Source organism: Neopelma chrysocephalum, unplaced genomic scaffold (genome assembly GCF_003984885.1).
Source record: "Neopelma chrysocephalum unplaced genomic scaffold, ASM398488v2 Primary Assembly neopelma1_60, whole genome shotgun sequence".
Classification (NCBI taxonomy): Eukaryota; Metazoa; Chordata; class Aves; order Passeriformes; family Pipridae; genus Neopelma; species Neopelma chrysocephalum.
The window spans coordinates 4,675,138-4,742,929 of NW_020897715.1; the positions used below are offsets into that span (position 1 = coordinate 4,675,138).

At 43.2% G+C, this 67,792-nt stretch overlaps 1 protein-coding gene across 1 annotated transcript; it reads right to left on the reverse strand.

The window, feature by feature from the left end:
- Nucleotides 1-34,507: 34,507 nt before the first annotated feature.
- ADAMTS1 (ADAM metallopeptidase with thrombospondin type 1 motif 1) lies at nucleotides 34,508-42,415 on the reverse strand. Its single transcript, XM_027680896.1, has 9 exons — nucleotides 41,772-42,415; nucleotides 41,065-41,411; nucleotides 40,492-40,624; nucleotides 39,952-40,119; nucleotides 39,377-39,663; nucleotides 38,951-39,137; nucleotides 38,674-38,849; nucleotides 37,642-37,817; nucleotides 34,508-37,282 (listed from the first exon to the last, which is right to left on the reverse strand). Exons 1-9 carry the CDS (start codon nucleotides 42,274-42,276, stop codon nucleotides 36,541-36,543), a joined length of 2,721 nt encoding a protein of 906 aa, XP_027536697.1. The 5' UTR covers nucleotides 42,277-42,415; the 3' UTR covers nucleotides 34,508-36,540.
- Between the last annotated feature and the right edge of the window lie 25,377 nt (nucleotides 42,416-67,792).

Genomic DNA, 67,792 nt, shown 5'->3' on the forward strand with positions numbered 1-67,792 from the left:
AGTTATCACGCAGTTTATTTCTGTAGTCACATCTCCTATGTAATGAGCTTGGAGATGGATGATATAATTGTCAAATATTAAGAAAGTTATGAATACATTTTATGCATTGCACAATTTTCTTGTAACTGGCAATCAATACTTGTATTGCTCTTGGCAGAGAAGGGAGGTGGACAGGGGAAAGAAGGGTCCCAACAGGCCACTAACACTTTCAGGTGTTTCATTGACATCCTCCCTATTGCCCACTTCTCAATGCAGATTTCTGTAGCACTGCAGAAAGGACACCTAAGCCCTTTGGACATTAATGCTGCTGGGTGTATACCAGGGACACTCAGCCTTATTGACAAAGTTCATATTTCAGCAAGGAGTTCTCGCTTTCCCTTGAGTCAACACTGACAGCATCTTTGCGGTAATGGTTCTGACAGCCCTTATGTAGATTGATGAAGTTTGATGGATTAGTTGTTTTGTCCAATGTTAATTTATCCCTGAATGCCTTTCTATGGAATAAGTCACCACTCCAGCAAGAGAGTGGGTTTCATCTATCACTCAATCACTTTTCCTAAAACTTCAAAGGGCACAGAGTGACAGGCAAGGGGGAATGGCTTCAAACTGGAGAGGGCAGGTTTAGATTAGATATTAGGAAGAAATTGTTCCCTGTGAGGGCGATAAGGCACTGGAACAGGTTGCCCAGAGAAGCTGTGGATACCCCATTCCTGAAAGTGTTCAAAGCCAAGTTGGATGGGGCTCTGAGCAACCTGATCTTGTGGATGGTGTCCTTGCCTGTGGCAGGGGATTGGAATGAGATGATTTTTAAGGTCCCTTCCAACCCAAACTATTCTGTGATTCTATGACCATCTGCAGAGAAGAACAGATGCTAGGGAAGAAAGGTGGGGATTGACTGGTGGGCAACCTTAGCAGCTGATTAGACAGGGTGGGAAGGTGAAAATAAAGCATTCTGAGGTTATTTTACAAAATATCATTTCAAAATGGAAGCCAAAGCATTTAATTTTCAATTTGTCAAAGCAAATGATAAATTTCTCTTTTCCACCTTTGCATGCAGAAACATTGGATTAAATACTTTTTCAGAGATGGGGATAAGAGAAATTTACTACACAACGACATGTGTTGTTTTTTTTTACTCAGTTCTGCTTGCTCCTGACAATAACGGATGGCTCAAAATCTAGCTCCAACATTAGCTCGAGACAGACAGAGCATGAGATGACCCAAGAAGAAAAAAGCACTACTGCTCTTCTGCAAGCTTTTTAGAATTAAGAAGTGGCGTCAATACACACAATTACTTGTTTACTTCAGTTAAAAAAATGCAGTGTCACCCAAGGTGGTCGTAAACTATGTGTGGAAACTAATTACAGTGTCACAGGATGTCTGTCACCTGTTGGAATGGATTAGAAGGGTAATGAACTGCTAAGGAGTGCAGGGAATGGCTATCAAACATCTGGTTACTTCTTTAGGCTAGATGCAATGAAGCAGGCTCACACAAGAAAAGGGCTTAGCAAAAAAGGTGTCTGAGTCTAAAAGAGCAGGAAAAGTATACTTGTAAAAATGGTAGTTAAGGAAAAAAGAAAATTATCATAGAATCATAGAATGGTTCGAGTTGGAAGGGAGCTTTGAAGATCATCTAGTCCAAACCCCCTACATCTTTCACCAGACCAGGAAATATAGATAAAATAATGTAGGGTGTACTTTCCCCATGGGAAAATCTTGATGGAAGTGTCTCTTGCTGTATGCTATTCCTGCAATGCAAGCCTGGGAAGGTGCATCTAAACTGACAGAAAGGCACAACCTCTCACATAAATATAATTAACATGAAACATGCTACCATGCATTATTTAGAAGTACAGATGCAACAAAAAAACAAAAAAGAATTGAAACCATCATTGACTCTAAAACTGAAAGGGGGGAAAGCTGTCTCTCAGCTTTGAAGGTCTTTTGCCCTTAACACATTCCCAAGCATCCACATTACAGAAAGCAGTCCCAGCACCTGAGACAGGAGCCCATTCGAAGTTCACAAGCACCTTTTGGATCTCTCAGAATGCTTCTGATAAATGCTTTACTCTGTTATTTTTTTAAAAAACTTCTCTTTTCTCCAGCAGTAGAACTTTTAGAAAAGTATTGAAAAGAGCATGGAAGAGCTGAGTTTTTACTATGCTTGACCATACAGAGTGAGGAAACTAAACCCCCCCCAAGTCCATGCCTGCTGATCAGCTATTATACTTAATTAGCCAATTCACTCAGCCTGGCTAAGGAGGCTGATATGACCAGCTTATCCAAGATGAAATGGGCCATCTCATTGTGCACTTTTCTAGCTCATTATACCTCATTTTGAACTTGAAGCACAAATTAATTCAGGGGAATTCAGTGACTGTGTTAAACTGCAGGCCATATTATTTAACCATGGAAGTCCCAGCTGGTATTAAACGTGCGCATTTCTGAATCTATCTTAAATCGATACACCTTGACATTTAGTGTTATTATTCTATTTTTAATGTTTTTCTTGGACCAGTTCTTTGAAGCTGCAACCTGTTGGTGCAAATGTTGCATGAATGTGCCTGGCTGCTGCAGAGATGGGCCGTCCCATCCCAAAGGGCAGCTGCTTGTCACTGAGTGGCACTGGAGAAGGAAGGACGGAGGGATGGAAGGTGCTGGGAAATGAACCAGGCATCTCCCCAGGACTGTGCCACTCCAGGACGATTCCATGTTAACTTAGTGCTTGTGATTTGGGCCAGGAAAGTGTCCCTGAGAAGCCAACAGGGTGGCCAGCTGCTGCCTAGCCCTGCCACATGCCAGGTCACCGAGACCCATGGATCACATTCCCAGCTGGGGGAAAAGTGAGCTTCCCACTCCTTTGGCCTTACTCCCTGCTCAGGTGTTCTGTTGAGGGACTCGGTCAGCCATCTGAGGAGGAGGTCACAAGCAGCAGTCATCAACCCTGGGGCCAGGAGTTAGCAGAAGGCTTGAAGGGTCTGGTGGGCATGGAGAAGGTTGTCCTTCATCTTCCACTGCAGGATGCTCCCTCGCTGTGCTCCTCTGCACCACCGCGAGCTGACACTGGGACCCTTCAGGGACCCTGGTCCAGGCCTCTGGGCCCAGATAACTGGGGGTGGCCATGGGCTTCCTCCTCAGCCCACCCAGGGGGGCTGTGCACACCCCGTAGGGTGGGCGCTGGGCTGCCCCTGCCGAGCTGCCTGGCATTCCCTCGAGCTGCCCAGCAATCCCTTCTCTGCCAGCCAAGGGCACACGTCCCCTGCAGTGGATGCAGAGACGAGCCTGGAGCTCCAGCCTGAGCCCCAAATCTGCTCCAGCAAAGGTGGTTTTTTTGGCAACCACCACCAAACTGGTTTAACTCACTCCTATTTAGGTACTCAGGAATACAGGGCCGTCTTATCACTTGGTACTTGGGAGCAGAAACCAGTCCTCACCTCACTACAGCCTCCTGTCAGGCAGTTGTAGAGAGTGATGAGGATCCCCCTGAGTCTCCTTTTGTCCAGGCTGAGCCCCTCAAGCTCCCTCAGCTGCTCCTCATCAGATTTGTGCTCCAGACCCTTCCCCAGCTCCGTTCCCTTCTCTGGACACGCTCCAGCCCCTCAGTGCCCTTCCCGCAGTGAGGGGCCCAGAACTGGACACAGGATTAGAGGTGTAGCAATACCAGTTACTAAATCACGGATTTTTTACATTTACTGACAGATATGTGAATGGATTATCTTCCCAACAAGTAAATTAAAGGTTCAGACGTGACTTAAAGCCCAAATTCGTTTGTTTACCCTTTGCGAATGCACACGTAAATCCACTCTAACGCACGTAGTGCCTGTCACCACTTTTACATCAGCAGAGCGAAAAAAAAAAAAAGAAAAACCCTTGCGGCCTTTATTCCGCACGCTTCTGGAAGGCAGACGGCTTCCGGCACGTTAATGGCACTTTCTGTACGGAGTTAAGGCCGAAAGAAGGGGCCGGGGCAGGGGCCGGGCCGGTCCCGGGCTGTGAGGGCGCGGCGGCGGCGGGCGGACGGCGCGCGCTGCCTGCCACCCAGCGGCCGCGCCCGCGTCCTCCTCGTCCTCTACCTCATCCTTCTCCTTCTCCTTCTTCTCCTTCTCCTTCTCCTCCTCCTCCTCCTCCGCCTTCCCCTTCGGGATTTCGGAACTAATTTCAATTTAATTAACCACTGGACACAGGCTGTAGGGAAGGGCGTGCGGGGGCCGGGTACCCCCTTGCCGCGACCCTGAACTGACAGCCCTCTCCTACAGGAACGCTCTTTCATCACTTTCATCAAAAACCAGTCGGGTTCTTAGGCTCAGACTTACTTAAATGTGTCTTCTGTGCATGCAAATGCTGTATTTATGTATTTATTTCTTATGTTTAATTAATTTTACTGTGCCCGATTCTCCTCAGTGTGACAGAGACAGGGAGCTCCTGGAGCAGGTCCAGCAGAGGGAAATGAAGATGATAAAGGGACTGGAGCATCTCTCTTATGGGGAAAGGCTGGGGGAACTGGGTCTGTTCAGCCTGGAGAAGAGATGACTGAGAGGAGGCTCCATCAGTGTCTGTCAGTGTCTGCAGGGAGGTGTTAGGGGATGGACCAGGCTCTGCTCAGTGGTGCTGAGCAAGGGCACAAGATGCAGAAATTTATGCACAGGAAGTTCCACCTGAACATGAGACAGAACTTCCTTTTTGTTTGTGTGACCACACACTAGAATAGATCACCCAGAGAGGTTGTGGAGTCTCCCTCACTGGAGATATTGTAGAACTGTCTGGACACAATCCTGTGCAATGTGCTCTGGAACGACCCTGCCTGAGCAGAGAGGTTGGACCAGATGACTCACTGTGGTCCCTAATTTGTGATTCTGTGATTAAATTTGCACCAGACATAATGAGAGAGCTGGGTGTTTTGGATTTCCTGTAGCACCTGGCAGATTCTACAGGTGACAGAAGGCCAGGTGTGTCACGACCACAGAAGGACTGTGTCTTTCTACAATTTTTGTCCCCTCTATCTAAATGCATTGCAGCTGTTTGCAGCCAGCCTGCCTAGGCACCAGCTGGGCCCGTTTCAGTGAGCTCTGTGCAGTGCATGTAGATGCCTTGGGCTAGAATTTATTACCTGTGTGCTGTGTGTCTGTCCTAAGCACTCCCCCAGCCTTGCCTTTTCTCCTCCTTCCATCCAGACGTTGCAGTAACGTATTTTATTGGTTACACATCGCAATAACAGAATGCAATTGTGACTGGATATTTCAAAATACACAACTAGCCAGCAGCTTGGGGGGCCTGGATAAAAATTAATGAGGAAAATCTAGATCTCCACCTTGCAAGTAAAGGATTTTTTTTCATATTTCGTTTAAAAGCCGTGCTACCATTAACTACCATACAAGTACCTCAAATAGAGGTTGAAGAGCAACCAGCTCAGCAATTAGATGCCAGAGAGCAGAAATGAATAGAACATCTGCCTTTCTTGTCATATGCTTTGTATTCATTCATGGCCAGGGTTTTGATCTGTTTGTGCAGCCATTCAAGCAAATAATGATTCAAATTTCAATGCAGAGGAACCCCTTGCTTTATTTATAGTTTTACAAATCATGCAGGAGGTTTTATTTTGATAAACACCGGATGCTGATGTTTACCAAATATCCTGTATTCAGATTGTTTTGCTAAAAATAGCTTCAGAGAAAGCACATCCATCACTGGTAGTGATTAGTCTGACAAACCCCCGGCTTGGCGGATGATGCTGCCTTATAATGCCCAGATGACCCTTTCAGAACCTGCAGGCCTCTCCCCAGAAGCACTGTTACTATTAACTGCATCTGAGACCAGAGTGCTGCTGAATCAGGTGCTATACATTAACAGCTAATGGTGGCCATGCTGCACTTGCATTGATTAGCTGAGGAGGATTTTGTTGTCCCAGAACTGCTGAGGGGAAACCAAACAACATTTTCAAATTTTTCAATCTGCTTTTGGGTAATGAGCTCACCCCACTTAAGTTCTACCAAAGTTGATTGTTAAATGATAAATCTATACTTTGTGTGAACATTAATTAAAAAAAAAACAGCTGCACCCCTGTGCCTCAATCTAATTTTTGAGCAGTTTGTTTACACTTTTTCTGAGAAGTATTTTGAAGCCAGAAATAAAAGCAAAGGCATTTATTCCCTATCTCAGACCTAAATGAAGACCCAGCACTGAGATGACTGGGACTGCCACAGCACCGTGGTGTGGCCACTGTCCCTTTTCCTAACTTTCTCTATCAAAAAGAGAACAGGGTTGACTTTGGTTTTCTTTGATGTATAAGTATCTACAGCTACAAAATTAAGAACCCAGAGCATCTGCTCAAACACTTGTTTTCTGTATCTTCCCATAAAAAAACCCCAAGCAACCAAAACCTTACAAAACATTCAGTGCTGTCTCAATGTTCTATTCTATCTCTTGGTATTCACATCCAAAATAATATACACGATGTTGTTATTAGCTGCAGGTAAATAGCTGTAAAGAGAAGTCTAATAAAACACTGGTTAGATCTGTTAATGATGCAAAAAGCAACTTTCACATTAACTTTCCAAAGTGTGCAGAAAACCAGAAAATGTATATACATCCTAGAGGAATGATTTTTCAAGAGCCATTTGCTTACTGAGGCTGACATTATGGTAATGAACTATCATCAATTTATTCCTTAAATCTTTAAAAAAATTCCACTTTTCTGAAATGCTTAAACAAAGCACGTGATAAATATTTTCAAGTCACATTGCAGAAATAAAGGCATGCATACTTATATACAGATACAAGAACCATAATGATCTGTGATGGTAGGAAAGGCTTATTGAGAGAGACCATATCTTTTATTAGAGCAATAGAGAAGTGGGAAAAACCCACACAGGCTCTTCTTAAGGTTTGAAATTTGCAAAAAAAAAGTTTAAACCTTTGCCGTCCAGACTAGAGTTGGCAAACTTTTACCAGTAAATGTCGAGAAATGTAGTTTTAGGGCAGACAAAACTCTTTGCCAAAGCTGAGGTATTCACCATGAGTTACAGCCAAGAAGAGAAAGAGCTAGAATGTCAAAAGGATTTATCTTATTTCTTCTGAAATGGAAACAGTGACCGAACTCATAAACAAAAGCCCTGACACAGGCACACAGACACATGCAAACGGTTCACGTTCCACTCACAGAATAGCAGACAGTACTCCATAACTTAAAGCAGGGCAGCTGGGAAGTTTGAGCTCAGATGTCCTTCTTGCATTTGGTACAGCTGATTTTTTCACAGAGAGCATCCTGAGTGTCTTTTGACCATCCTGAGGTGCAGCTTTCCTGCTTGCACCTGTAACCTGTGTTATATTTTAACCTCGCTAGATCAGTGAAGGGGACTGATTCAAAGTCAGATTTTGTATGACCATATCCAAGAATGAGGGGAAATAAAAGAATGAGGTAAAAACCCCCGACTCATTGCATTTCCATGCCACAGCTTTTGCAAAATATCACTTGGTTTAAAGAAAAAAACAACAAAAAAACCACCACCACAACAGCAATAATAATAATAATAATATGCAAAATATTTTTTAGACTCCATCTCTTAACTCCCTTATGTTCAAAATTGTTTTGACATGATGTTCTAATATATGTGCAACCAAATACCCATATGCAGCAGCATTTCTTGTAGAATTGGCAGTAAAGATTTACTTTTGAAAATTGTCCATTTTCAAGCTTGCCTATGAGTTTGAGCATTTTCATATGATTGGAATCAAAAGAGAGCCAAGATGAACCAAGAAACAGCATAAACAAAATAGATGCTTAGATGACACGATTTATTAAATGAGACTAAGTGATTTACTGTTTGCAATTTTTAAAAAGGAAAACGATCACAACAGCATTACAAATCCTGATTTCTGGTGCATTTTTAATCTCAGGAGATAAATGCTGTACACGTTTTTACGTGATGTAAAAACATGCAGCTCATTCAGTGAAATACAGCTGCCTCTGGGATGGAAAGCAGCAAATGATGATTGGGACTACAATAACAAACCTCAGAGGATGACAGGGATGGGGAAACTGTGAATGTGTAACATCTGCTTCCATGGTACAGAATCAAGAGTGACTCCATAGAGCCTACCACTAACCCAAAACGCCAGCAGTGTCAAGTCTGAGGCCAACTTCACTCCTTTTGAACTGCTAACTCTTCTTCCTCAGCTAAGATCTATCTCACCTCCAACACTGATGAGGTCTAGAAGGTATTAAATGCTCAAGAACACAGATGCAAAACTGCCTCATGGTTTCCATGGGAAAAACAGCAGGAGGAATTGTCGGGAATATTCTGCACAGCTCAGAGGGTGAAACTGTGACCCTCTTGCTTGGCAACGGGAGTGCCAGAACCCCTAAGGACAGGGCTTATGACCTGAAAGGTGTTTCTAAGACACACACTGGCTGCAGCTGAGCCCATATCTCCTTCCCACCATCCCAATCCCCAGATGGGCCTATTTAACACGACAGTTTGCAGGATTTGCAAGGGATTAGGTCAAATCTGTCTCTCCTTGGTGTAAAAATCCAGGGAGAGGATCTTACCATGCTGCTATATGGCAGTATGAGAGGAAAAAAGGGGACCAGTGAAATGGGACACCAGGAAACCCTAAACACAACTGATGGATCAGTCACATGCCCAGTGTCTTGCATGTCCCTCTCCTCTCCTGTGTGCTGGCTGGTTCCCCTTTGGATACATGAGTTTGTGATGCATCTTCTTTTCAGTTTGGTTAAACCTGTCCATGACAACAGGAGCACAGGACAGTATCATTTAACAGAAAGGGGGCAGTTTTATCCCAGTTTTCTTCTTGGTCTCCAAACAGCTCCATTTTAAGAAGGGAGAGCAATGACACAGCAGCTGTGCAAGGACGTCTTGTTCTCAACACCTCCAGCGTACATCAGATGGGGAAATCAGCTTGCAATAAGCAGAAATATTTCCTGACCCAGATTCAGGCATTTTATAAACTTTGAGCCTCTTTCCAGCTGTAGAGATAAAATCCTGTGCTAAAGCAAGAAACAGCAATAGCTGTCAGAAGCAGACTGTCTTCGTCCTCCCTCGCTGTGTGTGGCACAACTGCTAAGGAAATTTATACGGCATTTCACAACAAAAATGAACGCGTTTTTCGGTCCTGAAAGCCTCTCTACTTGATTTGTTCCATTGTTTCTGCTGAGCAGCGCAGCGCTGACTGCAAAGCTGTGCTGCAATGCAAAATGTTACACAACAAGTCGTTTGCTGAGTGCTCCCACAAAAAGACACCTAAGTGGAGAAATGGCATCCTCCCAACTTACATGTCCTCCTGCAGGAGGTGTGACTGGTGCCTCCAGGCTTACCAGAAGGTTCCCATGGTATCTCAGCCTGGGTAGCACCCGTGGGCACCCTGTGGAGCTGGGTGATAGGCAGGGACTGGTGGCATGAAGAGCTGCAGTAAGATCCAATGTGGCTGCCCAGAGCACTAAATTAGAAACGACCAAGAAGTGTTTGAAACACAAATGTAAGGGTTAAAATAAAATAGATCTGTCTTAAACAATCCCCATTTAAATCCAGATAACATTATTCTGCAGATAGCAAAAATATAAGTTACACAAGATTGTTGTACTTTATTTTGGAGCTAGAGAATATATTTAATTCTACTGTATTAGAAAATTTCCTAATGTTTTCTAAGAACAGATGTCCACTTTTCTGAAGAAGGCAATGGGGTCCATTATTGTTCCCATTCACCACCCATAACAAGAGGGTCTTTATACATGGCTACAAATGAATGCTAATTGACACTTGAGAGTAGCATTGCTAGAGGGGGAAATTGTATGGAAGTGCTTCAGAGATGGTGTTTTGGTGTTTTTTTGTTTTGGTTTTGTTTTGTTTATTTTGGTTTTTTTTTTGTTTTTGGTTGGTTTTTTTTTTTTAGTTAATAAAGTGCTGTATTCATTTTAAAATGATTTGTTATGAAATTCTGATGACAATTCTGATGTTATTTTCTCTGGGGTCATTCACCTTGAGCAACCATTTTACAGTCACGCTGTAAAGCCACTGCTTGTGGGACACGTTTTGTGGCATCTGTGACCCTGGGGTTTCTGCACTGACACCGTGCCCTCCACTTAAAATGGTGCAAAGGTGAACAAAGGACAATACCAGCTGTCAACCTCAACTCCAAACTGCTTCTGTTAATATAGATATATAGATGTTGGGGTAGTAGCAAGGTTACAAGGGCCCCTGGCATGCAGGATTTTTCCTCTTCTTGCTAAACTAAAATCAACATGAATGATAGAAGTTTGGTTTCCCACTTCCACATCCTCAATCCTTTCCCTTTTTCTTTTTCTGTTGCAATTCCCCCGACGTCCACCCTGCCGCGCCCTTCCAGCTGTTATCCCTGCGCAGAACACATCTGGGGCTCAGGTGCTGGCAGCGAACGTGGACAGCGAATCCCGCAGTTCGGGGTGTCCCTGCCTGTCTGCGGCCCTGGAAGCGGTCCGGTGGGGAATGCAGCCACCGAGCCCGGCTCTGCTTGACGGAGGGGGGTGGATTTCCCGGGCGCTACCTCTCCCCACCATCCCTGGGCAGCGAGGGCTGCCCAAGCTCGCTCTTCATCCTGAACCGCACAGTCCTTGTCTGGCCGGGGGGCTGCCTCTGCCTCCCCTGCCCGTGGTTTCCAAAGGAGCCTGCCAGGCTCCTGAGCCGTGAGGGCTGCTGGCACAGAGCTGGGAGTCAGCAGGGTGAAAACTCCCTTTGCTTTCCCCATGGCAGGGCCATGCTTTTTAATAAATTCAGTTAAAAAAAAAAATGTGGCAGGGGCTGAAAATGACCCAGCTGAAATAGTATAATTGGATTTGGAGAGGGGAAGCCTGTTTCAACAGAAAATTCCTGGGATGCTTGTTTTTAAAGGGGTAGCAGCAACCTCAAGGAAACAACAAAGCAGCTGCTAGAAAATGGAGGGTAATGCGAGGTCTGACCTCAGGACTTACCCTATTGCAGCTCTGATACCCCGCAAATATCTCACATCCTTGAGAGAAAAGTAATCTCCAGCGTACCAGAACCAAGGTGAACTGCTCCAGACATTTCTGAGAGCAATTTGTCAGAGCTCAAGGTTCCCACTGAAGTAAAAAGGGCATATGTGGAATGGGACAGGAAGGCAGCTTTCAGCCATCTAAGGTGGGCAATATTTTTGGGGCAACTTTTTAGCATGATTTTTTAGATGCCTGTGACTTAACCAAGTTTCAGTGCTGCTCAAAGCAGGTTGGTTGTGGTTGCAATGCACAGCTGAAAGGGCAGGACTTTATTTATATGAGAATGCTACATGCTAGCTTCAGCTGAGCCTGTGGAAATACCATGTTAAACACGCTATGGAGGAAATGCTAGAATAGATTATAAATCTGAACAAACAAGACAGGCTAAAAAAACTATTACTATTAATGCTTCATCTTCAGAGAAAGAGACTGCGACAGAGCCTGTCTTGAATCTAAATTAAAAAGCTTCCAGGAGACTGCATAGTTTTGTTCATACAGAAATTGGGTGAGCCAAAATTAGAGACAAATTAAGAGATGGCAAAGTGCTGACTGTCTCTATTACCCAAGTGATTTCTTCAGAGGGTCAAATTATTTCTAGCCTCTGGGGGGATTTGGTCTGGTCTACAGTGTCCATATTCTGTATGGGAAAGCCACAGTTAAAAGCTGCCTCACTGAGGGGTTTAGTGAATGCTTCTGCAGAGCAGTGACTTTTTTTTGAAGTTGCCTTTTTTTATCAATTGATTTGCTTTCAAATCATACATGGTAACTACAGAGGGTTTTTTCACTGTAAGAATGTACATGAAACACACTTAGAGGAAAAATTTCATTGTTTTTTTGCTGGATAAATGTAGAGAAAGACCATATTTTCCTCATGATATTTGTTCTCCTGAAGCCAACACTTTTAAGTCAACCATATCTGACACAAACTGTGCAAATTCATAAAGGATGTGCAAATGAAAGAATTGCTGCTTAGCAATTTTCAGTCTGGACATGAAGATATTGTGTGTTATATATGATTTACTGGTGCCAAGGGACAGCAATGAAAATAAGAACAGTAGATGGATATATTGCAAATACAGACATTACAAAAAAGAAAAGGCTGATAAAAATCTTTGGATGCCAGCAGTTCCAGTATATGGTTTATGTTCACTTTTTACTACACCCTCTTCCTGTTTGCCTGAGAGCTTATCTTTGACGAAAAACAATCATTGTTTAAGGTCTGACTAATACCCACAAAAATAAGGACAGGCAGAGAAGGACACAAGAACTTCGATTTCTTACAGAAATTGCTCAATCAGACTTTTTTTTTGCCTAGAATAGGATCACTTTTTACATATATATCGGTAGAATTTATCACCAGTTATACATAAGCAAACAGTTCCTAGTAGGTTACTTGCAAGGACTAATGATAGTGTATCCTTTACTCTCTTTGGGATGGATTTAGGCTCACATATAAAGCAAGCTTTTTCTTTTCTTTTAAGACCTTTTAAGAGTGACATTTAAAATCAGGCATCTCAGCAAGCTTTTGTACTAAGGATTTCAATGTATACATTCCATAAATAACCTCTTTAAAATTTTCTGTTTCTTTGCACTTCTCTGCAGGAAAAAAATTTGCTAATGTCAAGCATTAAGAAAAATTTGCACATGAACAAGCAAATCAAATCTCTGATTTGTTCAAACAAGACACTCCCTTCCTCAATTTTCGACTTCCTTTCATTGAAAACCCACAAGATATTAAATTCAATTTATATCTTTCAAGTTGAATGAAACAGAATGTCTCGCTTAACTCTTCTAACTTCATGAGTAACCACGTAGAGATATACCCCCAATCATCTCAAAATTTATAAAAGAGCTTAGCTTCAGCTATTTGTCTTCAATGGATTTACTTGTGTCTAAATGTAAATGGGTCCCAAAGCGCTTAAAGAATCAGAGGTCTGAGTTGCCACTAAGTTCACAAGTACTTCTTTCCTTCTGTAAAATTCTTTCCGTCCTCCCTGGTGCACTGAATGTGTCTGAGCATGCATTGTTCTCCATGGTCAAACACTGCACTGCAAAATCATACTGCAATGTGACTTTTCTATTTGCAGTCCCTTTGAGAGGTTTGTGAGGACACATTGTGAAAGCACCACCATACTTCACCAAGAGTGAAAAAAGGGTTTTAAAAGAGTTCTGCAGTCTGGTTAATTGGATCATTCATCACTGAAATCTGTCTTTAGAGCATAGTTAGTACTTGCTTCACAGCTGATCATTGGTTATTTTATGGGGAAGAATAAATTTATTAAAAAATACTATTGGTCTATAATTCTACAGAGTTCTACATGCAACCAATTATGTAACTGGTAAGTTACTATTATTAAAACTCCCTTTCATAAATCAACCAGCTTGAAAAAAATATTTCACTCTAGCCTCTGCATTTTAACATTTCTAATTTTTTTTTCTTTTTTTTTACTCTGCATTTTCACAATGTCTGTTTTTGATGGGGGAGGAAAAGCAGGACTCTGGTCACCTATAACTCATTTGCAAAGTTGTGATAGCTAATCCCTTTAAAGAATAACCTGACTGGTCAAGGCACTTCTACAGCAGAGCAAAGAGTTAGTATTGCCAACTTCATGGTGCCTCTGGTCCCATCAGTTCATGGGGCAAGGGACCAGAGGTCACTGCTGAGCCTTAACCTCTCTCACAATGGCATGCAGAACCGCCTGGCCAATTTCCTCTGGGTTTTATTTAGCAGGCATGTGGCCAGCATGGGAAGCAGTCTTTCCCACAGATGTTTAGCGTAAAAGAAGCTATTTATCAGTGTGAGTTATACAGTCAGGCTGTGATCAGAATAGATCAGGTCTCTATGTAACACAGCCGTTCTCATGTTCTCTGAAACACTGGGTTACAACGGCTAAATTAAAACTAACTTGTGCCTGAAGCCGCTTTTCTTGCATTATTCACTTTTAGAATATGCTGATTTACAACCATTTCTCACCAGGATTGATGTTGCTTGGAAGAATTGGAAGGATCACAGGGCAAATGGTGGCACTGTCCAAGGTGACCAGCTGAACAGACCTTGGGCAAACACCAGGGTTTTCTGATGGCCCAAGCCCCATCTCTGCTAACCATTCCAGCAGTCCCCTTTAACACCAAGCATTTTTCTTCCCCAAAAGCCTTTTAAGATGGGGGCCTTCTTGCTTTCCTTGTTAATCCCCCCCCACAACCAAACCAGATATTAAGTCAGGCTAAGTTCCTTTCCCAAAACAATTGGCTCTAATCCTCTCACATATTTGTCCTTTGTTAGGGGAAGTGCCACTGCACTTGTTTTGCATGCAAAAAATACCTCAGACAAAAATTATTAGATTCTTCTGGGACTACAAGGACCACAGGTATTAATCCATGGTAAATTGTTAGACTGGAAAAATTCTCCATTAGGCCTGTGAGTATGTCTGAATGTAAGACTTGCTTCTCTCTAATGTAATGAGACAGGTTGATTAGATATGTTTTTGATCTATATCTTTGTAGCATATTGGAAAGCATTTGGATTCAGCCTGCTCTCTGTTCAGTGATTTATATTTACCTCAGACAAATAATTTTCTTTCCTTGCCATACCTGTGTGAGAATAGTGGTCTTCTACAACCCCACATGCGTTTATTAGAATCTTTGTAAACTTGAACCATTGCCTTGTGTATTCTTACTTCTGTCCTTCACTCTTAAAGCCCCATGAGTCCTTTATAATCTCACACAGCAAGAAAGCTTCTCTTCTAAAGTTTGCCTTGCAATCAGATTTACTGATTTCCTGAATTGATTAGACTGAAAAATCTGTAAAACTATCCCTCAAGCACTTGCAATTAGAAAAAAACACCAACATTTCTGGAGCAGGCAGGGGGGAACTGACATGAGTTTAAGCAGAACATTTTATTTATGGGACTGTAACTGAGCCATCCTAAACCTGGGCACTTCCAGAGCCCAGGCTTTAAATCTAAGCCTTGCAGAGAGGTTTGAGAAATTGATGTTTTTATCTTCATTTTCCTAAATTGTAGAGCTTTTCGAAGCCTCCAGCCTTTGGTTTGGATCAGAAAAAGTAGAACTCCCAGGGTGAGAGCTCCAGAAATCTGTCTCCTCCACTAGTCTAACCAGCTCCATCCTCTTTCTTTTCCAGGACTTGCTGTCCCAGCCCATGCCTGCATGCCCCATGCTAAGGCCAGATGGTCCCTGGGCTGACAGAGGGATTGTGAGACCCAGGAGAGCCACAGGCTGCTCCAGCCCTGGCTCTGCTGCTGCATCAGCCCTGAAAACTGCTGGATGCAATGTTGCATTTAACTCTGAACCTCTGAGCCCATGGAGTTGGAGCGTCAGAGCTTTTGCCAAAAAACCCTGGTGAGTTTCAAATTACCATAGTGGAAGAGAGATGCTTCAAAGGCTTATGCATTTAACCACATTTGGGCAAAATTTCATAACCAAAGCTCTTTTTCTGCAGAGACACATATGGCTCTCCCTGTCCAGAAGTCAAACTGCTGCTACAAAGTGTGACGATCTTGTCCTGTCCCAGGAGAACACTTGTAAGGAGTCAGGGACATCATGTCACAATTATCTTGAGAACAGATGACTTCCCCCCCCCCAAAATGTTAAAAAACCACATCAATAATGGTAAAATAAAACTGCAAGTATTCACCCTGAGACAGAGGCCCAACGCAAGAAATTTCAGAGCACTGAAAAATAATTTATCCCAGCAGAAGCAGGATTTTACAAGGGAAATTGTTGGCCAACGGTAACTATTGGCAGCACTGCCACCTCTGCTTATAGGAAATAACGCGCCTATGCAAATCAGCCAGTTCTTGAAAACTTACAAACCCTGAACACTGCACCTCAATCATGTAGCCAAAAGGAAAGTTTATTACTTCAAGAGATGCTTGCTGTGTTTTGAGCAATGTCTTTACAGGAAAGGCTTATAATAGATTAAGAAAAAAGAGATCTCATCTGGCACACTGTTACTAAAAGACACCAGGTAGTGTCTCCAGCTGCTGCTCTACCCCTCTGCTCTCTTGAGACCCCACCTGCAGTGCTGCATCCAGATTTGGGGTCCCCAGCAGAAGAAGAACATTGACCTCTTGGAGCAAGTTCAGAGGAGGCCACCAAATTGACCAGAGGGATGCAGCACCTCTGCTATGAGGAAAGGCTGAGACAATTGGGATTGTTCAGCTTGGAAAAGAGAAGGCCTTGGGGTGATCTAATTGTTGCCTTCCAGTACCTGAAAGGGAGCCTACAAGAAAGATGGAGAGAGACTATTTACAAGGGCCTGGAGTGACAGGACACGGGGGAATGGCTTCAAACTGAGAGTAGGTTTAGATTAGATAATAGGAGGAAATTCTTCCCTGTAAGGGTGGTGAAGCACTGGCATGGGTTACCCAGAGAAGTTGTGCCTGCCCCATCCCTGTAAGTGTTCAAGGCCAGGTTGGGTGGGGCTTGGAGCAACTTGATCTCATAGAATGTGTCCCTGCCCTCGGCAGGGGAGTTGAAAGTGGGTGATCCTTAAGGTCCCTTCCAACCCAAACCATTCTGTGATTCTATGAATTTCTACTGCCCCCAGTTTCAACTGGAGTTACGCCTTTCCCATGCAGGGTGAGGGCCCTTCAGGTCAGAACTGTTGCCACATCTGGTCTGTCTCCTCTGTTGCAGCATAGCTCTTTCAATACACATCTAAAGTAGCCATACAGGCTTGCTTTGTGCTTGAGCCCCTCCTCAGCACGTGTGTGCCGACATCACAAGGGACTGTGCTTTGAGCCTCTTTGCATGCAGACCCCTGCCATGCCTACATCCTTCTCAGAGACAACATGGTGAATATCTGATGCAATCCCTTTGGCACAGTGAGAAGGGAGATAATATTATCTTTGTCTTTGTTCTCCGTTTTCCTTTAGTATTTGTATTGCCAAAGACGAACACTGAATTTCTAGTTGTCTTTATCAAATGTCAGATGATACCCAGGAGCTCGCCTTCAACACACAAATCTGTATGAAAATGGACTTGGTGGGTTTTGCTGTGCACTGCTATAACTTGCTTATTATTTGGGAAGTGTGATCAGTGGTGCTGTAGGCTAAATGTGCACAGGACTGCAGCCTTGACTTCTGCCAGGCCTGGGTACCAAATATTTTGCCTTCAGTTATCACAGAGCAAGAAGCCAGTGCCACAAGTAATAATTTACACTTCAGGACAAAATGTTCCCACTTCTCTGGCAGCTTTCATACTCACCCCTGTTTCTTTCCTCTTCTACTAATGAGGGTGTCTCTAAAAACCAAATTTATTGGATTGACCTATTTTACATATACTTCTGCTGACTTGCTTCTAGCAGATTCAGTGTATCAGGCACCCTGTCTGTAAGCTCCACAGTCTGGACTTTTCTCAGTTTGTGCTTGCTGGAATAGTAGATCTCTGTCTTTTGACATTCATCCAAGTATTTGTTGCATATGTCTACATCTCTAGCCTGCTTAAAAGTACCATCGTAGGAAAAAAGACCAGTAAAATAACAGGGGGAAAAGTTAATAAGGAATAAGAGTAAAAATAAGTTAATAAGGAAGAGAGTAAAAAGAAAAAGAGGAATAAGCTCACTTTTGACAGACAGAAAAATGTAACAAACAAAAATCTCCTCAGAAAGCCAAGTGACTAATTTGAGAAAGATATAGTTATATATTACAAGGGTAAAATAGGATGCATTTTAAGATTTTTTAAGATAGCTCATGTTTCACATTTCGTATTCTTACAATAGACAAGTATTTTAACATTAAATACATTTTCCTCCAATGTGCTCTTTTATATTTTACACACAATTTGAAACATCTGGTAAATGACTTGTTTTCCTGAAGCACAGCAGAGAGCATGCTTGGATGATCCACTGCTGTTTGTGAAATGTTTCTCTCTGTGGAACACTTCCCTTCTTCCATTTCCTCTCCATTTTTGCTTATTCTGAAAATAATAACACTAATCTGAAAGTGCCATAATAGATTAGAGTATTGATTGTGCTGTAAGAATGAAACAATAATATACAACAGATGCCATGTTTTACTACTGAAATATCACAAAATTAATAAGATGAGGTATTTAGAAATAACTACAGTTCTCTTGGGAGTGATGAATCGAGGTGCCAAACTACTGTAGTACAGACCATTATGCCATAGCTTACGTGAAATTTGTCATTTATTTTAGAAAGGGTTATTTTACCACTCTTATTATAGGCAGTTTGGCATAGAGCTGTTCTCTGACTCTTTAGTATTTGGGAAATATTGTTGGATGCCATTTATCTTTTAATATACACCCTAGTTATCTTTCCCACTCACTTCCTAGGCCATACATGGGATTTTTCAGTTTTCAGCTACAGTTATAAGTAGCCCCTAATGCTGGGTTGGATGCAGTAAAACATACAGCCTCTTGTAGTACTGAATAGCCTTCTAGTGGCTGCTGTTTTGAGGATGCTGCCATAAGCCTCGCAATAATTGAGAAAGTACATAATAATAAACAAGATAGAACTTCTAGGTAGCTCAGATGAAATATGGTAGACAGACATTTCAGGAACTTTTACCTTGTCTCTTTGACTAGAAATACCGTAAGAGATACCAGAATAAGCAAACCTCAGCAATGCATTTACATATCTAGGAAAGTGTTATGTGGAATGCTCGTTTCAATTCCTAAGCCTTACAAGCCCCCCTACCTGTTTTTTTAAAACAATTTTGGACCTGAAGTTGGTCACATTCTTAGCCATAGAATTATAGCAGTCAACATGTTCAAAGAAGTTGCATTCTAGTACAGCAAAATAATACTGACCTTATACAAGCCTGTATCCCTGAGTCAGAGTCATTCTTTCCATGACTTTAGGGCCATCTGAATGTGAGCAAACACATTTTTTTTTATCTAGAAGAAATTAAGAATGAGGTGAGGAGAAAGTATCAGCCACCACAAGCCCAGTCTTGCAATCCATCCAAGAATGGTGCTCTCTTAACATAAATAATTCATGGCAGTGGTTTTCTCATGTATGAGTCCAGTGAGGGCATAACTTGAGCATGGAGAATTCTGGATTGAAGATTATTTCTTTTCCTTTTTATTGTATGAGATTATTTCCATGGTTAACTAACAGTGAAAGCATTCACTTCCTCAGTCCTTTAAAAAGATATTTAAATTATTTATTTTGACACCCTTAGCTGCCTTGGGAACTAGACACGAAATACACAAATACAAACCCTTTCCTGGCCTCTTCTCCCAGGCAACCAGCGATAGGACAAGAGGACACAGCCTCAAGATGCAGCAGGGGAGGTTCAGGTTGGACATCAGGAAGAATTTCCTCACTGAAAGGGTTGTCAAGCTTTGGAATGGACTGCCCAAGGAGGTGGTGGAGTCACCATCCCTGGAGGTGTTGGAGGAATGGCTGGATGTGGCACTCAGTGCTGTGGTCTAGCTGACCAGGTGGTGATCAGTCAAAGGTTGGACTCAGTGATCTTGGAGGTCTTTTCTAACCTAAATATTCTGTGATTCTGTAATTCAGGTGGCTACTACATCAAAAGCAAAACACTTTTTCACATGATAATAATTTTAGGAAGTCTGGGGTGGAGGAGAGCTTATTAAATAGATATGGTCCCTCGGGCAACTTATCTTTTAAAAACAAACCCCAAAAATTTATTTACTGTGAAATTCACCCAAGCTGAGAAATGACCACAGCTATTCTCACATTATATCACAAAATATAAACTTATGTTCAGAAGTAGAGCTGGACATGAGAAGCAATGAGGTCATGGAAAGGTAATGGGGAAAAGAATCTCCCTCTACAGACCTCAAAAATTAAAGAAAAATGCAAGTACAGAATTGGAGTGTGTTTCCTCTGATGAAAAAAAGAAACAAAATCTGTGGAAGATCGTCAGATTTTCTGTCTGGCAACTATTATCTTCAAAAACATAATGAAAACAGCATTTCAGACAATAGGCAATTTCTATGAATTTTATTTTGCAAATGATAAGTTATTCTCTCAATGAAGTCCACAATAGGCCTACATTCTAAGTGGAAATTTGAAAGCCTAAAGAATTTTCATGTACTCCAAGTCTTCAGATGTTTTGCAAAAGCAAAGAAGCAATCTAATAACTCTGGGTCGTTGATGGAAAAATGGGTAAAGGGAGGAAAAGGAGTGAGGACATCCACAAGGAAGTCTGACCCTGTGGGAGTCTGGCTTCCCCCCACCCCTTCTTTACACCAGTTGGTATCAGCGATGAACAGAACCCAACAGAAGGAAGCATAAAATTACAATTTCAAGCTGTATAAGAGATCTGAAGGGAGAACGCCATATTTTGCATATTTCTCAAGAGACAGTAAAGGACACTGTCTCTTGACTCTTGTGCCTCACAGACTTCCCATACACTTTAGGGAATGAATGAAACACCCTTATGTTATGTTACCTTGAACCATAATTGAGTTTCTTTGCTGTTATGGCAGTTTTCTTCTTCCAAGAGGTCCTTGTTAGTATTTTTATTCCAACAAGTCAAGATGACAATTTTATGACTGTTTCTGCTAAAAATACTATCTAGCAATGTATAGTCATCTAATGCTTACACAAACCATAGAGATACAAATTAATATTGTCTGGACCACACAAAAGGTAAAAAACTAAATTACTGGAATTTTCTGCACACAAAAAAAAAATAGCCCAAACATACAAACATAGAAGGACTTTGGTGAGGGGAGTAGATAAATATAAAAATTAATCCATAGGTACTTCAACTGTTATGGTAATCCCCCAAACTGTGAGCTTTAAATACACTAAAGCAAAGTCAGAATTTATCCCCTCACTGAATGCTAAATCCAACAGCAATAAAATCTTCAGCAGCTCCTTGGAACTGCTTCCATAAGTAACACATCTACCAGCCCAATATCTCATGTGTTTTATTTTGCTGTGGAGGATAGGAGTGAAAGGACTTGCTTTCCAAAGTAAGTAAGCTGGGTAAGAACAACTCCATCTCTGTCTTCATGTCTGAAAGCATGCAAGCACAAGAGATGAGTGAATTTTCTGCACTGGCAGTAATATGAAAGCCTAGCTATATATTTGGGAAGGAGTGAATTCCCTAGGTGACAGCTGCATTCACCAGCTAAACCAAGATTTGGTTGTTGGCGACCTACTGTGATGACTTGTAATCAGAAAATCTCAGCTCATATGTTCTTCCCATCTCAACACAGAGATGTGGAAATCCTGAAAGAAATTTTCCTTAAAATATCCAGTAACACATTGAATGGATTCATAGCACCTAATGAGTCCTGTTAGAGGAGTCACTGTGAATCTGGGAAGGAAAATAGAAATTGCTGTCTGAAACATAGGGTAACCCCAAAACTTCTGACATAATTGGATGGTCACTGCTGAAGCTGGAGGAGCGCATGGAAGAGGATGTTCAGAAACTGTCAATGAAACAGCAAGAGGGAAAACGTCGGGGGTTTCACAGTGTGCAGGACTTGTAGAGGGGAGCCACCCCGGGCAGGGATGGAAGAACCTTGTCTGCCTCCTCAGAGATATCTGAGTGGGAGAAGAGATTTAAGCAAGGAATAAGAAGTTGCAAGAACTCCCTGCTACATGTGTGCACAAGCCAGACACTGCCCCAGGACGAAGAGTACTGTGAAATAAGTACTCAATTACCTAAAATTAGAACCAGTGACATGGTTCACTTATTATTCTGCAAGATGCTGCCTTAGGACATGCTTGATATTGAGAAGATTCATTTCTATTCATGTATTTTAGCCTACTAAGCAAAATTTTAATAAATATATGTTCTGGCCCTGAACTTTGCTAGCTTATATGTAGATTTGAAAAATCAGTTTGCCATACTGCATGGGTAGAAGTTTATTTGAAACTGAACGTACTAGAAAATTGTGCAAGACCAAGACCAATATGTGGAAAATAACAAGAATTTCATATAAGCACTGTTAAGGATTTAATAACATAATTAGGGCTTCCTGCATGCCCTTCAGAAACCTTTGTAACTGGAAATACTGATGCCTTTTAGGGAAAAGAAACACTATGGAGACTGTAAGTCAAAAGATTTTATGAGAACCATTGAAAGACTTCTCTTCACATCCGGCTTGGCTTGTGTTGTAGATTTCATGCTGTTTAGCTAAATCTAAAAATATGGAGAGAGAATTGCTTAAAATCAAGCAAATGTACTATCAGTGAAGTCTAGGACAATAACTGATATATCTGTAGTATTACCTCAGAGGTTGTTTATTCACGCCTGTATATCCTTTGCTTTTTAGTTATTTTACTTAGCAAAAAAAAAAAAAAAGTAAAATTTAAAAGTTTTTACAGTTAAAGTCACTAGGTATTTAGGACTACTTAGTGAGCTGATGTGACACAATCTCACAAGTTAAATTCATTTCCCTTTCCCAGGTCTCATTTATTTTGTAGACTCCCATGTCATTCGAAGGTTTCTTTTCACAAATATTAATATATTATCGCTTTATAGTATTTACTGAAAAAATAAATCAATGCTGGAAAATCAAAACCATACATTTGGTGCAAAACCAAAATCAAAAACACACCATTTGCCCACAGTCCTTCCATGAGCTTGTCTGTTTTCAGACAATTCATAACCAAAAAGAGAACTGGGGTTAATCATTGAAGGAGCCATAGTATTTTGCATTGGGAAGTTTAGGGACATGAATTTTGAAGCTTGGCTTTCACTTTTTGATGGAAAATCATTCTTTCTGCAGTTGTTACCAAAAGGATCCCTTTTGCCAAACTTTCACTTTTTGAATGAATTAGAATTAGAGAAGGGGAACTGAAGCCATTAGCCTAATTCTGCTCTCAGACCTTCTACAATGCTATATTTCTTTCTCCCTTGCTTCTGAGACCACACCTCTAATGTCAGCAGGATGAGGGAAGGGGGTCCAATGTCATGGAGACAGTGAGTTTTGACATTGCTCTGTGAACAAGGACTTGCATGTCTGAACTTGACTGGAGGTACCTACCTGTCACATGAAGCCTGAGCAGTGTGACCCCAGGAAGAGGAGACCTAAGTCAGGGGAGGCAGAAGTCTTGATGGTTTGAATTTCTACACCTCCTTAGCCACCTACACCTTCTTCCAACATGCCCATCTTTCTCCATTGAGGATACTGGGAACTTCACTTCTTCAAGGTACACCTAAATACACTGCTGAGAAGGTGTTCACAGCATCATCTTAGCAGGCAGGACATTTGGCAAGCTCGTATTTTCTAGGAAACATTAGATTTTCCTTCTTTTGTACAGGCTTTAAAGTGCTCTGGAGTCCGTGTCACCAGTCTGTCCTATAATCCTGAATGCATAGATAGGATTCCCCAAAAGCATCTTCTATTTCACCCTTCCCAAGAAGCCATTTAATTAGATCCTCCCTTCAGTGCTCAGCAAGGAAAGGGAGCCTTCCCCCATGTTGTTTTAACTCTTTCTTCACAGGTCTCATGTCCTGCTCTGGAGCATTTGGCAAATTTTTGTCCAACAGATTTTTGGTTTGTTTTTCTTTAAACAGCCTTAACAGTTTTCTCCAGAAAAAAAAAAAAAAAGAAAGAGAGAACTCTGGTCTCCACTTCCAAGTGGAGCTGTTTGCCAAGTTCATCTGGAGTCAGGTAACTCATAGCTACATACACCTGTGAATTAAAATTTCAGTCAGAAAAGCAAACTGACTGCTGGGTTTCATCAATTTGTGTTAGTATCTAAATATAGCTTCTGTTTAGGAAGAGAATCATTTGATATCTCCTGTGCATCTTTCCCCCCCTCATCAAATGCAGTGTACCCCTTGGCTTGCTTTCCACCCCGAAACAGCAGAAGGATGTTTGTTTCGGTGCTTCCTCTGGCTTGTCTCTGTAAGTATGGACTTGGATGCTGGGATACCCACTTGACTCACATGAACACTTCACAGAAGAGAAATTCAAGACACTCTCTGCTTTCTCTGGGGTTGCTTAAGAGTGAGACAAAGCACTTCTGCCTGTGGCTGCCAAGGGGATTGGCCCTGGCCTGGCTGATATGGAGAGCAGAGCTCCGGACCAGCAAGGAGGGGAGAAGGGTGGGGCAGCAGAGTTGCCTCTGAGACACCAACCCCACACTCCGGTGTGGGCTTTGGGCTGGGGTCCAAGGACCTGTGCCCAGCTGAGCACAGGAAAACCAGCAGTGCCTTCCCCAGGCACCCTGCCCACCCTGTCTCCAAGTCCCTGTGTGACCTGCTGGGCACAGAAGAGGGTCAGGAGCCAAAGCCTGTCCAACCATTTATTGCAGGTGGTGGAGGAAGTGGGTTACAGAGTGTAGAGCTACTTAATGAATAGATATCTTCTCCTCTCAGGAATGGAAGACAGGCTGAGGGAGTGGAACTGTTCCGCCAGGAGAAAAGAAGACTGAGAGGGGACCTCATCAAGGTCTGTCACTATCTGCAGGGAGGGAGGATGGACCAGGCTCTGCTCGGTGGTGCCTTCCAACCTCAACCAGTCTGTGATATGAAGTTGTATCAGTGAAGATGCAAAGAAAAAAAATGAAAGCTTAATTCTTCTAGGGGGCTGCAGGAACTAGCAGTATCTCAATGATTTTAAAGTGAAACTCATCCTTAATCTCACCAGGGAGTTTGAATTTTTGCTTCAAAACAGTTATCAAATTATCTCACCCCGCAAATTAACTTTCTCTCTCTTGCCTTTTATTTAGCACTCTTTGCCCAAGAAAAGTGCACATTTTATGGATGGGAGTCAAAATAAAGATAAAAAGAAAGCAAGCTTTTCAATGCAGAAAGAGAATGGAGGAGAAAGAGAAGACCATATGGCCCAAACACTGTAACTGCTTATTGTAAAACACGCAGGCTTATCGTACAACAGACTTTAATGCTCTGCTGTTGTACTTGAATAGCACAAGGACATTTGTTAACGTAGAGCCCATCGCATCTAAAAGACCTACTCAGCCCTTGCCAAATAAAAAAATAATCTTCTCCAATTTTAAACTAAAAAACAAAATAAAAATAAAATGTTTGCTTATTTGTGCCACTACTGAGATTAGTTATATATTAATATAAACCATAAGGGATAAATTTGCTTTACCAGCCGTTACAAGTAGGCTACTTGGTATTTGTTTTAGCCCCTGCTAACTGCTTTTCAGAATGCCTGTTTGCAACATATATACCATTGCACAATATTTACATTTCACACAAAAAAGGAAGCTTCCTGCCCTCAAAAATAGTTGTTTCTGATAAAGCCACTTCAGATAATACTCTACCTCTCTATCTCAAACTTGCCAACAGCATCATTTCACCACTTATTATACACATAAAATAACACACAGAAGACACTGAGGACTGCATTTATTGTTGCTCTGTAGTACTACCAAATGCATTTCAATCCCCAGTCTCTCTTCATCTGCCAATATGCTGTAAGAGCAAAGTGTTGTGGAAAATCACTTCAGCAGGAAGGAATCAAACACCATTGCGAAATTTTCCTTAGAGTAATCCCGTAATCTGGCAGTTTTTTGAAGAAGTCGTGCATCCGTAATGTGCAGACATCTTAGTGCTAGAGAACAAAGCTTGCCTGTAGTGACTATTTGATATTAAATTTAAGCTTAAACAAAACTGCTGTAACTGTTGCTTCTGCATGACACTGCCTTAACATTTGGGTGATACTAAATTGTTTAAACCCATAATTTACTGTTTCCCAAGACAATGCTGCCATTCTCAGATTTTAAAGCATTGCTAACTGTGCCTTTTCTTCTTAGACTTTCTCAGCTTCTCCATCACAGATCCTACAGAGAAGCCTGTGGGGTGGGTTTTATTATCTTCAGCCAGCTCAAATGGCAAGTGAGGTGAATTGGATGCTTATTTGTGTGAACTGTCCATGGAGATGGTTTTGGTGGAGGCATCAGCAAACCTCATATGCCACTCAGTTCCTAAAATGTTCTGAAATTTCTCCCGGGTTTCTGATGAGCCAAATATCTAAAGGTAGTGGATAACTATCAGGGGTACAGGGGCATGTAAGAGAAGGTGTGTAACACCCAACCTCCTTCACAGCCCCACCATCTTGTAGTTTGACATGGGGGAGAAAAGCAGGAGTGCTGGCCTTGTGATCTTCTGCACTTCTGAGCAGCAACGAGAGGCAGGAGGGAGAACTCAGTTTCTGCCTCCCTCTTCCTCCCAACCAACACAAAAAAACAACAAGGAGAGGGACACTGATTTCTTAAAGCACACATGAAAGAGAAGGCTCTTTAAATCTTGTCTGTATGTAACTGGATTTGCCAACATGGCTTTAACCAGTGAAGCTATTTCTGTCCATGTAAAAATGCAAATCTAATTTAGTTCAGCAAATGAAACTTCCTTGTAGGTATAACTTAGATCAGTTCTCAGAATAGAATAAAGGACTTAGGCCAGTATAAATGCATTTCACTGGGATTTTTTGCTGTTACAGCTATAACAAATTGGGTTGTGTTTTTCTTTTCCATGTTCTTCAGTGACATTACTATGCCAGCAATGCTTTTAAGAGCAAGCTTTACTTAGGCAGGTCTTGTGTGAGTCTGTCAAACAGCCCCTAGCAAAAGCAAACAAGCTCTCACTAGTCAGACGCGTAGGCAGACCCGAAGCAAGAAGAGAACTGGCTGGCTACAATATACATCAGGCTCCACTGAAGGGTAACATGAAGTGGATTTAGACCACTTGACATTCAGGATGTGAGATACTCAGGTAGATGGCAAAACCCACAGTCATGTGAATTGTGGTGAAAAGCAGCTAAGCAGTGTGTCTGAAAGGTACAAATTCTCCTCTGGAGTCCCGAACACAGATGTGCCAAACACTTATCTTTTAGTAGTTCAGGTCTTGAGCAACAAACTATTTCCATTCTTTGAAGCACTTTCCTGGCATTCAACTGAAATTGAATGTGAATTGTAGGATCCATTTTCCTGGCACTGAAAAAATCCACCATCTCTTTGTTTTCCACTATGTGGCTCCCAGCACGCCTCCACAATAGGCCAGGTCTTCAGGAGAGCAGAACTGGGACTGTCTGGATAACATCAGGTCAAACCTCACCCTTCAACTCAGTTCTGTCAAATGATCCTCCATTGTCACTGACATTAAAAAGAAGAGAGATTCTTCCCCACAACTGACAGCTGAAAACACCTGGACAATAGCTACAGTAGCTTTATGAAATTGTATTTTCTGTTCTTTGACCCAGTGTTCCTCTTCAGGTCAGGCCACTAAACCAAGTCCCCTCCTGATTTAACAAAGTCCTTTACAAAGCTGTTTGAGCTGAATGACTGGGAGTTGCTCTCTATTCTTGGAAATTATGTCCTTATCACCCGTACAAGCAGCATTATTGCTCCACATTAGGTAGTCTGCAAACAGTCATCAGAACAATCATTTCCAGTGGGAAGCTCTCTCCTAGGATCCTTAGGGAATGTAGTATGCAAACCTTGGCTTCATGTTTTGTTCTTTGAACAAACAATTTGCATGCTACCAGTGAGAACACGTGTCTCAGGAGAAACCAGTGATGCCAAACACACAACTTATTTCGGTAGCTGTGAGCTCAGACCAGGTTCACCCTGGCTGCAGGCCATGTATGACACTGCTTGGCCCCACAGTGGAGTGGGTTTCCATCGGTCTGTGGCTCAGCAGCAGCCCTGCATCCCGAGGGAAATTCCTGGACCTGCAGCTGGGAAGGGGAAACTGGCTAGAGAGGTTCTTTGCAAGGCCCCAGAGCACCACTGGCACCAAGATGAAGTCACTAGTTTGCTTTAAACTAACTGATGTTGCCAATATCTTCATCTTCTCCTTCAAGTCTTTACATGTCCCTCTCACTAGAAAGTGAAATTTCCATACTGCTCTAAGCAACTCAGACACTGTTTAAAGTGCTCACATACCTGTCAAATTCCCAGTAAATATTCTGTCAGTGTCGTCCATGAACTTTCATCCAGAAACTTGGAAGAGCCCACCTCCCAGGAGGAGAGTCCAGCTGCAAACCCATCCTCCTGTCCTTCCAGCACTGGGAGGTATCTTCAGCAGGATGGTGTCAGTCCCTGTCTCTTCTTCCTCTGCACTGCACCCCAAAGGCAGGAGCTCTCTCATTCATTCCTTGCAGTTAAAGTTGTCATGCAGTGATGAGAACATCTGTGGCACAGACTTAAATAATATCAATCTACTGATTTTTAAAGTCAGACCAAGAGGAATCTAATTTAAAATCTGGAATAAAGATGTAAGTATATGACTTAGCCTCACTAAAGCCAGTGTTCTTATGTGGGTAATATCCATTACTTCAATCTGAGCTTCAGAAACAGGCTTATACAAATTTTTGTCCCTATGCAAATGGAAGCATTAGCTCTGAGTTGCTTGGCTTTTGCCAGCTTAGATGAGATTCAAAATTATTTTATGCAGGATTTTAACATTTATATTCTTTAATGCCTCTGACCTTCTTGTCTGCCAGGCAGCTGTTTAGTGCCCACTTGAATCCACTTCAGCTGGAGCTGAATTCACATGTAGCTCTGGGGGCTCTCCTTCCTGACATCAACTATTATGCTTTTAAAACTGCAAATAAATAAAATTATAAATTGTAAGAATGAAGTGGAAACATGTGCAGAGGGGTTTTTTTAAATTTATTTTTTTTTTTAATTCATCAAAGGCAGCTGAGTCCCTCTAGTGCTTCCATGTTGTGCTCTGCCTTTGTTCCAGCAGGATGATAATGAGAAATGGAAAACACCAGTCTTCATTGTTTTAGCATATCTCCAAATGTGTTTATTGGTTCACTGGGAGAGGAAAAGGAGATGGACATTAGACTGCATTTAATTCACTTTTAAATCTGCCCAGGCCTGATTGTGAAATCTAATCTCCAACATATGTTCCAAAAGTTTCCACAATTAACAATTCCACAAAAGCCCTCTCCCTCTCTCCCTTTCCCTCTCCCTTTCCCTTCCCTTTACCTCACACAGTTTTATCGCTGTGAAGAGTTTCTAATCAAGGCTTCGAGTTAATTCAACCAGTAATTAAGACTCAGATTAAACACAAGAAGGCGAACTTTCCTTTGGTCTCCTGTTTAACCAGGGCTGTCTTGAATCAGGATGGGTGTAAGTATATGCCTAAACGCCCTGTTGAATCAGAGCTGTACCCACACAACATCTTTCTTTCATTCAGGTAGCTACAGATGAGGCCAATTTTGTGACTGTTTAAAGAGTACTTCATGGTTTTGCTGCTGAAGTTAATTATTCAAAGCTCTTGGTAGGCTGAAGTGGGATCATACATGTGAGAAGCATAAGACGTACAGAATGTGGTAGGATGTGGTGCAGCTTTGAAGCCATTTCTAACAAAAATGATGCTCTAGTGATGTCAGATTTTGCCACTGCCCATCTGCCAGATGGTGCAGAACGACCCACTACTTTGTGCTTAGCTGTGCCTTCAGTGTATGTCTTGGAGCATCCCTCTTTCTTGACATCACAGCATCCAAGTTTTTTGCCAGTCTGGCTGTCAGAAAACTGAAGAAAACAGAATAAGAAAACCAGAAGTAAATTGTTTGAAAGCTTCTTATCTTTGATGGTATAGGTTTTCAATTAGAATAACTACTTAGAAAAGATTTCTGTTTATGTGTGTTGCTTGAAAGTGAAATTTTTTAGTAAAAATATTTGAATTTAAGTTGTTTTCTTATCCCTAACTTCATCTCCAGCTTTATACATGAGGAATCATACAAAGTGGCAGCATACATTTAAATTGTTTGGGAGGAGACAGGCATATTGTCTTAGTTATACTGGAAAAAATATACTGGTGCACAATTAAAATGGCCACTGCTTTCAGCTTGCCTGATTATAATCTCTACCATATGACTTCCCTCTTGGAACATGCAGCTCCTTTTTGTGTTCATAGGAAAATATCTTATAGCTGAGTGCAACTAATATTGGAGAAAATATTAATTTCCAGCTGGAATATCTGTGAAAATTCACAAGCTGGTAGAAACTTAAATTAGATTTGCAGCATTCTGACACAAAAGTATAGTATATTAAAGATGACAGATTTAACACTGGTTCAACTTAGATTCTGGATGCTTAAATTTAGATATTGTCCAGGCGTCTGGAATCTCATTAGCTGATGGTCTTGGGCTGCAATATGACACATCCTTTATCACACTGAAGCTATCAAGCACAGCTTACAGGCAGAGGGACTGTAGGAAACTGTATTTCTCTTGCCCAACATTAAATCTCTTTCGCACAAGACCCTCTTACACTGTTGTGGACTGCAAAACAGATCTGTGAGTCCAAACTAGGCTACTTTTATCTCCAGCAATAATCCGTCTGCCCTAGGCTTCAGGAGCACAAGTATCTGTTGGAACACCGTGTTCATAGCACCACTTTGTGAACCTGATAACAATGTTTTGACTTCCCCCTCTGTGTTTTGAGGGGGAATATCAAGCACGAATGCACGTTTGTAGCTGCTGTTTCACTAGGAAAGCACCACGGTTTGATGCTGCCATGGAAGAGCTCTCAAGGGGGTGCTGCTAGGAGAGGTGACAATCTCTTATTCTTTTTCTGCTTCCATATGTTGTAACAGTGTGCTCTGTTTATGCAAAACAGGAAAATGCAAGGGTTTATGCTAAATGAGGGCTATTGCTGAATGCTTACTTATGCTCCTGTTGTAGCCTAGACATGTCCTAGAGATTTGGCTCTGTTCTGGGGAGGTGTGGGGGCAGGTGATCCGTTTGCTATATTTGGGTGTCGGGTGACCTTTGCTAGGGAAAACTTCTCACCTAATTATACCCTCTTTGCCTAGAGGACTAAGCAGTCCTGACCATATCACACAGGATTGATCTTTGCTCCAAATGGTGTGTGGTAGGCATGTCTGCAACTGCAGGGGATGAAAAGCTTTCCCAGGTGTATGAGGCCAGAGTAACACTGGGCTGTGAAAGCAAAGCTGTGCGAGCAATTTCAGAGCCAGCAGATGAGAAGAAGCCAGACAGCACAGTGGGGTTGTTTGCTGAGGACTCTGGGTTATTCTTCTGAAGCTGCCTTACTGAATTTCTTTATGAGTATTTTCTCCTCCATTTCCTAACCTTATTAGTGTATTCATATATTTTGTCTAAAACTTCCCCTCGCTAGTCCATATAACCTATTTGTCCTACAAAATTCAACAAATCATGTTACTTCGCATCTGCTGACCCACTTGTGACGTGGCAATGATAAAAGCAAAGTGCTTACTTATTACTGAAACATAAACAGTGTTTGGAGATGTTGATTTGAATGAAAGCTACTGTGAAACTACAAACGAAGGAATCCAGTTGCCACATTACAAGCTATGTGGAGCTGCATTTCAGAAAATGAAATCCTGGCTTTGCTACTGCCTGGCAAATGAGAGTGTCATTCATATACAGAACTCTGGGACCTTTATGCTCTAAGTCCATGTCGTGACATTAAAATTACAGGTCCGAATATACTCAGGCAACTGGTGGCTCTGAAATGCAGGTATCAGCTTCTGAAGTATATAGAGGCTCTATACAATTTCAGGATTTTTCCATACCAGATATATACCATTATTTCTTTACTCTGAAAGCTCAAACAGAACCAACTTCTAGATAGCCACCAACCTTTCACTGCTCTGAAACCACATGTATTACAATCAATGGCAAAACAGTTATTTTATGACACCAACATCTCTTGGTTTTACAACAACAGTTGAACTAAAGAGAGGGGAATGCAGCAGCTTAAGAACCCTATCACATACTGGTTTTTTTCCTCTTTAATGTTAATACAATTTCAAGCAGTAAATCACATTATTTATTAACAGCACCAGAGGAAAACAGCTACTCCAAATTTTTTAGTTACACCATTTACAATACTTACCCAGCATAGATACCACAATTCCACAACTAATCAGCTTGGCAGATAATTCTCCAGCATAAATAGTCTCCTCCTCAAACTTCCAGTTATTTTCTAACTTAGATGGTGAAGTTTGAAGATTGGATTCTGGAGATCTAGCCCTCAGACTGGCCTTCTGTCCCAAAGCCAAGCTCCTGAGGCCTCTGAAAGACAGGAAAGAGTTTTCCTTTGGTCTCATGATGTCTGAAATGTCTAAGAACTACTCACTACATTGCTTTCAGTTGCCCCGCTCTGCCAACAGGGAGACTTTAGCCTGACCAAGAAATGGAAGATCCTTCAGCCTCGCAAGCAATGAAACCAACAGTGATCAAGGAAGGCACATCTCATTCATTGAGACACCTGCCTCTGCCCCCACCTCTGAAAATACTTGAAGACACGGGTTTCATCTGCCACACCCACACTACTCAGCTAAACTCATTTATCTTATGACATTAAAAATGTTAAAAACCCCGAAGCTAGAGCATCTGTTTCCTCTGAACCTGGGAGGAAGCCAGACAAATTTGGCTCCAAAAGGCTGTGAGGCTCTCCTCAGATGAAATGCTGAGCGCTGGGAACCTGTCCCACCCACCCTGTCAAGCTGGACAACTGAGACAACCTTGTTGAAAGCAACAATTTTCATCTAGGGTCTGAAGCCCACAGGGGCATTACTGGAACCAGTGGCTGTGGCCCAAGAAGAGTGCCTGGGCTGGCAGAAAGTGCCAGCTCTTACACTCACAAGTTCTTACACTCACAAGTTCGTTGCTGCTCCGGCTCCCCAGAGCACTCCTTGACAGTCAGTAACAAAGTGTTGAGATTCCTGCTTACAGTGATGGGCGTGCACATAAAAGCATTTAAATACCCAGTCCTTTGTAAGAGCGGCTATAAATTGCCAGACTCTTGGTGCAGGGAATGTGTTTAATTGTGATCTTGATTGCTACACAGCTACACTATGCTCCAGTGGTTTTGCTCGTTTCCCTTTGCTGGGTCACCCAGAGCAGCAGATTCTCATGTAACTAAAGGGCGCTTTGGAAGGGAGCAGTTCTTTGATTGCATCGCTTAGTTAATACATGATTTGGAGCACGTTCTCTGTTATCCAGCTGTATTAAAAAAATGATATAATTTCATAATTTTCATAATTTTGACAGGCTGAGAAAGTTGGGGCTGTTCCACTTGGAGAAGAAAAGGTTGCGTGGAGACCTCATAGCACCTTCCAGCCTGTAAAGGGGCCTACAGGGAAGCCAGAGGGGGACCCTTCATCAGGAACTGTAGTGACAGGACAAGGGGGAATGGCGTCAAACTGAAAGAGGGGAAAACTAGATTAGATATACTGAAGATATTCTTTACTGTGAGGGTGGTGAGGCACTGGAACAGGTTTGCCAGAGAAGTTTTGGATGCCCCATCCCTGTAAGTGTTCAAGGCCAGGTTGGATGGGGCTCTGAGCAACCTGGTCTAGTGGAAGGTGTCCCAGCTGATGGCAGGGGGGTTGGAACAAGATGATCTTTAAGGTCCCTTCCAACTCAAACTATTCTATGATTCTGTGATTCATGAACCTTATTACTGTATAAGAGATGCAGCTGCCAAGAATTCATGATCTAATCAAAGAAAAATAGCCAGTGAACTATGACTTGGAAATGCAGTCTTGGTCAGCCGCACTACAATTGACCTGCTGCTGCTTTGTTTGTGCTCTAAAGAAATGAATGCTACCATAGCAAATAGGCTGCCAGTATCTCATAAAACTTTACTAGTTCATCACTCATTTTATTATGCAGCCGTTTGTGAAAGTGTAAAAACTGTTATTGACATTTGTGTGAAATACCAAATGTGTTTGATTTCCCTCACCCCCTCTGACTCCTCACTTAGCTCTAAGTAACCACAGGGCTGACTGACCTAGATAATGCAGTCACAGTGTTTTGGAAATGCAGAACACTTCACCACCTTTTGTTAAAGAAGAGGGAAATGGCTGTATTTGATTGGATCCAAATTCCCTTCAGCATGAAAGGCGGTGCCTGTGAAATGCCATTTTTCTCTCCCAAGAGCCTCTTTAAGCACTACTGCAAGAAGTGAGAGTATGTCAGCGCCTCGGCCGGGCTTCAATTGATGTGGACAGGTCATGGAGAAGCTGATTCCTCTGCAGGGCTTTCTCAGCCTTGCCTTGAATGTTTCTTCTAGGTTGAGAAGAGCAAATGTGAGCAACTGCCATCACCCAGAAGTGACGGGACCTCGTCAATTCTATAGATATCACAGGGTGTTGCCTTTTCAGGACTGTAGCTCCTTGGAATCTTAAATGAAGACTGTTTCAGGTAACACCAACCACCAGCTACATATTAGGATATAAAGTCTACAAGGAGTAACAACAATAGCAGAAAACGAAAATAAAAATGTATATTTTTTCTCTTGAAACTGTATATAATCCTAATTTTAACCTGTTGTAGTAAAATATTGGTATACATGTACATATATACAAATAAATAGTTAAAAGTATGTATAAATACAGCAAATAACTATTTATAAATACAGAAAGGGATTGGCTCCCTCCTAAATAATGTTAGAAGCAAAATAGTCCCCAGTATTTTTGCATGTCAAAGTAATGCTCAATGAAGTGTGACGTGATGAGAATTTTTCTATGTGCTTTAGAGGGGCCAGGATTTTATCCACAGAATAAAGTGGGAAGTATTTCTGCAAGACTGAGTCCAAACATTGGCAAAGGAAGTTTTAATAGATTTTTACATGACATAAAGCCAAAAGTATCCATAAATGAATGATGTCTCAAATTCCATGGCAAAAATCCTACCGAGCTCAACCGAAGATTTTCCCTTGAGTGCAGTGGTCATGAGATCAGATATGAGGGAGCAAAAATCAGTTTCTTGATGCTTAGTATCTATTTTAACATAATAAAAAGTGTAACCAACAGTGTTAGAACAGCTCATTCATACAGTACTTCTAATTAGAAAAGCATGATCAGAAGGGCCTCCAGAAACTGGTGAGGAAAACCTCTGAGTACTTGTTAAAGGCTTTGAATTTTGAATGCTCCTTTCCCACTAGGGTAAGGTTAACCAAAGCAGGTAAAACTACTTTTGTACGTATTTTGTTGGTTATAAACACTACTGACAGCAATACTCCCTCTGCAAGCAGTTATTACAAGCAGTAGCATCAGTCCAGTTGCACTGTGATTTTTAATAGATGAAGTAGTGGTTAAGTAATAAAATACAAAATTACCTCTTTTAACATGATGTATGGTGTTACAGATAGAGTTTTCCAAACCTCTTCACTAATACAGTTAATTAGTAGCCTTTTGCAAAACATTTCCTTAGATTCCAAGCTCTTTCTGCTTGATGGGCTAGTTTTAGTCCAGTGAAATAAAGACGCTCCATTTCCAAAATTTATAGGGTTCTTTTATTACCTCTAGTAACATATTATACTGTATAAATACTCTATCCTTGTTATATGTCCTTTTAAAAAAGTGATAACTTAGAAGATCACATTAGACAAGAAGTATAAAAATAAATATGCTCATTATATGCATTTATTACAATTTATAACCTTTCCCAGAAGGGAAAGAAATATAAAATACTTATAAAGTATATAAAATCTATAGTAATATATTTTACTATATACATATGGAAAGCCATATTCTCTCATTGTCTATGAACTGGCACAAACTTCAATCACATGAATGCAGCTGTGGATGGACCTGCTATCCTTCAGCTTTGCCTTCCCACCTTATCAGTGATTGAGCACTACAAACCCATCAGAGGCCACATAGGAGGTTCCCATTCACAGTGGGATTCTTTTTTTTTTAACCCAAATGCAAACAATATCCATTGGCTGGGGCAAGGCAAAAGATTTGAATGTCAAAGCTTGACTCAAATGCTCACAAACTCCATCAGTCTGTTTGACAGGAAGGTAGGACCAGGCTGGAATCAGAAAAGCCAGTGGAAGGTATGCAGAAGGCACAAAGAGCAACCAGAGATAATATCTGTTCCATGAAGATTTCCACTTTTTCTAGCCTCTGGATTACATATGTCATCACAATGGCACTGGAGTGGATGAGAGAAATGGACAGGCACATTGGGATGACATAAAGGCACTTAAAAAAAAAAAAGTCTAGTTATTTGTGAAGTTGACCGACTATTCTTGATATTTCTTACTCTTTACACATAGAGAATATGGCTTTATTTTTATATAAAACTATTCTCTAAAACAATAGCAGCCATGAATGACATAGTTAAAGCTCCTTTTCCAATCCTGTTTTTTTGCCCTTTGTGAGGTAGGTAAGCTCTGACCAATTATTTTAAGCTATCTTTTTCACTCCCCTTTCCCTCCCCTTCCTACACGTGGGGACTTGATCAGTACCACAATATAAATCCAAAAGAAGGAAGAAATAACTAAACCCCAAACTGTTTGCTTAAACGTGTCTTACTGCTCCCATTTTGTTTAATTTGTAACAGACTTTAAAAAAGGCAATTATGATGCCTTTGGGTCTTATCTGCTGAAGACGAGTGAGTGACATGGGTCTGCTATCCCATCAAATTTTCAGTTGGCAGGGTATTTTTAGGATGCAAAGCCAACTAAAGCTATTTGCACTGTCCCACCTCAGTGGATCCTTACCATGAATTTTTTATGCAAAAACACATGTGCTGCCTCTAGCCCTCTTTTTTTTTCAGTGCATTGTTCTGAAGTTAGAAAAAAAAAAAAAAAAAGACTTTTAGCTTTCCCAACTTGTCCTATTTTAACTGCAGTCCGTAACATTGCAGAAGTCTATTAGGTGTTTCGGTTTCTTGGAAGGTTCACAGCTTTCCTGCGGCAGCACGCTGCCGTCATAAGAAATGCATTTCAACAATCTCTTCTTGAAACCTTTCCCACATGTCTTAGAGCAGGGTGACCAGTCCCCCAGCTGCCATTGCGGGCAGGGCACGTCGGCACAGGGACGGAGGTTGCTGGGCTTCAGCTCCCGGGTGCAGTCGGAGGCCGGCCGACCCTGCGGGTCCCGGCACTCCACTGCCCGCCGCTGCCAGCCCGAGCCACACGACTTGGAGCACTCGCCCCACTCTTCGATGACCCACTCGGATGAGATGATCTCCCTGATGGCGTTGAAGGACTCTTTTTTTCTACCGGGCGCCTTCTCCGACCCAGGCTGCGTGGGCTTCTTCACGAAATAGGTGAACTTGATCTTGGGCTGCGGCAGGTCCCCCACCGTGAGGACCTGGATGGTCAAGGGCTCCTTCAGGGGGCTGAAACTGCGGATCCTCTCCAGGGCGGCAGAGGAGCCGCTGTACCTCAGCACGCTGCCCTTGTAGGTGATGTCCTGCTCCAGCGTGGACAAGGTGTAATCACCGTTGAGGACGTAGGTGCCATCTGCAGCTTTGATAGCAAGGAAGCTGCCATCGTGCCTCGCGCCCCTGTGGTTCCGCTGCTTCACCTCGATGTTGGTTGCCCCAGCCGGAATGGTGACGACATCGTGGTAGCCAGGTCTGCCCGAGAGAAAAGAGAAAGACTGAGTCCTCCGCTCTTCCCTGGGAAAGGGAAGAAGTTTCCCAGCACAAGGCTAAACTTCGTTTTCAGTCAAAGCATTCAGGTCATGAGCTGCCAACCTAATTAACGGAGTAAGGGATTCCCAAAGTCACATCCCACATTTGCAGAGACACGCCCACACGCAAGGGCTTTCTTTTGCTGCATCCCACTGTAAGTTATCCTCAGTCAGATCATTCTGACATATCAAATCTCAGTTCTGACGACAAACTTGGGCAACATCTCACTGACTTGGAAAGCCAGAGTTTACACCCACAAAACATTCACCAGAACAAAGTAACAGCAGCAATCATATACTCACTTTGCTCTTACAAGTGTGCCAGACACTTTCTTGCAAGTAGATCCATTGCCACCACAAATACCACATTTGTCAAACTTCTTGTTGGACCCTATCACACGGTCACAGCCAGCCTTTACACACTGCCCCTGCACACACACGGACGTGGAATCGGGGCTACATGGGGTGCCGTCCACAACCTTTGCAAGAAACAAACAGCAGGACCTCTGATTAGAAGATGCACATTGCTTTGGAACTGCGTAACACAGACACATATCAAATGCACAATATGCACAGGTGGTAGACCTGCAGCACCTGTATTTTCAGGGCTTTGGAAATTAAAACCAAAGCAGCCCATGGTCGGAGGTATGCAGTGCTACTTCATCTCACTTGCAAAAATGATGTCATGGTGAGAGGAAAGAACAAAAAATTTCAGTTTTCTTTAATACCCCCTCGTACAAAACTGTTTTACTGATTTCATGTAAAGAAAGAACGTTGTTTTCTGATGTCACTAGAAGGCAGTTGTGTTCTCAAAGTACAGTATCAACATTGCTTTTAATGTTGTTCAACATATCCTCTATTTCTAGAAGTACTGGTCTACAAAAAACATCTGTGTCATTGCCCTGGTAGTTACTGGCTCTCAACATATGACGACAGTGAGTTCAAGTAGCTATGCAAGATGAACACTTTTCCTCATGTTTATTTTAAGCTGTCAGCATATTAGTAACCAGTATGAAAAAGCACCAGTGTTTTGGCAAAGATTCCCCCCAGTTTTCTGAACATATCTCCATGTAATCAAATTGGTGGAAGGAGAGGAAAGGAAACCAGGGTGGAGTGAGTAGAAGAGGCAGTACGTGTGAAATAACTGGAAGGACTGTGCCAGAATAGTTAAAGCATGCTTGTCCTGATTAAGCTGTACATGTGGGAAGAGGAATAATCCAATTTCAATATAAGAAAGACATAATTTCAGATTTCTGCACTGTTTGAGCCTTCACATAAAGAGAGAAAATAAAAATCCTATTCATATTAGATGGAAGAGGTATGGTTTTGAAATACCTTTGGCTGTAAAACAAAGAAGTATCCTGTTCCTTTTGCTCGGCAAACCAACTTGCATCTGTCCTTTGGAGAGACACCAGCAAACTTGGGTGTCCACTCCACTGCAGGTCCACTTCCAAAGGGAGACTTGGAAAACTCATTGTGCTTTTCACATTGTTCCTCCCTAAACGTTTTGCCTGCAGGCAGAGAAAAGACAGGTGGACATTAGATCATCCCTGTCCATGCTCTTCCTCCACAAGACACCAATCCTCTGCCTCAGAAATGGGGACAAGATTACCATCGTTGTCCGGGCAGTCCTCGATGTTACATGATCTGTATTGCACACGCTTCCCTTCACAGTACTTCCCGCCGTTCCTCGGGATGGGGTTGTCGCACTCCCTGAAGGAATACTGCACTCCACCACCACAGGTCCGGGAGCACTCTCCCCACGCCCCCCAGGACCCCCAACTCCCATGCACTGGCGTCTGGAATGACAAGCAGAAGGGGAACAAAAGTTAATACAGTAAGAGCAAGACAAAACCAAACCACAAAAACCACAATCATGCTCATTTTTACCCAAACTACTCATTAGACGCTCCAAGTTTGTTTTATTAGCTGTCTGCCTCCATTGATTCAACCCCTTTTAACTGATTCCTCCCACCGCAGCATTTTCCATGCGACTCTGCAACCCAAGATACATTCTGATTTCTTTCTCAATACTTACATCATAATGCTTCTTCTCAGTTTTATTCACACACTTGCCATTCATGCACCACTTCCCTTCTCCGCAACTGGTGCCGTCTGCCCAAGGGAAGTGTTTGGTTTGGCACACAAGCAGTCCTCCAGAAGTGCCAGTACACCACAGTGTCGTACACGTACTGGCTGCGTCGGGGCAGTGCTTGGACTCATCTCCAAATGTAAACTGGCACTGTCTGTTGGCATCGTACAATGTGCCAGGCAAGTCAGAAGGGAGCTGGATTGGTTTGTGGGGCTTGTCTAACAAACACTCACCTGAAAAGGAAAAAAAAAGGGCAAAAAAAAAAGGCAGACGATGCTGTGAGTGAATTCAGTTTCAAAAGGGAACTGCATTTGCTTTGTGACAGAAGTGTTTGAGCCCATTTGTGCCACCATTTCTGTAAAACTAAGGGTCTTCTAAATTCACTGGCAGCATGCAAAAGGTTAACTCTATGCTGAAGCTGAAAGCACTCTGTTAAAAAAAAGGAAAAAGAAAGAAAAAAAAGCAGAGCAGTAAAGCACAAGAGCTTAAATGCCACATGATGGAAAGCTTAATAATCTTACCATGACCATTATCCAAAAATGTTGTAATCATGTAGGCACTACACGGAGACCACGGCTGGCTGCGATCCAGATTGGAAAGCATAGATGCCATCATGTGGAAATCCCGGCTTATTCCATTAATACCAGCACACTGCTTTGCATCGTCATGAGGCATGTTAAACACGTGGCCTTAAAAAAAAAGGAAAGTCTGTGACTTTAGGAAGTCTGTCCTATGCATTACCAGTAGTATTTTAAATATTACTCTAGTGCTACTCCTAGCCTGGTCTTTAAGTAATAACCCAAATCTGAATGCTGCCAGATTTTAAGCAGATGGCACTGTATCTTCTCTCCCCGTTTTTTCCTGCAGTCAAACACACAGCTCTTGCAGACAAAGCTCTGCAGACTGGATTTGCTTTCCCCAGTTCAACCCTACTGCAAGGCAAAGCTTTGCCTCCTCCTGACTGCACCGGGTGAGCCCGTGGTGCAGGCTGGTCAGTTGCTTTACGGCATCAAGCTGGCTCCAATTAATCACATGAAATTTCCTTTCAAAGCTTCAAGTACCTAGTTCGTGGGCTGTTGTAAAGGCAGCCTGCAAACCATCGTCTTCTATGATAGAGCAACTGCGGTTTAGATCACAAACTGTTCCCACATCAGCCATCCCAAGAGTATCACATGTCTTGGCACCGCACAGGTCCTGTAAAAAAAGGCAGTTTCATTATTAATCAGATCAGAGACTTAACCTTGGCAAGAACCATCCAGCCCTGGCAGTTTGCCTTTACTTATGGAAAGAGCATAAATATTCAGCACTTCAATGGGTATGATGGCAAAAATCTGTCTTTGGAACATACACAACGGTTACACGTAGAAATAAAATGCATAATTTCCATCCTAAATCTGCTAAAAATATATGGGGCAGAAATACAGTGCACAAACTATGAGTTTCACCTGAGATGGTGCAAACAGCAAAAGACCAACAAAATAAAAGCACTTCATCTAATTTTTAGCCTACTTCACCAAAGCTGTGACAACACAAGATTGTCTATGAACACTTTTTTGGAGGTTTCCTGGCAGAGGGGGCCTCCTGGCGTAGGGAGCAAAGGGCGTGGGGATGGATTTGACCTTCATGTCCCTCACCTGCCTGGTGAAGAGGATTGCCGTGTCGTAGTGCTCCGCGTGCCGGTCGCTGGGCGGGTTGTGCTGCTTCTGCCAGCTGCAGAAGTTTCTCAGAGTCAGGGCCGCGTTCGAAGAGATATCAGGTCCCTTCCGCTCCTCGTAAATGACCATGATTTTCACCACCACGAGGCTGATGGAGTTGCGGATGCTGGGATGCTTATACAGCTTGGCCGCCACGGAGAGCAGTGTCAGGAGGTAGTGCTTCAGCCCGCTGCCGTGGAACTCGGCCATGGACTGGTCGGCTACCAGCATGGTCTCCACGTAGCGGGGGCTGGACACAAACCTCTTCTTTCTTCTGCTTCTCGTTTCTGCATTAAAAAAAAGACAGGGAGAAGGAGGGAAAGCGCAGGTCAGCACAACAAAACAAGAGACCACCGTAAGGAAGCCCAAACCCACCGATACTCAAGGGATGTACCCTATGGCCCCGCGCCCGCCTCCAAACTCGGGCAGTCCCCGCTGAATAACCCCTCCAGCTCGCTGCCTCCGGGCGAACGCCGCACCCAGTGCGGAGCACCCCGCCGCCGCCCTCGGGGTGCGATGCGAAGGAAGCTCTGGCCGGGGCATCCCCGCCAGCGCCCGTCAGGGCGGGGGCGCTGGACGAGGCAGATCCCATCCCATCCCATCCCATCCCCGTCCCCACGGAGGGCGGCGCGGCGTCCCGACGGTACCTGCGAGCCCGGCGGGCTGCGGCCCCTCCGCCCCCGCCCCCGCCTCGGCCACGGCGCAGCGGGCGGCGGGGGCGGCCCGGCGGGCCCCGCGCAGGCGGAGGAGGTGCGGTCCGGCGCGGTGCGCCGTGCCGGGGGCCGGCTGGATCAGGTACTGCCGGCCCCGCAGCGAGAAGGCGCCGCGCATCCCCGCGCACAGGCTGAGGGCGGCGGCGGAGCTGGGGTCCCGGTTCACGGTGCCGGAGTAGAAGCAGCGGGAGAGGTCGTCCTCGGGCGGCGGCGGCGGCCCGCCCAGGTACTGCAGGGTGAAGTCCGGGGCCAGGAAGCTGCTGTCGGGCTCCAGCTCCAGCGTCAGCCGCTCCCCGAAGGCCTCCAGGCGGAAGCGCTCGCGGCCGGCGGGCGCGCCCAGGCGCCGCGGCAGCACCAGGGCCCGGCGCTCGGCGCTGCACAGCCCCAGCAGCGCCGCCAGCACCGGCGCCAGCGCCGGCAGGGGCCCCCCGGGCCTCATCGCGGCCGCCGCGCTCGGGCGGGGGAGGCTCGCTGCTGCACCCGCCGGCTTGACGGAGCCCTTCTGGTGTCTTTATTTGACTTTATAGAGAAATATGTTATAGAGATATAGGATTTTTTTTTTTTTTTGCTTTCAGGTTTTGGGGGGTGTCTGAGTCTCTTTCTGCTGGCGGAGGACCGGGCGGGCTCCGGGTCCCGCGGTCACTGGAGCGGCGGCGTCGGCTTTCCCATGGCCGGGGCGCGGTAGCGGGGAGCGAGGGTGTGCGAGGGCGGCAGCCGTGCCCCCCCGGTCCGTCTCTCTGCCTTCTGTCCTGCTCTCGCTGCCGCTTCTCCTTCCCGCCTCCTCCTCGGCTCTCAGTGGCAGCGGGCGGGGAGGACGCTCCGGCGAGTCTCCGGCAGCCCCGGGACGGTCCCGCCTGCACTTCCACGGCCCCGCCGAGAAGCCTCCCGTCCTTGCCGAGCGGAGCGAACGCCGGCTCTCCGGGCCAGCAGCGCTCCAGCCCCCTCCGCCGTGCGGGCTGAGTGCAGCAGCGGGGCGGCCGCGGCCGCCCTTTATGGGGTTCTGCCGGGCCGCCCCCGCCGCGGCGCGTCCCGCCGCCCCCCGCCGCGCCGCCCCTCGGCCCGGGCCGCTGAGCTCACTGCGTGCGTAACGCGGCCGCGGGCGGCTGCCGGCCCCCCTTCTCCCCCGCCGCCCCCGACGGGGCGGGACGGGGCGCGGCGGGCACAGCCCGGGGTCGGCTCTCGGCTGCCGAGCGGCCTGCGCCCCTTCCCCCGCCCCCGCTGCTCCCCTTGCCCGGGGCCCGCCCGGCCGCGGGGGTGTCCGTCCCCCGCCCCGGTCCCCGAGGGCATCTGGGCTCGGGCCGTGCCCTTCGCTGCCGGCGGACGCGGGTCTTTCGTTGGAGCGCCGGGATGGGCTGCGGGCGGCGCCGGTCGGGGGGCTTGGTGGTGCGGCGGGGCTGGGGAGCGGCAGGTGGACGGCCCGGAGCTCCTGGGGAGGGTGAGGGAGGGGAGAGAGATCCCTGATCGCCTTTGTGGCTTTTCCGTCTTTTTATTTATTGCCCCCATTCCCCCCCCACCTCCCCTGCCGTTCACCAAGCACTTCTTGCCCTTTCACGGCCCTAATAGCTGTAGTCAGTCATGCACCTGTACTTCTGGGAAATGGTTTCTTTTAAATCACTTAAACAGAGACATTTACGTAGGTGCAGCCAATATTTTCCTTTGAAGCCATAACCAACCATAGTGGTGCAGCTAATCCCCTTAATTCTTTATATGCAACGCCCGTGCGATGTGCACTGCCAAGTAACGCTTCCTTCTGCTTCTTGAGGCCGGGAGGATGAGGACAAAGAAGTGGTGAGCAAATGTGTGAATGAAAACAGAAGCAGTGTACCTGTTGGTGACCTCCTGGGCTTCCAAATTAAAGATGCTTGTGTCTCTCAAAACAGCATTTTATATCAGTGTACAACTCAGAGGTTGAAAACAGAAGTAGCAAAACCTTGTGATAGGGTGAACATTTTTGTAATTTTATGTATCCGCTGTTTTCTTAGGATGGAGTGTCCCATATATGCCACTAAATCTAACCCAAAGACTATTCTTCCTAATTTAAACCATGTCACACAACCTTGGAACCCCATATCTGTGTCAATTGCCTGCTAAATTCCAACAATACATTCGTTTCCGATGGTGTTCTGTAAATCTTGCAAGTTTAGAAATGAACACTGTTTTGAGATGTGCAAAAAAACATGTGAAAAGGTAAACCCAATTTCCCAACTACTTGCTCAAAAAAAGTGCTGTTGTGCCACAGAGGGATGAGCAAAATCAGAACTGGGCCTCAAATGTGGGACTTTCTTTAGAATACAACAGGAAATGCTGGACATTTCGAGCAGTGTAATGACTTCTGGAGGCTGCTCTGCCACCCATTAATACGTCAGGAGCAGAAATACCCTTTTGGTTACAACAGAGGCCTAATTTGGCTTAAGTTGGAGATGTGTGTCAGTCTCTACCCTTATCTTTGAGATGTGGTAATGTGTGCCCAACTCTGTTGTGCTTTCCCTAGCATAGAAAACTCACAACAAAGGAACTGTTCATTCATGCTTTTAATCTTGTGTTGCATAGGATACCTACCTAGGAGTTGTAGGTACTTTGAAATTTAGGGAATTACAAGTGTCACAGACTAGAAACAGAAGCATAGAATTGAACGGAAAGAATTTACATAATTTATTTTTGAACTTACATGGATTCAAGATAGAGATGCTTGGAAATGTGTTAATTAAAAATATGGAAACCTCCTTGTCTGTCATTTCACAGCATAATCAGTGTCACGCATAGATCAGCAGGGACTAGAGCCAGGCCACGTGTCCACTCAGCTGCCAGATGCTCTCTGTTGTAAGATTTTGCTGTTATTTTTTGATGTAAATTCTCTGATTTGAAAAGATCCTGACCACCTTAAAACAGCTTTACTGGTCTGAAAAGTCTTCCCGATGTCCCACCAGGTGGCACTCGCCTATAAAGAATTGTTCTGGGAGGTTGTTTCACGGTTCATCTCCCAGGTTTCAGCTGTGCTCTGGTGTAAGGTTTGCATTTTAGCAGTGATCTTAACAGTTCTATGATTAGGGCAAAACTTTTCTTGGCCTTTATATACTATCCAAGTAAGCGTTTTAGTAAAAAACTCAGCTGCCTTGTTTTCCGCTTAATGCTAGCTGTGCTACTGTGCACTGCTTGAACACAAATCACATTGAGAAGAAACATTTACAAAAGATTTGCTGCCCAACACACATACAGTACCACATGCATCATCTTGCTAGAGCTTGAGTTGTTTTCTGTGAATAACCCCAGTGATTTTAGCTGGATTATTCAAGATATTAAAGCCTGCGTACATGTATTTGCAATCCATATCATATCTAATCCATGCCAACTCCAGTCACAGTTTGTGTGAATCCAGACTTAGAAAGATAAACATACTGAACTTTTGCAGAATTTCAATTAGTTGGATGAAAACCTAGAAAAGACATAAAACTTGGATTTTTTTTTAATGAAGTTCCGGCGGTCAGAGAAAAAAACCCAAAATCCAGTCAGGAAATACAAGAAATTGTAACGCCAAGTAAGCCACCAGATAGCGCTCACACATCATCGTATTTTGGTCAGATCATTGTATTTTCGTCTGCAGTGCAAGAATGGTTTTTATGGCTCAGACTCAAGTATTATTAGTCTCTGAGCAGTATTAACAATGGTGAAGCTTTAATTCCTTTGCCACTGTTTGCATAAACGGTTGCTTCCAAAATTAAAGAAAAAAAGCAACAAAACTACCGCCCCACCGTTTTTCAGCCTGTTTGTTTAAATGCTGCAGAATGGCTGCTTCTTTCAAAAGCTGTTTATAGTTTAGAATTGAAACAGCAGATGGCACATTAGGCCCACTGAATAGGGGATTAAAGACCTGATGCTGTTAAAAAAGTCTTCAGAAGAACACTTCCAAGATTATTTATGGAGATTGTTCCGCTATGGTGTCTTGTGTTATATGTATTTTTCCATTTATTACTGATTTTGAGGTCATTAGCTGTTGGGTTTTGGTACTAGGATGACAGAGTTAAGAGAGAAAACCTCTAATTTTGTCTAAGTGTTTTGATAATCAGCAGAACTTGCCAAAAAGCAAAACAATGTCCATCATCACTTTAATGAGAAGTATACTTTTTTTTTTGGAGAAGAATCATGTGATTTAATGTGTTGGTGTGTTTCCCCATAATTTCTGCTTTTACATTATTAAAGTTGCAAAAAAAAAAAAAGATGCAGAAATTTGGGCACCTTCCAAATTTTATTGCTAAGTAGCCTATGTAGGCCTGTATGCACTCAAAATGAACTGCTACCAGTTATTTCTGCTTTCCATTATTAAACTTTATTAAACTTTTTTCAAAATTGGACTCAGTGGGAACTTGATCTGACACTTCTGTCTGTGTGAGTCAAACATTTTGCTATTCAGAAAATATAATGCACCAGACTTTGCAGTTCAGAATACAGGTTAGTTCAATTTATAAAAGTAAGGGCCAGCCAAGAAGCTTCATTTACTTTTAACTGAAAACCACTTGTAGAAGTAAGAATGCATTTATTGTGTGCCAGTCCTTATTTAGATCACAAAGAAATTTTCTGTAGATATCTTGCACTGACTAACATAATACCGCTCCCATGATTTTAGTACAATACAGGCATTATAACTGATGGCATAACTTTTCGCTTTAACAATTTTTATTGTACACGGGTAGGAGTATTTGTAATCCAGGTCACCTACACATCTCCCAAGGACAGCATCTGTTTTTTCTGTTTGCTCCTGAAATAAGCATGGTGAAAAATGTACTGACTTTTGTCCATGATAACATGTTTTAAACCATTTTACAGTTTCTTGATTGATGTGCTTGTTGGAACCTGTGAGCTGATGCATGTTAAGCAATAATGTTCCAAGAGTAGCAGCAACAAAGATGTGCATATATTTAGTGCCAGTTTCATGGCTAGATCAAGATCTGGGGGATGGCCTAGCATTTAGTTTTATGTTAAACTCTCTTCCCACCTATTATCAGTTACATACCATAGCAAAAGTCTGTTTTTACAGCAGGGTAAGGCTGAAGAGGGAGATTTGCATAAGAATGTGAAGTCAAATGTGACTGTATCACACATAAATCCACTGGCTCAAAAGACTGTTTAGGTCTGACGTGTATCTCACTTTCTGGTAGTAGAAGTATTCCTACTGAAGAATTTGCATCACCATCTAAATTTCTTGTGAACAGCTGACCTAAATCCAAATTTTCATGGTCAAAACAACTGCTGGGGATCAAATAAAAGCAATTGGGCAAAACAAAATGCTGCATTATAGCATGTCTTCAAAAGTGTTTCAGAAGTTAAATATAACTGTAACATTGGCTGCAAAGTCCCTTGGCAAATGGCAAGGAGCACATTCATGCATGCCCTGAGCTCCACTGACATTTTGATATTTTTATCACAGTGCAATTTCGACAGATACCACACTTTCTCCATGTACTTTGGACAGGGGATTTCACAAGTACCGCAAGAAGTGTTACAATTGCCATGGAAGTCCTCCTAATGAAAACTGATCACTGTACCTATTAATAGTTTTTCGCCTTTGAGACATCTGTGTGGTATGGGAGAGAATTGCCATTCACTTAGCACATGTGGGCAATGGCCACGCTGATTCCAAAGCTACTGCCTAGTAAGATTTCCATGCTGGCCTGGATGTGGTGGTCATTCTTTCTGACCAAAGTCTGTATAATGCTGATACACCTCATAAAAATTGCCAAGAAATTTGAACATTAGCAACAAACATTTTCAGTGCAGTTAACTGCCCAATCTCAAGCTGGGCAGTTCCCTTACCCTAACTCAAGCTCATCCACCCTTCCTACTTGTTATGCTGGATAATCAAAATTGGACAGTAGGTGTACTTAACAAAGGGCAAAAAACATTGAGGAAAGTGATTAACCACTCTCCACTCCCCAAACAATTTATATATGTGTTTAGACTCATCTAATCCATGCTTTGCTAAAATTCTGGATGGGCTTTCCTCTTGGTTTGCAGGGATGGGGCTGGCCCCTCAAACTCCTCTGGGTCTTGGTTTGCTCTCTTGTTCTGAGAGAGTTCCTTTTTTCTTCCCTCTCCCTTTCCAAAAAGCCTCACCTTTCCTGTGTGTGTCTGAAGATGGTCACTGCTGGATAAATGGCATTTGTTGTAATATTCCCATGAAAACTTTCTTTTTGCCTGGCACAGCTTTTTTCCCCTCGTGAATAACTGTGACATCTAGGGAAGAAAGTTAGACCCTTTCTAACTGTGGTTATAAATTCATGTATGAGGGGCTGAGTGTATTGTTAGCTCTGTATTATAGTCCAACACGCTGCTTGAGGTTACTTAAAAAGGCAGTTTAAAGTAGAGATTTGTATTCATTGTCAGCTTCTTCATCACCCATGACAGAGATAATACACTAATTGCAATAATCGAGGTGCGGAAAATGTTATATTGCCATTTTCCCCCCTTTTCTTCAGACATGGGTCTTGCCTTTCTACACCTTGTGTTTTTCTGAACTTACTACAATGAAATGGACAGACAGCAGTCCCAGGAGTCTTTGATGTCCTTTTTAAAAGTTAGGTATCTTGCATATCCTTAGATCACTGTGTCATCTTTGCTGATACTAAATGGTGCCGAACTTGTGCCATGTTGGTGTCTGACATAGTTAAAGACTTTCTCAGTACAGTCAAGGGTAGATTTTGCTACCTGAGCAGGTCAGAAGCCCTCTGACACCTTCTAGAAAGAGTGAAAACTTCAATTGTTTAAAATATGTGAACCACCTCTGTGGTCCTTACTATGCTGAGGACACGGTCCTTGAATTTGTTGAGACACTGACCTTGCTTCTGTTGCCTTTTGATAAAATGACAATGTCTTTCTGTCTCTGCGATCTGAGGTCTGTACCACTAAGATCAGAATATCTGCAGACTGTTTGGGAACAGAAGATGCTACTCTTTCTGTCAGCTCTGGCAACAGAGGTGGATGTTATGATCAGTCTTAACCTTTTTTAGTACCTACTTTTACATACTAGGTCATGGTTGGCACTTGTCGTCCTAAATCTTGCTTTGATTTTAAATAAGAGCTTATGTTGGCTGAGAAGCCACAGATTTCCATGACACCTGCATCCCAAATGGGGTACAGCATTTGTAGTCTCCTCAGCTTACTCTTGGAGTGGAATTTGAAGTGTCAAACAAACATGCAACAGTAGTCATTTGAGAAGTAAACAGGCAAATGCCTTTAATGTGCAAAAAGGAAAGTGAAACTTTGGGGAAAAACGAATCAAGCAAGTTACGCTTTTCTGCATCCAGCAGTTGAGTAATAAGCCTCAACAGCTCTGAGTTTTCCTTTTGTGAAGAGAGGGATTTTGACATATCAGTGCAACTCTTTTAAGGCCAAGAGAGTTGGTAGTCCCAGTGTTTTCACTAATCTCTGCACTACCTGTAAACAACTATAGTGGAGATTGTCTGTTAGATTCTACCTTGCTGCCAAGGTATCCGTCTGGAGTGGAGAAAGTGATGGTCTAACCCTAACCCTTACCCTAACCTTAATCCTAATCCTAACCCTAAACTAAGCATGAAATACTCTTGCCTGCATCTCTTTTACTCAGAACATGTAAACAAAATTTCAGCAATGTATACCTCAAGTGAGAGAACCTCAAAAGGCATCTTCACTTAACAGTAAATTCGGGAATTTGCATCAAGACCTTTACTTAGATGCTTTAATCCAGGCCATTCATCAGTTTATTCTGTGACCTAAGCAGATATTTCAAAAATACTACCAGGGGTTATAACACAAAGTCATGATTTCAAGTACAGTTTTTTGTTTCTTTCTCTAATATTTGTTATACACCAAAATAGGGTAAGATGTCTCTTTAGTTTTTGGGAGACCTGGCTGTGCTCCAGGCTCCTTTTGAGATGAGGAACAAATCACCTTTGCTTAGTCCAAAAAAAAAAAACCCATTAATCAGTTATTTACTCCAATTGCTGGGGGCCGGCCCGGGGGCTTCGCGCTGGTGGGAAGCTTCCGCGCCGCACGCACGGAGCTCCGTGCCTGGCCGGTAGCCCTGCACACGCCATGCGGGTCCCCGCTCGGCTCGGGGGTTGCTGCAGGCGCTGCGCGGGACGCCGCGCCGGCCCAGCCTCCGCACCTGCGTCTCCTAGAACACTTCCATCAACGCTGCCTCCGTACAATCCTTAACATCCATTGGTCAGACTATGTGACCAATACATCTGTTCTTGAACAGGCAGCAATTACGAGTATTGAGGCCATGTTGCTGAGAACGCAACTGCGATGGGCAGGGCACGTCTCTAGGATGAAGGACCACCGCCTCCCTAAGATCCTGCTCTATGGTGAACTTGCCACTGGCTGCCGCAAGAGAGGAGCTCCAAAGAAAAGATACAAGGACTCCCTGAAGCAACAACTCAGCCTTGGGCATATTGATCACCATAACTGGTCCACTCTGGCCTCTAATCGGGAGGCCTGGAGACAGACCATTTATAACGCTGCTGATGCTTTTGAGAAAGCACGCAGGATCACTCTTGAGGAGAAAAGACAACGCAGAAAGAATCGAACCTTGCAGAATATACCATCTAAGGAGTCTTTCTGCTGTGTCTTTTGCAACCGGACCTGCCTTTCTCGTATTGGCCTTTTCAGCCACCAACGCGCTTGCATGAAAAATGGGTAGAGCCCTTCCCAAATCTTCGTTCGCGAAGCCTAGCCATGATGATGACTCCAATTGCTGGGGCAATACTACTTTTTAAAATCTTGTCGGCTTTTGGGAGCTCTTAATAATTACCTCCTTTTAAGCATTGGTAGGAGGAGGGAAAATGGTCTGAAGTTGTGCCAAGGGAGGTTCAGGTTGGATATTAGGAAAAATTTCTTCAGTGAAAGGGTGTTTAAGCATTGGAGCAGGCTCCTTAGGAAAGTGGTGGAGTCGCCATCCCTGGAAGTGTTCAAAAAATGAGTAGACATGGCACTTTGCAATATGCTTTCGTGGGAATGGGGGTATTCTGTTGAAGGTTGGATTCAATGGTCTTGGAGATCTTTTCCAATCTTCATGATTCCATGATTCTGTGATTGTATTTTTGACTCCCTCATTGTGCTTATGTGGCTCTCAAATGAGCAATTCACTGTCATTAAGGACTATCTCCTCAAAAACCCCTACCAAGTGCTATCCTTATTTAACAGGCAAAAACCTGAGGTACAAAGAGATTAAACAATTTATTATCAAAAGGACAAAATACCTTTTTTATATTAATGCAATTCATAGATGTTTGCAGAACCTCTAGCTCTGCCATAACTTGTTGCAGCTATTTCAGGACAGGGCTCATGATGTTACTAATTTGTTCTTGCTTTTTGACAGTTTTATTCACATTTGAACGGGGCATGGGATGGCTACCTCTTAGTTTTTTCTGCTTTCAATCCCCTTTGTTTTCTAATGTTAGTCTCTTAACTTCAGATGGCTTCTTCACTTCTTTTTTAGTGTTAGCGGAAAAGTAAATAAGAAATCTTTATTTGCTATTGGGTACAAGGGCAAGTAAGTCCGTAAGACTTGCTTAGGTGTCTTGGGATAGAACAGGCTCCTAGAAGGTCTCCCTAGGTTCTGGATATACCTATACATGAACCCTGACACATTTTAATCACAAGGTCAGCAAGACTTTATCACATATTTTGCCTGACACATTGGAATGCTTAATATCTCCATTTTATCAATTAAGTGAGTAAAATAAAAGGTTGTAACGCTAATCTTAGGTGAAGAAATATATGGTATCATGGTGGGTTGACCTTGGCTGGGTGTCAGCTGCCCAACTGGCTGCTCTCTCATTCCTCCTTGTCAGAACAGGAGGAAGAAAATAAGATAGAAAAGCTCATGAATTGAGATATGGGCAGGGAGCTCAATTACCAGGTACTGTCACAAGCAAACCAGACTTGGAGAAAATTAATTTAATTTATTGCTGATTGGAGAGGGATGATGAGAAACAAAGATAAGATCTAATTCACACTTGCCTTACCTTTTTTTCTCCTGGACTCTAAGGCCCTCTTTAATTCCTGACTCCTCTGACTCCCTTGCAAGTGGTACAGGAGGATGGGGAATGGAGAGCTGTGGTAAGTCCATGGCAGCCCCGCTTTGCATTTTGCTCAGATATTGTCCTTGCTCCAGTGTGGGACCTCTCCATGGGCTGCAGTCTTTCAGAGCAAATCCCCTCCACCACAGGTCCTTTCCATGGGCTGCAGGGGATCCCTGCTTGGGCACCTGGAGGTCTTTCTTCCCCCCTGCCTTCTCCCCTCGGGGCTCTCAGGACTGTCTATCACACTGTTCCCCTCACCCCTCACCGTTGTACCATCCCCTATCTTGCTGTTCCTGAAGCACCACCATTGTGGCTGTGGGGCTCAGCCGTGCCCGGTGGTGGGTCTGCTGGAGCTGGTGGAACTGGCAGAGACAAGGATGGGGCAGCCCTGGCTGATCCTCACAGGGGCCCTCCTGGCAGCCCCTGCCAGGGCCTGGACACCCACACTCCATACCGGTACTCTGACTAAAAACACTGGAGAAGGACATGCAGAAAATTATATCCCGTGGTTTTCCCTTTCCAGCTCATTGCCTTTTTGCCTGACTTCACTGTCACTGTCACCTGCTGCCTGTACCCTTTTCCCTTCCTTCTGACCAGTCCCTTGCAAGCCCGGGATGCCAGGTAGGGGTGGCAGGAGCAGGGAGAGGCCACTGCAGCAGGGTCATGTTTGCCACTGTCCTGGAGACTGATCCCCTCATCTTTTCTTGTCAACCTCTTCACACCGTACGATTTTCCCAAGCCATGTGAAAATCTAATACCAGATGTCCTGCTCAGGAATTAAATGCTTGGCAAAAGAGATGAAGCCATTTTCATTGGGTTTGCATTGATGATACCCCATTTTTGGCCGTCCCTTGGTGACAGTTGCCCTGCTCCTCTCTGAGGAGAGCAGGTGAGGTGAGGAGGCCTCTTGCTTCCCTCCCTGCTGCTGATCGGGCTGGGAGCTGTCGGTAGGAAGAGGGTGAGCACAGGGGCAGCGAGGGCCTACCTTTGCGGCTCTCTCCAGTTTTTGGAAAGCTTAAACTCCCTGTCTGTCCTAGTTCACTGCAGAGTCACGGTCGCTATCTCCCCAGCAGATCTGGAGCAGCTCACAGGAGCCCCTCCTCTGGCACATAACCTCGCTTGCACAACTCCACGTTAAGACTATTAATACACTCTGCCCACGCGAGCAGCCCTCGCCGCAGCCATGGAACACGTATCTCAGTCACATAATGTTAACAGAGGGAACTCAGCAGACACGTAGGCCCCAGTCCTGATAATATTTATAGTTAGGCTTAACTCCCAGCATCTTGCTAACCCCTGGAGTGCTCACAGGATCGAAAACTTAATAAAATGTTGGCTAAAATACTCTGTTTACAAATGATATCAAGAGGAAGCATGTGCAATGTCTTACCAGGAGAAATGAAGTTTTTGAAACAAAACACCCATCCATCCTCCATGTCAGTTTATTCCAGAGACACTATAAGAGAGCACAGCAAGAAATAAACAGACAGTAGTAAGCCAATGCAAACCAAATTTTTATTTTCATTCTTGTTACCCATCTTCTGGAAAAAACACTGTTCCTGCTTAAGACCAAACACCAAAAAGTCAGTCAACAGAACATTTAATTTCCATTTAGCATCACTAAATTTCTCCTCTTGGCTTTGATATGCAAACCCTCATGCAAAGCCTTTGCTGTCATGGTGGAGACAGGCCGTTTGACCTCCAGTGGGTATAAAGCTAAACATGTGAACATGTTTGTGAGAGATGCAGGGGACCCCTGCTGATGTGCTGCCTTCACTATGCCACCAACTCCTTTTTGCACAGCATGCCATAAGATATGTTATTGCTTTGGGTGATAAAGAACTAAGGGAGCATGGAGATGTTCAGGAAACCTTTTCATTCAGTCTTATTTCCATGAGTGTCCTGGGGAATTCACAGTGTATTTGACTGAATGGTTCAAGTTGCCAAATGCGTGCTCTGAAGTTAAAAGCTGTACTTAAGGCAAAAGTAGAGGTCTGGATATGTGATCAAGATTGGTCAAGGAAAAAAAATTACAGGTTTTGAAATGTCTCAAGTCTTCTAGGAATATGTGGACCTAAGAAGAGAGAGAAGGGGTAAAGTAGGGGAAAGCTTTTCCTGGTAGTATTAGATCTAACAGTTAATCCCAGTATTCTGATTCATTCTCTTATTATTGAGTTCTACCTTCTGTTTATTTAGAGGATTATAAGTTTTAAATCCAAATAAATTTAAATGTGCAGTTAAAATATTGCAGACAGAAAGATGCATCACAGTTTCACACAGAATATTTTTTTAATCAGAATAATTAATTTTATTGCCTGCACAAGTTCAGCCATAATTTGTGATCATAAGGTGGACATAACTGGAAGGCAGACATCACATCCCCTTTCCCGCTGACATTGCCCTCTCCTGTTGTGAAAGACGCCCAGTTTGCCTGTTGGCACTCTAGGATCTGTGGGGAATACAGCTGAGGCAACACCAAATTCTTTGGGTTGCAGTTACCCCTGTCTGCTTGGCTGCATGCTGAGACGTGGGCAGAGGGATATCTGCGTGTCCCTTGTGAAATGCAAGTGGGTGAAGAGGAGAGAGAGTCCTCCAGCTGCCTGTGGCCGATCCAGGCTCTTTCAGGCTCAGTAGCGGTGCTTGTTGAAGTCGTGTGGCTGCTGATGGGCTGATCTTCAGGGGTGCACTGGCAAAAGCTGGGCTGGTCCTCAGTAAGTGTGGGACTTAATAAGGGACATGGGCTGGAGGAGACTTCTTGGGCTTTTGAGGTTGACATTCCAAGGGGAAGCATGGTCTGGTTACGTATTATATGTCTTCAAAGGCATAAATGAAAGCAGCTAGGGAAACCCCTTCTCTGGGACCTCCAAGGTCTCATAGCAGGGCTCCTGCAGAGCCTGCATTGTTCTTACGTTTCCAAAGTAGATCAGCACTATTTCTAATCATCTGGGAAAAAAGAAATCAGTGTTATTCTGTGCTACTTCCCTCACCAACATTTTCTTTCTTGATTATTTAAAAATGTCAGAAGCTGTTGCTCAATAACATTTATGAACTGGGTGTGGTATAAAAATCCTAGCTACAGCGCAAATATGCACAGCTGTCGCATGTAACACACTTTTAAAAACCAATGCATCATCAGGTATTTCAGCAAACAGGTAAAAACTTCCACTTCATAAAAACATACCTTTATATAATTCTGGTGATGCCAGCTGAGCTGCCATTGCTTTAAATGGTAAATACATGAGCTAAAATAGGTTGTGTAAAGAAATTGTTACTAAGGCAAAAAAGTGAAACCAAATTTAACTGAGAGGAACCCTGCCAGGTTTGCATTTTGGATTTCAAAGCTCTCCAAGAAAAACGTTCTGTTTTTTGCCTTTCCAAAAGAATTCAAACTCAAACATGTTATCGGAAACAAGCTGAAAAACTATAAACGCTCAAGCTATGACATAGGGCACTCAGAAACTGTAAGAAGTAACAACATTAACTTGTGCTGTTTGCTTCAGGGAGGGCAGAAAAGCAAAAGTCAATGACAGTTAGGACACCCACTGCTAAAAGTGCCAGCACATGTTGCTTTATGTTACTCTCGGCGGCTCCAGCCCCGCAGTATTTTTCACATATTGGGGGACAGCTGTGCTTGAACAGAGGCTCATTGACTTCTTGTCATTCGAGCATCTCTTTTGCCTTCAGGGGCTTTGATCTGTGTGGCTGGAAGTCTCTTCTTTGCTTCTGCCTACAGCAGTGTCCTGACACAGCCCTGCCTCTCTCTTAGCATGGTGCAATTCATCTTGGCTTGCTGCAACCCTGCAAAGAACTATGGAAATACGTTGTATGTTAGCTCCCTTTAGGTCATTTGTACAGTTATGATGTGAAAAGTACCCAAAGCTCTAGCTGTGAGCAATATAAGCGGTGGTTGTCCACAAGCCAGACATTTAATTATTAGTGCCAGTGAAAAGAGACCAATTATTGATGTTAGAGACTGCTACATCCATAGCCTACGTGGCCTCTCACGGGTGCTGTTTCCAGATAAGATCTGCTGTAGGTGCACATAGATAGACCTGCTTTCCAACAAGAGGGATGGAGACAGAGGGCATGACAGCTGTAAAACTGAACCTGATGCATTTCAAGACTGAATTATGTGTATCTACCTCCTACCACAGCAGAGGAAGGGATACACTGATGAAGGAAGCAGCTTCCAGACTCGTGTCCCTAAAATGCTCCAAACCATACATGCATAAATTTCCTGCCTGGGCTTATTTCAACATCCAAATGAATTTGTGAGCAGTGTTTGATTATCCAAGAGTAGGGGAATGCAAACCTTCTGACACCTCCAGAAAACTTCCAACAAGCACTTGGACTAGGAAGCGGTGCCTGGGGATCGTTACCACACAGAGATAAGTTTAATTACAGACATCAGCATTTCGTTGGAGAGGCTGCCTTGTCCAAAATTTTGCTGTGTGTGCGTATGTCATTTCAACCCCAACAGCGAGCAAAAAAGGATCAGCTGGTGCTCTAGACTCCAGGGCCAAGTGCTGTAAATAAATGCTGTTCCACACATGAGTAATTCGTTTGGCTCTCTCTGTGCTGTCTCTGGGACCATGAGTCAGGGAGCACAGTGCGAACCTTGGCCCACTCCTTGTGTGCCTACATTCCTGCAAGGAGGCATCCAAAGCCTGACTACCCCCAAGCCCTGTACTCTCCCTATCACAGGTGAAATTGGCTTTGCTATGGCTTGTTTGTCCAGGAGTAGGGACAGAAAGGACTCCCATCTCATTAGGGGAAAGGGAAACCCTGCTGAAAGCATTACCTACTTCACTACACTCAATTTCTTCTTGCTGGAGATGAAACTAGTTGACCACCAACTTTTTCAAAGGGACATTGTCATCTAATCCTCCTTTAGACCATTGGTTGGAAAGGCAGGGATTTATGGTTAGATTTGTTATTAGTTGTCATGGACCAGGTACCATGGGATAAATATTTTATGTATGCTTCTAATTCTATGTCATCAGTGCAGGTGTTAAGTTGGAGTTTTGGATGCTTGGATTTTGTCTGTTTTTTACATACGGTCTACTTTTAGACCCACCAAGGAATATGGGATAAAGACAGAATATAAACAACTAAATTAATGAGTTTGCTGTTGATCTTATGTTAGGAGTCAGAAGAAAGAAATTTGGTGATATAGGGTGTGACTGAGATACGTAGATAATTATCTTATAAAATAGCATGAACATTGGCCAAAGTTGGAAAAAAACAGTGTTTCTAAATAGGAAAATATTTTGCTGCTGGGGATTTGGGGATTTTTGTACTAAGAAAGGGCTGGGGGGTGGTTCTTTATGCAGCATGGAAACACTCCCAGCAATTCATCCTCACTTTGTCTTTCTTTGTCATCTGACTGCTGCCACTCGGCTGTGTTCTGTCCTCGCTGAACCGTGGCTAGGAAACCGTGTGTTACTACATCCCTAAACTTGTTTCTAGAGAGTGGTCGTGAAGTTTATCCTAGGTTACAGCTCCTGTCATCTCTGCCTGTTTGTTCTTTAGAGAGCTCATGCACATTAGGAAGCAAAATCTAGGATAAAACCCCCAGAACCCCTAGAAACAAGTTCAGGGATCTAGTAACACACGGCTTCCTGGACACATAAGTGGTGTCAAATGTATAATTGATTTGATGAAGCTGCTCTGTAGTATTAGGACCACCCAAAAGATGGCACTAAACAACCTTTAGTCATGCACACTTACACACAAAAAAATTTGCTAATAATACTCAAAGAAATAGCTCACTACCTTAATTCTGTAATTTTGTGCGCAAAAGTAGAAGTCATCCTGATGATTCTATGTTAGACCAACATGAAAATTGAGGAAAAACACTTTTATATAAGCAGGTAAACTTTGCACTGCAAATATTACTTTCCTAGGCCACATGAAAGCATTCATATTTTTGTAAACATGACAATGTGACATTTGGTGAGTGGTGAAAATGTGTTAAAATTACTCAGGACTTAGGCACTGCACTTAAAATATTTGTTTCTTTAGAAGCTACTGATGCCATTGCTTTACATTGACCTTTATAAATCCGTGGTTGTTGGGCCAAAGGTGGTTTTATTTATGTGGTGCAATGTGGAGTCATTCCACCAAAGCCCACAGAGCTACATGGAATGACAGGTGTTAGCAAGGGGAAGCTCTGGCCAGTTGTCACCGCCTTTTTTAATAGGTAGGGCTGAATATTTTGATTTTTAAATTAGCCTAGTTGTCTGCAATAGGAAGAACAAGACATGTTTTTACTAGTCACTTTCTGGTTTATGTTGTAATAGTTGAAGGAGGAAAAAAAACCCTTTTATATTTATAACCTCTGAAAACTCAGTAATGGGCTCCAATTTGTACTGAATCCTGAAGATGAGAGTGTTCGCATGAAGTGCTGGATGAAGGATCCCTGCATTCTGTAGGGGTAATTTTTTACAATTACTTCAGTGTCATGATTGGAACAAAATACATGTTAATAATAAACAATATAAATGAAAGAACACTGAACACCACCTTTGCTTAGAGCAGAAATCATTTGGGTGGCAAAAGGAGTTGAGAGATCTAATGCCTTCTGCAAATGTTTGATCCCCTGTATTTTGAGGCTCCTCTTTTGAATGTGAGTGCATGTAAACCTGCAGCTAAAGGGATAAAAGGAAACTTCCCAGGAACCAGGCACAGAAACTTTCACCAGTTGCTCCAAAGTGTGCTCCCTCCATGAGTCTAGACTTCTGCCTGTCTTAGTGCCATGGCCAGCATGGATGCATATGGAGTGTTGAGCTTTCCACTGGTCTGTGCACTCGTTGAATTTAAAGGCATTTAAATCAACTGTATCACCTCAGAAAAGGGAGCCAAGGGTTTTTTTTTGATAGCTCAGATAAGGCATTCGGGTCATACAGTAATTTGGTTAATATATGGTTAAATTATAACTACTATTTGGTTATAATCAAAAAAATAAACTTGGATGTTGGGGGTTTCTTCAGGGAATGAGCTGGAGCACATTCAAGAGAATTTAGTGACACCTGCGGAAAAACTGTGCACAGACATGAAAGCAGCAGCTGGCTTGATTATATTTATTCACCATGGAGTAAAGAAGCCAAAAAAGAAGAGATAGTGGCAGTACACACACAGCGAATGGGCGAGAAGCTGGACTCCCTTTGTTCTTGTAGCACAGCAACAAGATTTACTCACTGAGAGATTCTGCACAATGCATAGCATTCAAAGCCTGTGTGTATTTCATGGTCACATTTTGGATCTCATAGTCACAGCTCGTTGAAACTAAAGGCTTACCAATATTGATGTGTAATAGGGACACTGAGTTGTAATAACCAGTACTAATATATAATTCAAAAATTGAAAGCTCTGTAGTTACATACAATTTTAATATTGTATATCAAGGCTAAGTGAAGGAAATACTTGTGCATCTCTCCAAGCCCTTCATAATTTGATTTTAAACAACTTCATTTTAATTAAAAAAGGCCCTTGCAAATAAGTCTTGGCATAAAAATTAGGTCACTCCACATGAATATGTTGTGGGTAGGGGGAGGTGAGCAAAACATTTTTCTGGCAATCATTGCAACCTTTACATTCTGAGGGGATTTGAATTCACTGCAGATATTTTCTAGGAGAAGAAGAGGTACAGTTTCTTATGAGTTTGAAGATAACTTTCCAATGAAGTAAGAGCTGGAGGACATAAGGAGGAGGGATGATAGGGAGGGAGAGAGTCTGAATTGGAACATTACTAATTCTCACAATGGTAGCTCAGTGAAAAAAAGTGCTGCAGAACAAACCTGCCTTCATCCAGTCAATTTTTGGAAAGAATTATAGCCATTTGGAACTCAGTTTTTACTTGAAAACTCTTTGGAAACAGGATACTGCTCCCAAGCACTTTCAGCCCTTGAAACCTGGAATGAGATTCCTCTCACTCAGCTTCAGACATCTGCACTGTAGCTGTCTACATCTGAACCCCATGTCCCTTTGTCACTGGAAAGAAATACACATTTTTAATGTGTGATCCATCTAACCTATTATGGACATCCCCTGTAGGGTGAGAAGAATCACATGTATGAAGTGCCCATTCTCTCTCTGTTGAATCCAAAAGGTACCTTTAAACCCTGTTTAGATGCAGATTCAAAAGTCCTTGAGAGAAAGCCCCTCCCCAGTGTCAAATTATTTTTTTTTACATTCTTGAAAGCCTATGAAAGAGTTGTAGCAGTTTTATATATTTAGACTTAAAAAAATTATTAAGAGGAATGGTGTAATACAGTCTTGGCAGACAACATGCCACTGGAATAGTTTATGACAGCAGTGTTTGTCTTTATAGACCTGCTCACATAGAAGTCAACCATTGTTCCATAATGCAGTCTGTGGAGCAATCGGAGACCAGGGATGCAGCAAACAGGGAAGCATCCTCCACATATAACAATAGAGACCAGTGGGGAGAAACAAGAGCCTGTAGGGTACTGTTCATCTTATCCTAAGGTCAATGGCAAAACCCACAAGCCTTGTACCTTTTAGGTGCTTACTTTTCAGTCTGTTTGATATCTTCAGTCCTGTTTAATATCTTTATTGATGATCTGAATGAGAGGATCGAGTGTACTCAGTAAATTTGCAGAAGACATCAAGTTGGGCAGGAGTGTTGATCTGCTGGAGGGCAGGAAGGCACTGCTGAGGGACGGATGGGCCAAGGTCGACAGGTTCAACAAGGCCAAGTGCTGGATCCTGCACTTGGGTCACAACAACCCCCTGCAGTGCTACAGGTTTGGGGCAGAGTGGCTGGAGAGCTGCCCAGGGGAAAAGGACCTGGGAGTGCTGGTCAACAGCAGCTGAACATGATCCAGTGTGTGCCCAGGTGGGCAAGGTGGCCAGTGGCATCCTGGCCTGTGTCAGCAATAGTGTGGCCAGCAGGACCAGGGCAGTGACTGTCCCCCTGTGCTGGGCACTGGTGAGGCCACACCTCGAGTGCTGTGTCCAGTTCTGGGTCCCTCACTGCAAGAAAGACACTGAGGAGCTGGAGCATGTCCAGAGAACAGCTACAGAGATAGGGAAGGGTCTGGAGCACAAGTCTGATGAGGAGCAGTTGGGGCAGCTGGGGGGGCTCATCCCAGAGAAAAGGAGTCTCAGGAGTGACCTTCCTGCTCTCCACAACTACCTGACAGGATGTTGTAGACAGGTGGGGGTCTCCCAGGCAAATAGTGACAGGCCAGGAGGATGCAGCATAAAGCTGGGCCAGGGAAGGGTTAGGTTGGACATCAGGAACAATTTCTTCGTGGAAAGGGTTGTCAGGCATTGGAACAAGCTACCAGGAAGGTGTTGGATCACCATCCCTGGAGGTGTTCAAGAATCCACTGGATGTAGCAATTAATGCTGTGATTTAGTTGACAAGGTCATTTGGTCAGTCAGACTCAACAATCTCAGAGCTCTTTTCCAACCTAAATGATTCTGTGATTCTCTGCATTTAGCAAAGATGCCTTGGTTGACTAATTAAAGGTGCTTCAAGAGTTGCTGTAGGCAGGGCCAGTACTCCTGTCTGCAGTGTGGAACTGCTTCTGTGCATGCAGCTGCAAGAGGTGCCTGGAATGAAAAAAATAACTGAGAACATAAACCTGATGCTGAAAGCAGCTGTAAAAAATCCTGGTAACAGAGGAACAGTTGTTTTATATCACTATTTTGGAGCCTAGAAGCCCACGGTACATTCCTGGCTGTGGCTCTGCTCACTGTGTGACTTAAAACAGGATAATTATGACTTTTATGTCTTCCAGTTGCTTCAGCTGGGAAACAGGGGTAAGGATATCTTCTGGTGTCTATTTGTCACCACTTCATTTGACCTGTGTAAGCATAGGCAAATTCTGAAATCTTGCAGCTCAACTTCACAGTTAAGGGGAACTTGGGGATATTTGATTAGGATTAGGTTTTGAATGGCAACGCTATCTTTTAGTTAGGCCAGTCTTGCATCAATCCAGCATAATTTATTTGGGAGAAAATCCAAGCAATGAATTAATCAGTAAATCCTTGGAGATACAAACTTCAATTTATTTCATGTCATTGTATGTATATGCTTTGCCTTTTCTTCTCGTTTCTTTTAATTTTTCTGTTGCTGCAATGCGTGCTAGCTCAAGGTTGGGAACTGGAGACAAAAGCAGGGAGCAGACATTCCTGTAGGTGTACAGCCTTCCTCCCTTTCTGCCACTACTCTGGAGAGGGTTCGTGTAACTCCAGCACTACCCACACAACTCAGTCACACACTAAGGACATGTATGAGGGGGCTACTTGATGACTCCTGCTGTTAAGCTGCCCAGTGGGAAGGGACTTCCAAAGTCTGAAGTCCTGTTGCTGTACTTACTGGATAAAAGAAGCTAAAATGCCTAACATAGCTATACAATACATCACTTGCACGGAGGCAGTGAGAACCATTTTGGAGGCAAAAGTCTCAGTAAGGCAGGAACTTCTTGGGGAGAAAAAGGGTTTCAGTGAGTGAGCACTGCATTAACACAGAGTATTGGGCAGTGCAGTCCTGTTGCTGAACCTGGGAGCAAAACTGTAGTAATATTGACCCAAAATTTGGGTTGGATCCATGTCTCTGCTGTTACATTTCCCTCTCTTCTATTTTTCATGGCTTCAAGCTTGTGTACTGTGAGTGTGTTTGGGTGCTTACACTGTCTACGCCCTGTTTCTTCTATTTGTTTGCAAAATATCTTGTAGGCTGAAGCTACTGTGGTGGAAATTATTAATGATCGCAATGCGTGCAATGCCTAATTAGACCTGGAACTCGTGCCTTATCCTCTCACATGCAGCCAAAAATCCCAAAGTGACTTGAATCATAATGGTTGTGTTGCATTTTAATGAAATTTCCAAATTCAGTCAATATTAGAGAATTCCTGCTTTATAAGTGGCTTTTCATTCTTGATTCATTCAATTTTTGACATTCTTGTAAATTTATATTTTCAACGCAGGGGCTTGAAGGAACAGCACATTGAACTGTTTGCTCAAAGCATTGCTCTGTTACAATGTTTTCTCATAATAAGAGAGCATGAAATCATCCAACTATCTGCTGGAAAACGTACTAATTATTTTCTGAGTGGGTAAAAGGTCACAAGCAACAAAGCAAGGGAAAGACAAGCAAGCTCCACATAATTCTGCACTGGAATTACACATTGACAGGAAAATAATATTTATTAATACAGCCTACAAAAGTAATAGTAAAGCTTTTCTAAAAGCTTTAGCATGTTGTCCAACATGAAATTTAAGAATTATTTTGTGTCAAGACCAGAAAGACCTGCCCATAGAAACAGAGTTATGGTACTAGCAAAGAATAGGAACATTTTATTTTCAGGTTCATAAAGCAAACTTTGAACATCAGGCAGGAAATACACCAGACTTAAGAAATCCTGCCACTGACCTCTGTGGTAGAATAAAACTGAGAAAAAAAGGGAAATAACTCACCAATTTCTTAATTACTATTATGCCAAGACTTTTAAGAGTTTGAATTCCAAATGTGTTCTAAGAAAGGAAAACATTTTCTTTCATTGAACAGCCCTTGGGTTGACTGGCTTTTTTCCCCCCTTGACTCTCCCTGAGAGATTTTTCTATTTCTTTTCTATTGCATTTACGTGTAAAAATACAAAGTCATTTGTAAGAAGTTCACTTAATTCCTCACTCTTAGCTCACATTTGTTACAGATTTTGTTTGGCATTCAGTTTACCAGAAGGGAAGGGAAGACTGTGCTCCAGCCAGGGAATGCTGCTGTCCACTGAAAAATGTGTTTGGATGGAGGAGCTCTTTTTCATGGATGGATTGTGGCTTTTGGCAGCAGAGGTGGCAGGAAGCAGTTGCCATAACTACTATACCATTAGAAAAAAATGTTTTAAGTAAAGAGACATTTTTGAAATTATGGTTTTATTAACAATCCTGGTAGAAACAATCAGTTCAATATGATGGGTGGCAGGATACTGAATGTGGTCTCTTGAGTGTATGCTGAGGATATGCTTTTAGGACTATATTCAGGCTTTGGCTTGTAAGGTACATAGAAGAGGAAAATATGTAGACAGCCAGAGAACTGAACATAATCTGCCTTGCGTGGGATTTTGGGTTTTGGCTAGAATCACAGTGTGGTGTTAAATAGCAGAGTAAAAAAATAATATGTTTTTCAAAAGCTTTAAGGAGGGGATTTACAAATTCACTGAAATTATTTAGAAATAAAAGTTACATTTTAAGTCAACACTAAGGACTCTGCCTTAAGTATAGACATAATTTAATATTTATCTCTATTCAAGTGACAGCTACTACTCAGATAAAAAGCCCAGATATAGGTGGTTAACACTGCATATTACTGGAGTAGAGCCAGGGATGGTTTATACTGGGTGAAACCCAACTGAAGGTTTTTCATCCTCAACATTACACTACACATTATTGTCACTGGCAAATTACTTTGGCACTTTTTGTGTGCTGGTGGAATCAGAAAACATTTCACACTGCTAAAATAACCTCAGTCTATTGCCATATAGACACCAGTGTAGTTTTTGTGGTCCTTTAGCTACTTTCCTGTATTGCTTTGAGACATGTCCCAAATGACCAAGCTATTTATTTACTAGTGAATTGGCCTCATACCCCTGCTTAAAGACTGGCTCCCAGGCAGGCTTTATCCCTTCATTCTCACAAATTTCTGGGGTCAGCACCTATGAGACTGTCTCACAATGAGCAACCCACAGCTGTGGGGCACCTTCAGCTGGGACCCTGGTCCTGGTCCCACGCACAGGAGAAGTGCGACCACATTCCCACCTCATTCAGCCGGTGGCTTTCTCTTGTGTGACGACACCAAGAGTCCTGGGGTACTTGTTAATCAAGCTTATGCCTAAATCCCAGGTGTCAGAGATGTGTTTCCTATGGTACATCTTGCTGGTCTGAGCTGGTGTAAAGAAGAAACTCTAGTTTACCTGCTAACCCTTTGCTTTGAAAGCCAGCGTTACATTAAGAAGTACATTTGGAATGACTGATTCACTTCCACACCTTTGTGGGTTGTAATGCATATTGCAGCTACAATTGCTTCCATGCAAATGTAGGAACCTCCTGGAATATCTAATTAAAAAAATAACAAAGCTTTGAAAAGGCTTGAAATTATAAACCCGTCTGGGCTGCAATCTTCAGGATTTTAGTAACAATATCCACATTCTCATGAATAATTGGGCTATGAAGTCTTCAGGTACTGCTTCCAATGGAAATCCATATTTATTGTTTTGGAATCAAAAATTTTTGTTCCTTATATTTAGCTGATAAGTTTAATCTTGTATGAAATTATCCTAAACCATCTGGGCTCCCTTCTTAGTTCCTATTTCTTCCTTGCTGTATATAATTGAAAAGTAAAGCATTTTTTCCTCTTCTGCTGCTCCATTCTCTTATTTTAGCCGTTCTGTTTTATATTTTAAAGCTTACCCAAAGATATTTTCTATGAGATCCAAATCAACTCCCTGAGTTTTCCAAAGTTTTTGGATGCTGCCTGGTTATTGCTTAGATCCATATTCAAAAGAGAAAAGATCCTGTTCATAGATACTGTTCTTTCTTGGAGCTTTTCCCCGCGTTTTTCTTTTGTAGTTGTAAATGAGAAGTAACTACATCTCTTAATTTTTTTTGCCAATGTGTTTCTTTTTCCTAGTCTACTAGATATTTAACATCCTCTTTTACATATTTCTAGAAATCTGACTAGCTCTGAAAACAAACCAGGTGATGATTTGAATACACATTATGAATGCGGCCAAAGGAAATGGCTCCTGGGATAGAAGGTGCGGACTCTGGGGAAGAGGAGCCTGAGACTGGAGCCACACTGGAAAGGCCTTCCCAGGCTGAGGCAGGCAGAGACCTTTTGGAGGCAAAGCTGTTCCACAGTAACATTACAACTTGTTCTGGCTCTGTCTCTGCCTGGCTTTAAGAAACTATTTTGGGGGGAAAAATAGCCAAAAATATACAACAAATCTATCCCAAAATAATAAACATTCTGACGGAGGGGGAAACAAAACATCCTTTGGTTCTTTCTCCTCTCCTCTGAAGGAAAAGTTCTTCATATATAATTCTTCACCGTTTCATTTTATCCCGACGAACGGGCAGAGTTGTGATGGTGATTTCCTGCATTCATGGAGAGGCTGAGGTTTCCACAGAGGAGTTCTGCCACTTCCCTTCTCCCTTTGAAGTGAAGCTGAAGAGCATTACAGCGTGCCTGTACAGCCAAGAGTCTGACTGTGTATTTTGGCGTTTGAATGCCAGACTGGTTGGTAATTTCCCCTTAAATCCTTTCATAGCTCAAATTCCTGTCGAAACAACCTATATCTCCGTAGCCACTGGTTTACCGTACAGGGTCTGCCATTCGGTTTATCCCTCAGAAGCCATACCATTTCATGTGCCTTTATTTGGCTGCGTGCAGCATGTATTTAAAATGAAATATTGGCCCAAACCCCTCTGGATGGCTGTCAGATCTTAGCATGCCACATAAATATCAGTGAGAAAACATTCCTCCCAGCCCACACAGAATGCATCTAACACTGTTTTTTCTGGACAAACCAGCCCTAGCACAGTGAGGCCTTCGGCAAAGGACCACTTCCAGTGGGCAGAGCCCTGTTTTAAATTGACCACTTTAAAGTGCTCTGAACGTTTCCAGTATAATTTTTGTTACCCTTTAGTTACAGACCACCTTTACTAGGTAACTAAGCTTGTTTGCCAACCCGTTGGGTAGCTGCCATCTAAGCAATTGCCTGGGTGGCCTGCTGCCAGCTCTCAACTATTTCAAGATGTGAGTTACCTGATGCTCTCAGGCACGACAGGACCGTAGTGGTGCTCATTGTGCCGGTTCCTGCCTGTTTACCAGGCAGTTGTTTCTCTGTGATGCCTCCATGGTTTTTCGGCTACCCAGGGTTGGTTGGTTTGGGCCTCTCTGCTGCAGTGCCAGTCAAGTGCAATTTGCACATTTTTTTTTTCCAAAATGTTCAGTTTACGCACACTAACACGTGGATGGCCCTTATGTGATTACTGTCATGGCTGGAGCAGAATTTACACCTGCAAACCTCACCAGGGCATGTGGGCTTCAATCTTTACAGTAGGTAAGCAAAATTATCCATGGGCATGAGAACATCTGGCTCCCATCAGCAGAGGGCCTGGGCACAGCACCTGCTACCAACAGCAGCCTAAAGCTTGAAAGGAGCAAGGGCCTCAGTGCCTGCAGAGCAAACAATGCGAAATCCATTTTGACTGCACTCTCTCAAAATAACACCACAAATGTGCAAGGGTGAAAAAAGGACAGAAGCAGAGCTGGTGCTATTAAAAAGATTGATTTCTGATGCACACCTGTGTGAAGCATCCAGATGAGCCAGGGACAGGCATGTCCTTGCCCTTGTGCAGGATCTCAAAGTTCAGCTGGTTTCACCCTGTGACACAGGGAGAGTCAATGCCGGCAGGGCTCTCATAAGCACTGTGGGGTTCAGCCCCCTGCCCTCCACTTCTGGCAGCTGCGAGGGCAGGGGTTCCTGTTCCTTTGGAGCCCAGCTGGCAGCCGTCATGACTTACTGGGAAGTGCTGCTGCTAATGGGAGACTGCTTAGCAGAATGCATGCTTCTGTGGTCAGGGACATGCAGGAGGGCTTGGCTTAATCCTACAAGTTTAGGTCCTTTGGGTTTACTGAGACAGTGGAATAGATGGAAGAAATAAAACAAAACACACCACTGAACCAAATTACAGGTAGGCATAAATAGATGCTTACGAGCTTCCTGTGCCAAGATGCTTTAAAGCTAATAAAGGTTACAGAGTGCAACACTTCTACCCCCTTACACCTTCTGAGACACCCCTCTCTCTCCCATACCTGTGTGCACATACGTTCTCCAGAATTTCATCCAACTTCCCGGTCTTACT

Bases quoted from the DNA above. Each gene is read 5' to 3' on its own strand.
- ADAMTS1 (XM_027680896.1), bottom strand. From the start codon at position 42,276: ATGAGGCCCGGGGGGCCCCTGCCGGCGCTGGCGCCGGTGCTGGCGGCG. The intron at 40,625-41,064 runs GTGAGGGACATG...CTTTTTTTACAG, and splicing joins CAATCCTCTTCACCAGGCAG to GACCTGTGCGGTGCCAAGAC. The intron at 37,283-37,641 runs GTGAGTATATGA...TCTCTCGGGCAG, and splicing joins GGCACACTTGTAAGAGCAAA to ACCTGGCTACCACGATGTCG.